Genomic DNA, 71,278 nt, shown 5'->3' with positions numbered 1-71,278 from the left:
TATTAGATTTTATAAATATATTTTAATAGAAACTAATAATCAAAAGTATACATTTAAGATCATGTCATATCCGAAATATTAAGTATTCTTTACTGGGGAGAGCATGCTATTGCAAGTCGCAACATACTATGGTAATATGCTGTCCGTCCATTGGCCATAGTATCACGAGTCTATATACCCTGTGCCAGCCGACGCTAGACACAGGCGTGGTATAATAAATACAGAGTTCCAGGTGCATGCTCTGAATAGCACATGCCTGTGTCTAGCATCGGCTGGCATGCGCCACATGTGCCCCCGTACTCGAGTACTCGACCAGGATACGTTGCGCGAATACACACACATTGCTGCACGAGAAAACCGACCAAAAGTTACGCGCAAAGGTTGACGATGGCAGCAGGTTGAACCGCTGCTGATCCAATCTGAATTTCGTGTCGCTCGACATTCTTTCTTCTCCTTTCCTTTTGATGATATCATGTCGCCAGACATGGTCGAAGTAACTACACATGGCTTATCAAGCAACACGCATGCTTCATTCAACTAAACTAGCAGAAGGAATAAACTAGGCGTCTGGGCAGCTAGCTGCTTCTACTTTGTTAATTTGAACGACAAACGCAGCTGTATGCGTCTCCATTGTACTATACAATAATACCAACATGTGTCGCTATATGCAAAGGAAAAGCAATGCAACTTGTTTTATACACGCATAGCATACACGTATCATGGCAAAGATTTTTAGATAACGGAATACTACAGCAAAGATAGACATACCTGATTATTGTGAGGTGTCAATTGCAGACTTGATAGACAGGGTGAACGAGAGTCCAGAAAAAGAAAAGTGAGGTCTCTGAGCTAACCGGAAATCTCGGAGAAGTGATCACTAGAAAAAGTTCAAACGATTTTTTTGTGTGAAATCGATGAAGTAGATTAAAATGCGATTGAAATAGAGATGAGAATGTAGACAAAAATTAGTATAATTTCATAAACATAAAAAATAGTCAAATGTGACTCCTAATGGATAGAAGCACGCTAATGAGAGAAATTTATAATATGCAGATGCTCTCGCTGCTATTCTCAATAATACAAAAAGAGGGGTTGATAAAAGATCTGATACCTAACTTGATCCCTGGAGGTATTACTCATCTTCAATATGCAGATGGCATTATTATTCTATTAGAGTTGGATAAGCAGTCTGTCGTTTATACAAAATTTATGTTGTATTGTTTTGAGAGTTTGTCTGGTTTGAAAATCAATTATAAGAAGAGTGAGGTGATGGTGGTGGGTGCTTCTGACCTAGAACAAATTAGAGTTGCTAACATGTTTAATTGTAAAGTGGGAGTTTTTACTATAAAGTACCTGGGAATTCCTGTAAGTGATAATTGCTTGAGAGTTAAAGAGCTGATGTTTGTCGGGCATAAGGTTCAAAAGAGGATGGGAATATGGTAGTGTATGTATCTCTCCTCTGGTGGTAAGACTGTCTTGATTGAATCCTATTTGAGCTCTATCCCTATTTATACTATGTGGATGTATCTTTTTCCAGATGTTGTTAAAAAAAAGATGGATTCCTCGAGATCAAATTTCTTTTGGCATGGTCAAGAACAGAAAAAGAGGTATCATATGGTCAAATGGGAGGTTTTAGCTAGTCCAAAAGAGTATGGTGGACTGGGCTTTACTGATACTAGAGTGATGAATGTTTGCCTTCTATCTAAATGGATTGTGAAATTGGAAAGAGGTGATGGGGTTCTGCTTGTGACCTTTTGAGGAAGAAATACCTAGGAGATGGAGGTTTTTTCAGTTGTAATAAATCTGGAGGTTCTTAGTTCTGAAAAGGTTTATATGCTATTAAAAATATATACAGCTTTGGGTCTGGTCTATATTTTGGAGGATGGAAAGAAAATCAGATTTTGGCATGATGTTTGGATGGACTTATGTCCTCTTAAGATAATATTTGAGAGACTTTTCAATATCTGTTCCCAACAAGATGCAATAATACATCAGGTTCTTGGTCAGGGTTCCACTAATCTCACTTTTAAAAGATCATTTGGCCCCTAGGAAGTGAAAGAATGGGAGATATTATTGTCTGTCACTAGTAGTATTAATCTGTCTGATGAACATGATTCTGTCATTTAGGCCTTGGACAAAAATGGGAAATTCAGTACCTCCTCTTTGTATAAGCATATTACTTTCCCATGAGTTAGAGATGAGAGGATGATGGAGATCTGGGATTGTTATCTGCCTCTAAAGATTAAGATCTTCTTATGGTCCCTTCACAAAAATAGGATCTCCTCTGCTGATCAGTTAATTACTAAAGTGTGGAAGGGTGGTGAATGTTGCAAACTTTGCGGTGTTAAAGAGACTGCGGACCACATAATATTCCAATGCCCTACTGCTCAGTTTGTTTGGTGTGTTTGCCGTGATGCCTTTCATTGGCTTCATTTGCCGGATTCTCTGATGCTCTTTAGAGAATTACTCCTTGATGTTAGAGGTTATAAAGCTAATTTGCTTCTTATGTTTCTTCTTGGATCTATTTGTTGGACTTTATGGCTAACTCGAAACGATTTTGTTTCCCAAAACAAGATTTGTGTTTCCCCTCAAGCGATCATATACAGGGTGATTTCGTTCATGAGGAGGTGGAGGGTGTTGACTAAGGCAGGCGATCGAAACCATTTGGATGACATAGTGCAAAAACTCAAGATAGAGGTGGACGATATCCAACAGCAACTTTTGTTAACTTGGATCCCTTCAGGGATTAGATAATGCTTTTTATGGTAGCATAATATATGAGTTCCTTTTGTCTAAAAATTGATCGGTAGCCCTTGTCGCAAGCAGTTTTGAGTTGTTTTTTTTTTTGGATCTGTCTGTGAGAGGTGTTTTCACACTCGTTAGTTTGCTTTTCTGTAAGCAAGTTTAATGTTGTGGACTCTATTTTACTTTTTATAAAGCAGGCCCAATGCCTTTGGTCTAAATTTATATTGGGCTAAAAATATCTAAAAAATGGACCAATTTATTTTACCACTTTTGGTAGCTGCTAATAGTCATGGGATGTGATAGAAAGTCGAATAGTGTAGCGGAAATTATGCTCGGGTGAATTTTATATGTTGTTTAGGAGCCTGCGCATGCGCATGCATGCTGCACTCAGACCCCAATGCAGCGGTGTTCACACCAAATAAGAGACACATATATGTATGGTACTTCCAAATTACCTCTCCTGCTGTTTTAGTTGCTTTTCTATGCTTGGTGTTCTCACTAGCTTCTGCAACCACTTTGGTATCTGCAACGTTCATTCACTCATCAAAGATGAATCCTTTGAAAGACTTACTGCTTGTGTGTGTGTGTGTGTGTTGGTGTGTTGGTGAGAATAAATCTTTTCTCATTTTCATGTTAAGTATGTGCAGAAGCTCTTACTTGCGATAACCTGCATTTTAGCGATATGCATGTCGTGCTAGCTGCAGAATAGAATCCAATGAAGCTAAAAGAATCCTCACAAATAAAACATCATTTTTTTACCCTTTGAAAGCCACTTTTAGCATGTATGCAATATTTTTTGGGACAATTTTTTTCAGAAATGATTTTTTAAGAGATGAAATGAATTAAGTTTGAAATTGCAGATGTGGCTCTATATTCACATGAAGCAGACCCTATCCAATTTTTTTTTGTTGAAACAACATATTCAAATATCACGCGTATGTTTTAGTACTGCTTACAACTTGAATAAGTAAAAACCACTAATGTATAGTTGCCTTAATAATAGGTCTTGTACGTTATTACATTTGCTTTATTGGCACAAAAGTGGACAACAGAAGGGGCACAATGAAGGACTACAGACGAACTGCTTGTCTGTTGTCCCTTGGGAACAGTATGTGTACTTTTCTAAGCCTCCCAAGCAAAAAAGCAAATCAGGCAAAGAATCGAATTCCATCAAACTTAACTAGTCTAAAAAAGCATCGAACTTGTAATTAGATAGACAAAAAGGCTATTAATATCAGAAATTAAAGCTAGCACAGTTGAAGGTAGCAATGAACTGTTTGACTCTCTACCTATGTCATGAAATCATCAAAAGAATGTTGAGCAAAAGAGAACCAATGATGAGATGAATCCAAATATAGCACTCACATACATACATGGACTTGCCTGCTGCATCCAAAATCCTGAGGAGAGCGTGCATCGAATTCCATCAAACTTAAGTAGTCTAAAAAAGCATCGAACTTATAATTAGATAGACAAAAGGCTAATAATATCAGAAATTAAAGCTAGCACAGTTGAAGGTAGCAATGAACTGTGTGACTCTCTACCTCTATGCCATGAAATCATCAAAAGAATGTTGAGCAAAAGAGAACCAATGATACGATGAATCCAAATATAGCACTCGCATACATACATGGACTTGCCTGCTGCATCCAAAATCCTGAGGAGAGCGTGCACCCCGATCGAGGTGCAAAAGCTACCCTTACTCCCATGCACTGGCCCGAGATGCGCAGGCGAGGCGTGCGCGGTGGAGAAGAAGGGCACATGCATCAGCTAGCAGGCGGGCCGTCCGGCCTCCGGTGGCAACCAGCCCTCTCGCTGGCGGCCAGCGGAGCCGGCCGGAATGCCAAACCGGCGAGAGGAAAGAATATAATGCACGTGCCCTGCTTCTCCACCTCGCGCACCTCGCCATCCTCCATATCAGAGTTCGGAGCTGCCATGTGCCGGAGACGGTGATGACCATGTACCTCTCTCCTCCTCTTCCTCCTCCTCCTACCTGTTATATACGGCTTTGAAGACCAGTTAATCAAAGACCACGCGTACGCTGTAGCGCGAGGTAGTTTACTAATACTACTCGGCAGAAATACGCATGTCCCAACGGTGCAAGCTTTCCTCGAGGTCATGTGGAGAACAGGGTTAACAATCCAACAACCTTGCTCGAAGGTAGGGTCCAGGACAGCAAGAACGGCTGAACCCTCTAGGGGACCCGGAATTGACAGCTGAGTGATATGTTGTGTGACACGGGCCGGCCGGGAGTGGCCTTTCGATCCCTTTCTTTCCCTTTGCCCCAGCGAAAGGTAAGGCGTGCATGCATTTCGCCGTTTCTCTCGCCCTTTCCACCGTGATTTATTCCGGATTGCAAGCAGTGATTAAAATTTCGCCGAAATTTTTGTAACATTTTACGAATTTCGGTAATTTCGATGGTGAATAAAGTATTTTATTTTGGAATTTTCTTTCACTGACATGTGGGACCCACGAAGCGGAGAACGAAAAATGATCAAAATTCTAACAAAATTTTAAGAATTTCGGTCTTTTTATCGATGAAAAAAAATCGTAAAACGAAATTAAAATACCTGATTGCAAGTGGTGAACCGCCGTGGCCTCACAAAGCGCTGTGCGTCGCGTCACCGCAAAATAATGAGCCGGCCGGCGCCAAGTGTCGTGGGAGCATAGGCCGACGTGCCTCGCGAAAGGAGGCAGAAGCAGGAATTAATATCGCTTTGGCTCCGCCCGAAAGCACCGCAGAGCTAGCGCTGAAGCGGAGCAACATCCTGCCCGGCCGTACGTTTCCCATTGGTGCAAGGAGAACCGCTTCTGTTACCGGGACAGCGACGACGGTACGTGCCCACAGATCGTGGCTGCGATGCCGATGCTGCTCGAGTGCAAAGCCCAACAACATTTGTATATTGGAGCTTTGATTCGACGATGATCACCACACGATTTGGTCAAATGTAAAATATTTGAGCAAAGTTCACTTGACGAGCGGTTAACGTTTGGTCAAAACTCGAAACTAGTCGAGAATATATTCTTCCTTGTAACCTACTGCGCGTTAAATTACCCTCGCTCTGGAGTATGCCGTGTGTGATGAACTGGTGATGCTCATCTTCTGTGCGGCTAAGGCGCAACGGTACAGCCGTGTTGATGGCCATTAAAACCGTAACAGTACGGTGCCGGACCGGCGGTACGGAGCAATTGAATGGTGCGGAGGCAAGCGGAGCCTTACACCGACAGTACAAGCAAAATGAACGGAGTACTGCTACCTAGCGGTAGCTTTTGCCGCATACTCCAGAGCGAGGGTAATTTTAGTAGTCATCGATAGGTAGCAGTGAGTTTTTATTACTGTAGTAAGAATAGAGAAGAGAAGTAGATAATGCTAGAAATAAATTGATAGGGAGAAGAATCTGGCTCACGTGAGAGAATTTTAAAGAGTTAGATCTTAAATTAGAGAAAATAAATAATAACTCTAAGCATTGTGAGACATACGGCGAAAATAAATAAATTAAGGGTGAAACTTTTTAATAAATATGTTAAGAGAAATAAAAAATGGCAGTGCAAGATGTCCTAACCTCACTTCCTACCTACCCCTGGCACTCTACGATGACGGAGGTCAGGCTCGTACGATCCGCGCGGGGGCTGGTGCACGGATGTGCGCGCGCTGTGCGCGCCGTGCGGTGTCGGGCAGGCACGCGCAACGTATCCACGCGCCTGCGCCCGGCGGCAGCAGCAGCGCCACAGCCACGGTGCCACCATTATGCGCGTAGGCCCCTGACCCAGGCGGGCGGCGACACCGGTGCACGCGGCCACGGGTGCGTGAGCAGTGCGGCGCACAGGAGCCATACGTCGCGTCTACAGCTCCTGGCCGGCGACCAGCTACCTGAGGAAGGAAGGAATTCACCGTGCCGGCCGGCCTCCCTGGTTTATTGCGATTGGGACGAGGGATCGGCCTACTGGTAACGTGCGCATATACCAGCACAGTACCGTCACAAAACACCCATTGATTTCCTGCAACAGCGGTACGTCTGAGCCGTTATCCGGTCGACCAACAGATGGCCGGCCGGTTCGGCCGCCGTGCAGGACGGATGGGGTATCCATGATCCCATCTCCGCAAGGGACACGCTTGCTTGATAACCTTCCAGATGTGCCACGCCACACACACAACTTTCACATTCGGAGAACCGAGACCCCGTGTTTACCGACGTTCGCTTGCCACTACTTTCAGTGCCCATACACACTTTTCCTCAGTGGACAGCTAGTCAACCACAAAGATATAGTACCACTCTATGTATGGGCGACACAGTTGCAAAAGATAAAAAGAGCTGGATGGAACAACTTCATCAGTGTTACAACTTGGGTGCAGTTTACCTTTCAAAGGCTGTGATCCTGAAGAATAAGTTACTCGTTAATATTTTTCACCAAGAAATAGTTCTCTGCCAGCTCTGAAAAATCACAGCAATCGATCACAAATGTTATGTAAAATCACAGTGATAAGAGGTCAAAAGAAAAAGGGAAAAATGTAAAAGCCCCCCCCCCCCCTCAAAAAATCACTTAGATTTTGACTTTCCCCCAAAAATTATTTTGTTGAAAAAAACCCCCAAATATTTGGTTTTATTGCAAAAACACCCAAAAATTTAAAATAAATTAAAAATTCAAAAAAAAATTCAAAAAAAACTAGTGACAATTTTAAGACATTTTGTGAAATTTATTTTCAAAAATAATATACTTTGCATCATATTTCATGGAGAGGAAGTTTAAAAAAAAACATGCAGCTCATTAATTAATTCGAGTTAAATACATAGTTAATTATTTACTAATCCAAAAATCATGAAACTATTTTTTTAGTCTTCTTATATGATCCTCTATCTTCTAAAAATACATGAAATCTTGAAATAGTTGCTGTAACATACATGATTGAATAAATATGTTGCAGATAAATTAATTCATAACTAATTCATAATACCCAAAATTAGTGAAACCACTTTTATTAGTTTACTTAAATAATTATTTGTGTAGGAAAAATAATGGTAGACATGACAAAGTTAAAATAATATGAGTTAATAAATGAGCTGCATATTTTTTTTCAAACTTTGTCTCCATAAAATATGATGCAAAGGATATTATTTTTGAAAAAAAATTCACAGAGGTCTTGGAATTGTCTCTAATTTTTTTAAAAAAATATATGATTTTTTTGAATTTTTGGAAGGTTTTACAATAAAGTCAAACTTTTGAGAGGTTTTTTTACAACAAAATAACTTCTGGTGAGAAAGTTAAAATCAATTGACTTTTGGGGATTTTTTTTTCATTTTTCCCAAAGAAAAAAAGGGACATACAGGGGAGCCATGGACTTCAAGTACTGTACTTGAATGCATGTGACCGGTGGGGCGGTGGCATACAGGAGAAACAATCAGGACGTGCCAACTCAGATCTCCAACAGTTGATCACCGGAACACACCGCAACAAACACACCCCTAACCATTTATGTGCGCCTCTCCTTCCGCTCTAGTTTTATAGCGACCGCGATGTGATAGGTGCGAGGACCACTCGGAATTCCGAGGCTTCTAATGTTTTGGATCCCAGCGGCACCACCCTTCACCATCATGGTGGGATAGGCGAGCTAGAGGTCGATGGCCCTCTTCATGACCAGTGCCTTCAAATCATGTTTGACACTTCTCTTTCTCAGTGGCTAGCTCATTATGATAAACGATGAGGAATAGGTGAGTTCGTTTTTGGAGTAAAGCGAGTGTTTGGATAGGGGATCAGATCGGATCGTTTTAAATCGGTAGGGAAATTAGCTCATTTTTCTTCCGAAGCGAGTTAGCCTAGAATCTCGATCGTCAATATCTATCCAGACAAGCCTTTAGGTCGATCCTCTTGATTACATCATGGGTGGTTTATGTATCACGCTTCCTAATCTTTATGTGCTGAAAACGATAGATGCCGCTCAGATGACGAAGAATGACGTGCCGATGGGGGTTTAGGGGAGAGGAGGTGTCAAGGATAAATCTCTGACAGTGATTCTGGTGTGTGTTAGATAGTAGGTGCATGAACGGTGTTTTAAGGACTAGGTGTGTCTGTGTGTAGATGATGGATTCGGAGACACCAGGGATTATACAGGTTCGGATCTTTTGGGGGATAACAATCCTACGTCCTGTGATTGTGTTATAGTGGATCTCACTTGGTTACAGACAGTATTCAAGCAGTTTGCCAGAATTAATCTATCTTGATTACAGACTGAGTCATCATCCCTTTATATAGTAGGAAGAAGGGGAACTTACAAGTGGGTCATACACATATGATATATGCTCATTCTAATATCTAACTCAACTCATCATTACGGAATACTGGGCATGCCCACTTGCTCTGACGGTATTGTATATTGTGCTGCCGCGCGCCGTCTTTGCTTAGCCCGTAGAGCTTTATCTTGCTGCATTTAATGCGACGAGATGGAACGGTGCCCTTCTGCACCGTCCCCGTTCGCTTGCTTCTCCGCGCCATCCCCGTCCACTTGCCTATGCGCCGTTCCCGTCCACTTACCTTCTGCGTCGTCCTCGTCTAGTTGTCTCTCTGCGCCATCTCCGTCCACTTTCCCTACCGGATGGCTGACAACATCCCATCTGTCAGGTGGCGCTGCGCCGGCCTGTAGAGTCTCACTTCGTAGCCTTTAATGCTACGGGATGGGACAACGCCCTCCTGCATCGCCCATGATCTTATCCGTCGGGACCGGTGCCTAGTGAAGAGAAGCGTTCGGGCGAGTGTCCAATCCAATCCCGCAATCAGGGGGTTGGTCGTGGGTTTGTATGAAGGCGTAGTGAGATTGATCGCTGAAGGCCTTGCACTGGTCGGGGTAGCTCATCGACCGATTAGTGTTTTTAGGAGATGTTTCCTTGGTTGTTTTTATCCTTTGTTGGGCCTATTAGCTGGGTACCCCTTTACTTGATACACCGACAGTAGCCCCCAAGCTCCCTCGTGATCGCGGTTCATCTTGATCCTACCACTTGGGTCCCAGTCCAAACGTGGTTCGCCCTAGGAGTGGTTATTGACGTTGTCTGTCCTCAAAGTTCAACTTTTGAGTTCCGTGTCACGGGGGGAGGTTTCAAGTGCCCTGGGAGATAAGAAAGGGGGAGGCACATTTATCGTCGTTGGACCTGAAGGACTCTTAGCTCTTTCTGCGTGCCTACTCGAATTTCAAGCGGTTTGAATGCTATGTTGGTTGGGATGCCGCTGTAGTCTTTTTAAAGGATAGGTGTTTGAGGGTCCTTTGAGTCCTCCTTTGCAATTTTTCTTTCCTTCAATCCCTTTTATGCCCAGAGTCCAGTCTCTTTATCCCATCTCGCGCTCGGCTCCGTAGTGTAGATAGACCCGGAGGTCATGGCGCGCTTCCCTCCCTTCTCACCAGAGAGCTTGACGATTTTGGATGAACCGATGGAGGGGGATTTACTTCCCACCCAGGATCCACCTACCGCGGTGCTTTCGATCGAGGCTTCTGTCACGGTCATGATCGCAAGATTGAAGCCGATACCTGCCTGAATGGCACCCTTGACCAGCAAGCTTACATCATTCTACAGAAAGTCATCCTCTACAGGGCCGTCTCGCTATCCTGTCCAGGCGGATCCCCCGGCTGATGTCATCGATATTTCTGATGACAAGGAGGGGATTGATTGGAGCCTTCTCGAGAAGGAGATCGATGAAGAGGAAGAGTTGGAGAAGCGGAAGGGAGGTCTTCGGGGCACGCTGGAGCCGGTCAACAGCTCTTTTGCATCGGCCGCACATCCTGACCCTTACGCTGGTCACCGTTCGATCCCCGGAGTGGTGAGCTGTCATCCCTAGGAGAAGTATAAGAAGTTTCTTGACTCGTTCAGGGGCAGATAGAGGCGAGTGTCTGGCGGGCTTTATATGCCCACCTCGCATTGGTCACTAGAATTAGGGAGGATAGGGCAGGTAAGTATTTGGATAGCTAGCCCGAGTGGGTGTAACTAGTTGGCTTGTAACCTATCCTCCTCATGAATGGAATTCGCCTGGGTCATACGGTATCTGTCTTCGTTCCGGCCCCCTTCCTAACCCTTGCCGATGGTTGAAGGGTAAAAACAGAGTTCTGCGGTTTCTCGGATGGATTGGCCTGGACCACTGCTTGGAGTTTTTGGGGGAAAACTTTCCCGGTGTCGATGCGAAGCATTGGCTCAGCTTGTCCCATCCTACTTACTAGTGGGGTTTATGGCGGGTAGAATGGCCATAGCTCGACAAGTCCGTCGGTGGCGATCAGCGCTCGGCCCGAGTGAGGACTTGTGGTCTGGTCATCGTATTTTCGGCTACCCGTACCCCTGTTATCGCGTGAGCATACGGGATGGAGCTTCGCCCTATTCGGGAGTCTGTGGCCGCTTTGTTGTTTGTCGCCTTGGTCACCAGGTTCGGTAGTGGTCATTAAGAGTGGTCGGGCGCTATGGTCGGAGGACCAATTTACGGGGAGTCCGATTTTGGTCGAGAGGTCCTGCAAAACAAGGAGTCTAGTTTTTTAATTTGAGAACTTACATGTTATATTCCACGCTCGTCCGGAAGGTCCCACAAAATAGAGAAAATATGCCCGTTTTCGAGTGACCCTACACATAGAACTTGCGCAACAGGGCAATGTTCTAGGAGTTGTGTAATTCACGGCCGTCCTCCATAGCTAACTTGATCGCACCAGGTCGAGTGACATCGACAGCCTTGTAGGGTCCCTCCCATTTGGGGGAAAGTTTATTCCGACCGGCCTTATTCTAAATTTACCTCTTCCTGAGTGATGCATTTCAGTAAGAGGCCGTTGCTCCCTCAGTAGTAGAGGCGTCCCTCTACCAGGGAGTATCTGCGGGCTTGTCGTGAGACCTTTTTTGCTAATGCATCATCGTTAGGGACTACTCGGTTCTGAAGGTAGTCCAAGATCTGATCCATCCAGGTCGTACCCGAACCGAGCAGGGCGACAAAATAATGGTCACCCGAGGTTGATGGCACTGAAGGAGGCGTTGCCTCCAAAGGTGTTGCCTCGGGTGCTTCGTTTTCGAGCGGAGCATCCCCATCACCTTGGCCCGAGACCGTGGTGGATGGTCGTGAGAGTCTTTCTTCAAAGACTCCGATCGGGACAGATTCTAGAGAAGAAACTAGACGAGCAAGCTCATCGGCTAGGAAGTTGTCCTTGCGAGGGATGTGCTTGACCTCAAAGCCGATGAAGCATCACTCTAGTTTTCTCACTTCAGCGATGTATGCCGCCATTGTCAGGTCAGAGCACCGAAACTCCTTTTGCACCTGGTTTACAACTAGTAGTGAGTCCTCTATCGATAACAGACGTTTAAACCCAAGTGTGGAGGCTGCTCGCATTCTGGACAAGAGGCCCTCATATTCAGTAGTCTTATTAGTGGTTGGAAAATACAATTGAACGACGTACCTGAGGATGTCGCCAGTGGGTGAGGTCAGAACCACCCCAGCTCCAGCTCCCTTTAGCGTGAAAGACCCATTGAAATGCATGGTCCAGTGCTAGTCCGCCTCCGGTCGCTGCACCTGCTCGGGCTCAAAGGACGACCATTCGGCTACGAAATCGGCCAGCGCCTGAGATTTGATAGAAGTTTAGGAGACGAACTGGAGGTCGAATTCAGAGCTCTACTGCCCACTTTGATGTTCTCCCTGTTACATCTCTATTATGGAGAATTTCCTAATTGGGAATGAGGAGATCACCTTGATCCTGTGAGCCTGGAAGTAGTGTCTGAGCTTGCGAGAGGCTATCATGATGGCATACAACAGTTTTGGAGCCTGCGGGTACCGAGCCTTGGCGTCGTGTAAGACCTCGCTGACGTAGTATACTGGTCGCTGGAGGCCCTCTCGCTCGGTGATCAGGACCGCGCTTGCGACCTATGGTGTCACGGCAACATAGAGCAAGAGCTCCTCGTTAGGCCAAGGTGCGGTTAGTACGGGAGGGGTGGAGAGGTACCTTTGAGTTCTTGGAATGTTGTTTCCGTCTCCGGTGTCCATAGGAAGTGGTCATTTTTCTTCAGGAGTTCGAAGAGTGGCAGTCCCTTTTCCCCCAGCCTTGAGATGAACCTGCTCAGAGCAGCAATGCATCCCGTTAGTTTTTGAACTTCCTTTAACCTGGTCGGTGGCCGCATCTGGTCGATGGTTCTGATCTTGCCGGGGTTTTCCTCAATCCCTCGATGAGATACGAGGAACCCCAGTAGCTTTCCTGATGGAACCCTGAACGTACACTTCTCTGGGTTCAGCTTCATGCGGTACTTCTGGGGATTATCAAATGTTTCTTGAGATCGGTGACCAGATCCGTCTTGATCTGACTTTTGACGACCACATCATCCACGTATGCCTTGATGTTTCTCCCGAGCTGTGGTCGGAGAATGAGTTGAATGCACCGTTGGTAAGTGGCGCTGGCGCTTTTCAGGCCAAAAGGCATTTTTTACATAACAAAAGACCTTGAAGGGTGTAACAAAAGCCGTTTTTTCTTCATCCCCCTACACATGCTAATCTGATGGTACCCCGACCGGGCATCTAAGAAGCATAACAGGTCGCTACCGACGGTTGAGTCAACCAACTGGTCGATTCTGGGAAGGGGGAAAAGATCTTTTGGGCATGCCTAGTTCAAGTCGGTAAAGTTGATGCACATCCTCCACTTACCATTGTGCTTTCGGACCATGACTGGGTTAGCCAGCTATCCTGGGTATTGTACCTCCCGGATGAAGCCTGCCTCTAGTAGCTTGTCGATCTCTTGTCGAAGTGCTTCCTTCCGGTCGGCCGTGAACCGACACGTCTTCTGCCTGACTGGTCATGCATCTAGCCGTACAGACAGCTTGTGCTCGATCACATCCCTGGGGACTCCGGGCATATCAGACGGACCCCATGAAAAGACGTTTGTGTTCGCCCGGAGGAATGTGATGAGCGTGAGTTCCTATTTGGAGTCCAGTGAGGCCCCAATCTGGACTATCTTAGTCGGGTTGGTGTCGTCCAGGCTTACTGCTTTGAGTTGATCGTCTGGGCTGGCGACGACCTAGACTTTTACTGGCCACCCGCTGGGTTCAGTGGTCTTGGGCTGCGACTCGGGAGTTAGCTCGACCATGTCGAGGCTCCTCTTGTCACAGTGCAAGGCCGTCTTGGCGTTGCCAGCAATGGTGATGGCCCCTATTGGCCCAAGGATCTTGATTGCCTGGTACGTGTAGTGAGCGACAGCCATGAACTGGGCCATTGCCGGTCACCCGAGGATCACGTTATACACAGTCCCGAAGTTGGCCACATCGAAGTTGATCCTTTTGGTCCTATAGTTGTTCGGCGAGCCGAAGGTGACCGGTAGCTCGATTCATCCTAGTGGCTTGGCCGAGGAGCCCAAGGTGATCCCGAAGAAAGGTGGGGATGGCTTTAATGAGCTTCTTCAAATTTGCAGGGCGTCCAATGCATCGATGAAGAGAAGGTTGATCAAGCTCCCACCGTCGACAAGCATGCGACCTAGCTAGATGTTATGAACCGTGGGTTCAACCACGATGGGGTAGCGACCAGGGCGTCTGATGTATGCCAGATGGTCGGCCTAGCTGAAGGTGAACGGGACCTCTGACCACTTGAGACGAGGGCTCGGGTCTAATGCGGTTACCCACACTTTCCGGACCACCGACTTGTATTCCCTATTAGAGGAATATGTCGTGGCCCTCTAAAGATGTGATGGACCATGTGGTCGGCCTGCTGGTACCCCAACGCCAACTGGTCAGGGGTAGCCTGGTCTTCATCATTGTTGCTGTGTTTGTGCTTGCGCTCTCAGAGCTCCAGGTCGATGATGCCTTGTATGACCTTGCATTCGGTTAGGTCATGGGCATCCGTGTGGTGGATCAGGCAGTAGCCTCGACCCTTTTTTCCGTCCTTCTTTTCGAAGCGTCGGTGTGTAAGGCCGGCTTGTTTGACTGTTAAGACCTCGGGGGGGGGGCGGTCTTTCGCTTGCTCTTCTTGTCTTTTCGGTCAGCTCCTTTGGAAGAGGCGAGTCGATCGATCGCCGGACGCAACCTGGAGTCGATCTGTTGCTCCCGGGCCTCGGCGGCCTGTGCGTATTTGTTTGCGAGCTCGAAGAGCTCGGTGATGTTTTGAATCACCCAGGTGGCCAGCTTCTCGACCATTTTCTTGTCCTTAACCCCCCCCCCTCTTCAATGCTATGACCACGGATTCTCCTGTGATCCTTGGAATGGTGTTCCGGCGCTCAATGAAGCGCTGGATGTAGTCTCGTAGCGACTCGCCTTGTCGCTATCGAACCTGATAAAGGTTGTCCTCGACCCCTGGTCGGGCATAGATTCCCTGGAAGTTGGCGACGAATTGGTCGCACAGGTCCTCCTAAGAGTGAACCGACCCGCGGGGGAGATTCATCAACCAAGACCAGGTGTAACCGATAAGGGCAGTAGGGAAGTAGTTGGCCATAACCTTCCCGTGTCCTTCGGCGGCCTGCACCATAGTAGTGTAGATTTGTAGTAACTCTTCCGGGTTGGTCGAGCCATCATACTTTTCGGCTAGGACCGGTCGGAATTTGTCCATCCAGCGCACCACCTGTAGCCTGGCGGACAGGATGTTACACCCCGTCCCATAACAGGGCGCTGCTCATTGCTGAGCGGCAGCGTGTGTCCTTAGGGAGAGACGACGGTCTATGGACCCTAGGGACGGGGTGGAGTCGTCCAATGCCTCCCTGCAGGGGGAAGGCGTACGGTAGGGTTGTTTGCCCTTTTCTTGCACCCGTCGGGCCTCGTTCTCCTCCTCTCTAGTGGCCACCTGGCTTTGGATTACGCCACGAAGGTCACGTTGGCATAGGGAGTCGCGTAGGTCGGAGGATTGGCCACCCCGACTTGGTGGTGGCCCACGGGTACTCCCCGTGGTTGGGGGAGCACGGGACCTATTCCGTCACAGGTCCGGCTATGACCCATGGCGACCGTGACCCTCACTGAACCTCGTGACAGGTGTGGTGCATGTCGGCGTGGTCTAGCGTCAGGCGGTCTCAACCAGGAGGGTGAGATCACGTAGCCATGGTGCTGCTGGCGAGCTTCTGGTATGGGCACCAGTGGGTGGCTGAGGAGAACCCGTAGGGTCTGGAGGTTCTATGCTGGCATCATGGTCTCGTAGTCGAGACGCTGGGCGTGGATCGGTGATAGGTATCAAGGTGGGGAGCCCCCAGTCTTGGGGCGGCGTGATGGCCTAGGTGAAGACGCCACCGTAGAAACACCCTGTGTAGGGGCTCCTCGGGACGGTGCTGGGAATGCTGGGGCTTTCTTGAAGCTCCTGCCTGTCCGACGCCAGGCTGGTTTCCCTCTGTGCGAAAAGCCAGGGGTTCACCGTCGGCGTTTGAGGCGTAGGGCCCTCCAGCGCCCTCTGTGGAATGGGCCGCCATACAGACCCCGCGTTGGGTCTCGAAGCTCCCTAATTCCGGTTTAGTGTCCCATGCGTGGAGTACACCTGATTCATTCGGATGGTACCCCATGACGAATATGTCGCGGCGACCGGGGTCCTCGGAACGGGACTCAGCGGTTGCCATGGATTCGGTCATGGGTAGCCTAATTAAGTTTTTTGAAACTTGTTGAAATGACGAAAACGCGCCCCCCTACCTGGCGCGCCAAATGTCAAGGGCAAATCCTTGACAATGATTCCGTGGTGTGTTAGACAGTGGGTGCGTGAACGGTGTTTCAGGGACTGGGTGTGTCTGTGTGTAGATGATGGATTCGGGGACACTAGGGATTATACAGGTTCGAGTCTTCTGGAGGATAACAACTCTACGTCATGTGTTTGTGTTATAGTGGATCTCACTTGGTTACATATGATGTTCTAGCAGTTTGCTAGAATTAATCTATCTTAGTTACAAACGGGGTCATCATCCTTTTATATAGTACGGAGAAGGAGAACTTACAAGCAGGTCATACACAGATGACCTCTGCTCATTCTAATATCTAATTCAACTCATCATTACGGAGTACCGGGCATGCCCACTTGCTCTGACGGCATTGTATATCGTGCTGCCGCGCGCCATCTTTGCTTAGCTCGTAGAGCCTTATCTTGCTGCATTTAATGCGACGGGACGAAACAATGCCCTTCTGCACCGTCCTCGTCTGCTTTCCTCTCCACGTCATCCCCGTCCACTTGCCTATGCACCGTTCCCGTCCACTTGTCTTCTGCGTCATCCCCGTCCACTTGCCTCTCTGCGCCATCTACGTCCACTTGCCCTGCCAGATGGCTGACAACATCTCATCTGTCGTGCAACGCTGCGCCATCCAGTAGAGTCTCACTTCGTAGCCTTTAATGCTACGGGATGGGGACAACGCCCCTCTGCACCGCCCACGACCTTATCTGTCGCGACCGGTGCCTGGTGAAGAGAAGCGTTCGGGCAAGTGTCCAATCAAGTCCCACGACCAGGGGGGCTGGTTATGGGTTTGTGTGAAGGCGTAGTGAGATTGGTCGTTGGAGACCTTGCACTGATCGGGGTAGCTTATCGACCGATTAGTGTTTTTAGGATATGTTCTCCTGGCTGTTTGCATCTTTCGTGGGGCCTGTTAGCTGGAGTACTCTTTTACTTGATACACCGACATGAGCCTTCCTTCATCGCCAAGCTTAGAATAGGAGCTGGAGGAGGGAGACCGGTCCAGCAGAGGAGGCGGCGGGATGCCGCCGGCCGCAAGCAATGGAAGATAGTCGGATGGATCGGTGCCGAAGCATGGGAGTTCCAAAGCAGATAGGTTAGTATGGTGGCGTGCTATGGGTATGGATCTAGTGGCAGGACACCTCGGAGGCGGTGGATGAGGGCGAGACGCGGGTGAGTGATGGGATGATTCGCGAGCGAGCAGAAATGTCTAGAGGTTGAAGACGATTCATCGACCATTAAAATCGCATCCACCGGTTAAGATTCGTCACTAAAAAATCTTAGATTTGCATATGCCTGAAGTATAGCATCACCCTTAATGTATATGTTTTGGTAAAAGAAAAGAAAATGAGATATATATTTGTGCCCACGCTACACATCGCTGCTTTCCAATTTGATGTTCTGACCGGGGGCGTACTTGATACACAATTATTACACCGATGATCCGTCACCATATAGAAGGTGGCGGTTGCGAGATCCTTTGGGTACATTGCTGGTGGACGCCCCTAGCTCTGTGTGTAGCACGTAGACTTGCGCAATGTCAAGGTCAGGTTCCAATAGCTATGCCTTGTTCTCGACAAAAGACTTGATGGTGTCTCAATTTTCCTGAAAGAAAATTCTGGTGATGTCTCATTTTTCCTGAAAGGATGTTTTGGTGATGTCTCGTCAGGTATCAACTGGGGTCGAGGTGATTTTTCAGTGAGGTTTGCAGAGCGAGACTTGCCGATGGTTTCTTCAGATGCAGGCAACCTAGAAGAAGATTGCAAAGATAAGGCGTGAGATGCATCGTCAATAGCACTAGGTTTATCTAACTATAGGTAGGTTTCCCCTCCTGTGTTTATCTTGTGTGCTTGCGTCAGTTCAGTGAAAACTGATTACTGTTCTTCCATGACTAAGTATATGCATTATGCATGAACGAACACACGTGTCTAGCTGCCATGAACAGAGCAATGGTAGTACTAGATCCAAGGGTGTACCTGTAGCTATACACCATCATGTCCATCATACATATTGGCAGTAACGTCTCAGGCTAGGCCAGCCGGCCGGTTCCACAGTACACTTAGGACCAACAACTTGGTTTGGTTTGATCCTTCTCTCTGTATTCAATTTTCCCCCTATCTACACTACCGACGGCGACTGACAATATACAGTACTTATAATAGGTCCACGGTTCATCAAAGTGCGCGCCTCGTCTTGCCTTAAATTACATGATCAAGTTTGATGGATCATTTTCCTTCACCACCGAAGGTGCTCTCTCCGATCATTTCAGTCGTTGGTCTTCAAACTTATGTGAGGCAATGAGTCGGGAGCGGTGCTGTTGTGGTTCTTCTTTCGTTGGCTTTTGCAATTGCTTTGGTTGTAGTTTGTAGTATTGTCAGCGCTATTTTTACATTTTTCTCTGGTACGTTACTCCTGCTTTATTTAATGAAATTGGCACTTGATTTGTGCCGTTAGTTAAAAAAAAACCAATCTCACTCGGATTCCTATGACCATTTTATGTGAAAGACACATCCTTGATGAATGGATATGTACAGATTAGACGATCGGTGATGGCTATTTAGGTTCTCAATAGTGTACTTGACACAAAGTACAAACATATGAGAGTATCACATCGTCGCAATCTCTCTCAACGTACTATCTGGTTTCCAAATGCGTGTATTTCGGAAATGATTTTTTTGAGTATGAAATAAGGAAGTAGAGTAAATAACACATGTTTTGTTCAAAACTATATGATATTTAATTAGAGCTTGAACAACTAAACTTACTTCAATTTTGCCATTTAACTAGTTAAATTGGAATGTTCAGAACCTACATTTTTTAACAGGTGTCTTCAACTTTTTTTTGCACATCTACCCTTTTTCTCAATCGCCTACATTAATTTCAAACAGGTCCTAAGTAGCTTTTTAGATAGAGAAAAGCACCTTAAGTAGTGGCTGCACTAACGTTCTCGTTTTGCTAGGACTGTTCCGAGGAAAAAACTTGGGCCATACGGTAAAAGCGAGAGAACAGAAAGGCAAGATGGGCCGTATAGTTCCAGTCTCTCAGAATAGGTCCATTGGTTGCAATTTTTTTATTTTTTTAATTAAAAATTTAAATAAATAGATCCCTCGTAAAAAAATTTGTAAAATTAGACGTCTAACCCTTACCACCCCTGAGAGGCGGTAAGCAGTCTTACAACCCTCTGAGCGGCGGGTAGCTGCAGTACGTGAACAGTAAAGTGATGTTCTGTTGGTCTAAACATCCTAAAATTTTTTTGTACGTGTTACATAATATATGTGCAACCCATTTTAATTGAATTCACCTAAAAATCCTGTGTAAAATTTAAACTAAAATTCTCCAAAAAGACTACTTTTATAACTTCTAGCAATTGTTAGCACCTCAAATAAATTTCTAAAAATCTGGTAAAATGCACTAATATTCTTCTTATGTGATGTGATAATTTCTAAAATTATTTTTAGCACTAGGTTTATATAATTTTGAATTCAAATTAAGTTAAAAGAAGAATATCACATGAAATTATAAAAATACATATAGATGGTGCATTATAAAGGAATCCACTTTTTTACCATATAATCGGGCTAAAAATAATTTAGAAATTATCACATCACATAAGAAAAATATTAGTGAATTTTATCAGGTTTTTAGAAATTTATTTGCGGCGATAACAATTGCTAGAAGTTATAAAAGTAGCCTTTTTAGAGAATTTTAGTTTAAATTCTATATAGGATTTTTGGTGAATTCAATTAAAATGGGTTGTACATATATTATGTGACACGTAAAAAAAATTTAGGATTTTTGGACCAACAGAACATCACTATTTTGAATAGAGAAGGTAGGAGCAAAATTAAACTTCGAAGTATTGGTTTACTGTTCACGAACTGTAACTACCCGCCCCCCTTAGAGTAAGGCTACCCGCCCTCTGAGAGGGCGATAAGAGCCTAAGAGGACGGTATGCGTCTAGTTTTGTAATTTTTTTTTATAAAAAATCTATTTATTTAAATATTTAATCGAAAAAATATAAAAATAAAAAAACTCATTCTTTCTTTGCCCTTTCCCTCCACGGCGGAAGGGGCGGCGGCACATGGACGATTCGATAGCTGTGTGTACAGTGCACTTGCCATTTGTACGAAACCATTTACTCGCTGGACCAGTTTGTCTTTGTGGCACACCGATTAAAGTCGTCCTCAGCCTTTACAATCCTCTTCTTTACAGGCAAAAGTACAGCCTTTTCCATCAGCTCCATGGCATGCACGTTGGATTTTTTTTTTCCGTGACACAAACAACATGCACGGTATTTTAAAAACCTGAAGCATATGGTCTTTACGAGAGTCCATAAACATGTTTGAGAAGCTCTGTTGAATCCGTGCGTGGCGGCGCTGTCGTGTTAACGTCTGGTTTCCGCAGTGGATTTTAGGAGACCAAACGGGTGGCGGTTCACTCGTAGTGCTCGAAGGCATGCGCTGAGCACGGTGGGTTCTCGGTGCGCGGTGCAGCGCCAGTGCGGCGACGAGAATGGGCGACGGCGGCACTGTACATGTGACGCGGGGACGACCAGGGCAGGCGGGGGGAGGGGGCGAATGAGCGTCCGTGGCCACGGAAGTTTGGTGGCGACTAGCCAATAATCATCTAGAGTTTTTATGCTGAGAACACGGGCAGAAGCACTGCCATTCGTCAAAGAAAAAGAAGAAAAGGAGGAGAGGAGAAGAGAAGAAGAGAGTCTAACGATGCACGGAGCGTTTGCCCGGACCCCGGGGTCACGAGAACTCGTCACTCGTGGCTCTGCCGCTTTCCCACCGCGACCCCGCGGCAACGGTCGTTCGTGCTGCTTCCTGCCCCCATCCATTTCAGACGCGCGCTTTCGCCATTTACCCCGACGGCCCGACCCTTTCGCCGCTAGACGTAGCGAGCGGAACCGCGTGTCCGTTAACGGAGGGTGAATCCGAGTTTCCCCGCCGCCACGTTGACTGCACCCGCCCAACCAAACTCGCCAGCGGTTCCAGCCCAACAAATGCCTCTGCGCTCGAATCCCTCCGCTCGCCTCCCCCCAATCCGCCGCCCTTCCTTGTCCCAAGCAGCGCCAGCGGCAGGAGGGAAGGCAGGAATTTCGGCCTTTGCTTGCGCGGCAGCTGCTCCAGCCTGCAGGTGAGCGCTTCCTCGTGCTCCTCCTCCTCTTCCGCGCCGCTTGCTCCTGGTGGATAACGAATGGATCTTTTCTTTTGGTCCTGCTCCCCCGGACGGTTAAGACTGGAGTATGCTGTGTAGTTGATCGCCTGATCTTGTTTCCTAAGAGAACACCCGTTGGTTCGTTGCTGGGTTAGATGGGGTTGATTAGCGTGCCTGTCTAGTAGCAGAAGCGCTTGGGATTTTTTTAGGGGAAAACATGCTGGGTGCCAGTCGTGCGCATTGCAGTTGCAGGTGCAAGAATCCGATGCATCATTGAATTGTATTTGGAGTCTGATGATGGATAGAGGAGCGCCGCATAGTAGAATTCGTCGTTGATAGTCCACCCCTAGACCCGAGCTGCACTATCATGTACAACAAAACTAGGGTTCGTTAGTTAATGCTAGCATGATTAATGATTTGCTCTTCCTGCCGATTGAAATATATTGTCAATAAGTGCAGTAAATGTTTTTTTGGGTATTTGCTGTACTTGTTTGTTGTTTGCACCTGACATTTTACATTAGGAGTAGGACATAAATATATTGGGAAAACAGCTTTGGTGTTGTTTCAATACAGCCACTAGTTAAAATAACATCGTAAACAGTAGAGGGTGGCTGTGCACCACCTGTAACAAGGAGTAAGAGATATAGTTGGTTGTAAACATTTTTGGTCTATATACTTGCGATTGCCTGTTATAATAAGTCTTAGAAGTGGCCTGATAATGGTTTAGTTAGGAGGATTGAGCAGAAGTTATGTAAAGCATGATTGCTGGGGTAGCTGAAATATTCAAATTGGGTGATAGCACAGGCATATGGTGAAAATAATGCTACCACATTTACTTGGATAACAACTAGTGAAAAGAAACGGTGTGATTCCAGAACCAGGACTACTTTTATATTATTACTTTGGAGATGTGCCTCTGATCATTAAAGTTTGTCCTAAGTTTTACATTGCTTCGTTATTTTATTTTATTTTTTTGACAAGGTTTTATTCATGATATAGCATGCCTGGGTTTGTTGCCTCAGAAATTTCACTGTTCCTTCTTCCATAGTCCTGACATTTAGCCAAAATTAATACTTACTTTTAAACTGTTCTTGTGTGAACAAGTTATGAGTTTGGAGTAATACCCTTTTCTTTCTAAATCTGAGCAACCGCCATTTCCTTTCTTTTGTACTGGTTATTGTTTATGCAGAAATTGGTGGCCAATAGTATGTATGTTCATTTTTGTATACATACAAGAGAACCCTTTCTCCTTCGGAAAATGACGCTTTGCGTCTGAAAGTTAAAAAAAAAGGTAGCCTTACCTTGTGGAAAGAGGTCAGAATTGTATATGCAATCCAAGACTCGACCTGAACAAAATGGTCTCCAATGGTAATGAATATCTCAAAGCTGGCATTCAACAAGTAGAGTCTACAACAATAGACAATGTTCCCGGAGCAACAGGTGTCAACACTCTTTCCGATCCGGGTGTTTCACGACAGGGAAAGAAGTGGAGTGGGTTTAGGAACTTCTTGAATAGCCTTTCTAGTGACACCAGGTTAAGGAAGTTTGGTCCTTCCCCTTCATTCAAGTTTCAGCAGATTGCACTTCAACGAGATGAGTTCTCACGTTCTATCCATTCTGATAACCATGGTAGTCGTGAGCACTTCCAATTTATCAGGAAGATCAATTGGAGCCATCTGTGGGTGTTGTGCAAGAATTGGATAAAAGAGCCTATGAACATGGCTCTTTTTGTTTGGATTGCTTGTGTTACTGTATCTGGTGCAATTCTCTTCCTTGTTATGACTGGAATGCTGAATCATGCTTTGCCTACCAAAACACAAAGAGACACCTGGTTTGAAGTGAACAACCAAATTCTGAATGCATTATTCACACTCATGTGCCTTTATCAACACCCGAAACGGATCTACAACTTTGTGCTATTGTGTCGATGGGAGCAAAAGGACATTTTAAGGCTTAGGAAGATATATTGCAAAAATGGAGCATATAAGCCTAATGAGTGGAAGCACATGATGGTGGTTGTAATCCTTCTTAATTTGAACTGCTTTGCTCAGTATGCCTTGTGTGGTCTAAACCTAGGATACCGCAGATCTGAACGGCCTCCTATTGGTGTTGGCCTGACTATTTCTGTTGCAATTGGAGCTGCAGCATTTGCTGGTCTCTATAATATTATCAGCCCTCTTGGCAAGGATTATGGCACAGAACTGGGAGATATTGATCAAGAAGCACAAATTGAAGTCACCTCAACTGAGAGTGGCAAGCCAACAACTTCACGGTTTAGGCCATTTGAGAGAAGATACTCTTTCATTCAGAGTGATGAACGACGTTTTGTGGAGAGTAGGCCTGAGTGGGTTGGTGGACTACTGGATTTCTGGGACCAGATATCTCTTGCGTACTTGTCAATTTTCTGCAGTTGCTGTGTTTTTGGCTGGAATATGCAGAGGCTTGGATTTGGCAACATGTATGTCCATATTGCAACGTTTCTGCTCTTTTGCCTAGCTCCGTTTTTTATCTTCAACCTGGCAGCTGTCAATATTAACAACGAAATCCTTCGAGAGGCATTGGGGCTCACTGGTCTTTTCCTATGTTTTTTTGGTTTACTGTATGGTGGCTTTTGGAGAATACAGATGAGGAAGAGGTTTAACCTGCCTGGAAATAACTTCTGCTGCCGCAATCCCGATGTGACGGATTGTTTCCAGTGGTTGTGCTGCTGTTCATGTTCGCTTGCTCAGGAGGTTAGAACGGCAGATTATTACGATATTGCTGAGGACAAATCATACACAGAGCAAGTAACTGAGGAAAGTCAGCGTGTAATGTCCCCGTTGCCACGTGAAGATGGTCTGCCTCTTTTCAGGTCACTTCCAAGTTCGCCATACAGGAGTGGCATTGCTAGTCCGTCAATCTTCATTATTGAGAGTCCATCAGCTCCGCGCAGGTCATCTGGTTCTACCCCTCAGGGTGGTTCACCAACTATTGGCGATAGGGTGATGAAGGCGCCTCCTCCAACTGTTGTTCACAGAGAAGATGAGCCTGGACCGTAACATGGGACGATCCAATGAAGCAATTATTGGTCCAGTGAGATCATTTTTTTTTTTTTTTTTTTTTTTGTAAATGAAGTATACCATACGCCTTTCATACACAGCTGAAATTCTGTGCAATTACTCTTAAGAAATGTATAGACCATCAGTTCTCTTCCACACTTCAGCTGTTATATTTTTTGCATTACACTTGCTTTTGAGGTGAAATGGAATGGTCAGCGAGGTCTCTCTGACCCAGTTCAGTCTTTGGTTGATAAGATCATGGCTAAAAAAACTGAGCATGGCCATTTCAGTTCTTGGTTCAATAGCAAACTCTTCATCTGGGATACTGGAGGGAGATATGTTTGGCAGCTTCAGCACCGTCAGCCCGTTTCACCATTCCAAGTGTGACAATTTCCTTGATGGCAACATTTGATGTGTTGTTACGTTGATATAAAAAACTCATCTCCGTATCCTCCCAAGTCAGTGAAAGGCACACATCACCCTATACACAATATCGTTTGGAGACTGCAAAGTGCATTGTTACCTGAAGAAGATGATATAATGGATCCGTGAGGACTGGTTCTTTGTTCAACCATTTTCTTGACAAGGAAAACATCATTTCCTTCCTTTCTTTTTCTGTCTTTGCGAAGCAAGAACATGCAGAACAGCTTACGCGTGTCTGTTTCCACTTGGGAGGCAATTTCCCAGAAAGTTTTATGCTGCCACAAACAATACGCCAACTCTTAGCGACCTCCACACCTGGTCTTGTCTTCAGAGACGATCAGCTAGCTTAGCGTCGGCTTCACAAGAATCACATGCGCCTGCTGACACGCGTGCCTGGCGCCTCCTTCGTTGTGAAGATTGCTCCGAAGGAGAGGTAGCTTGGTTTGCTGGGGAGCTAAGACCATCTCTAACGATTTCTCGTTAGGGTTCAGAATATTTTTATAAGATTTATTTTTAATGTTTCAACGATTTTTCTTCACGGTTCTCATCACGAAGAGATTCTCAAGATCATTCTCTTTAGGACGGGATTTTCTTTTTTTTCCTTTACGAATCACTTTGAGAAAACTATTAGAAATAAGAGAAAACAAAGAGAATGAAAACGAAAAAAAAATTAGAAAGGGACCGAAATGAAATGAATATAATGGGATGAGCCTGATAAACTCTTACGTTTGAACGAGCCGTTCCCGTGTGCGACTGACACCTGCTACGTGATGCTGCAACCTGCAAGTCTTGCACGTCTAGTGCTAGGTTTACACACCCACGCGGCGATCGAACCTCCCCCACTCACGCCAATCACGTTGCTTGCTTTTCCTGTGTCAGTCTTGCGTCTCTACTTCACTTGCGACGTTTGCGCGCTCAAGAAAGAAAAAAACACTGCGACGTTTTGTACTTCTCTGATTGGTTTGTCATGATCGAGACGGTTTGTCTGGCCTATTGCAGAGATATAACCCCGGGCAAAAACTAGCTTACGCGTCCTGATAACCTTGTGCACTCTGCAAGCCTTTTTTTGAAGAAAAAAAAAACGTGGTTGAAACTAGCGTAGTCTGCATGAATGGCCTAACAATAAGAATCAAGCTAATTTGAATTAAGATTGCAGTTTAGTACTACTGATCATTCCAAGACACAAAGGTTTGGACCTAATTAAACAAGGTCAAATGAACTTTATAAACTTCTTTTCAGTAGCTGAGAATGCTCAAAGAAGATGTCAAGCAATTCGATCATAGCTGCAGTCACCAGCAATCACCCGGAATAATCGCCATTACTTAGTTCTGACTGCAAGTTCTGCTGAAACTATAATCCGAGCAGATAAATGGAGCGAAAAATTCAGCTGCAGAACCAGCCAATTGATTCCAAGATCGTGACCCATTTTGACGGAAATAGTAAACTTAGCTTGGGGTTTATAAATTTAATTATCAGTTAGAAAAAGAGCTAAAATTTAGCCGATAATCAATTTTATAAACCCCAAACTCACTTATCTACGACGGTTTGCTTTGCAAGGCAGGTCTCCCATTCGCCACTTAACCAGTCACCGATACGCTCTGATATAGCTCACGTGAACTAATGCAATCAGCACAGTGTGATTTACCTCAGTAATCCCATCGCTCGGAACAGGTCAAAGAAACGACCCACGACCGCCACTCCCTTCGCCCACCGCCTCACGCACCCGCTTCTAGCACCGGCCAATCACAGGGCCCACAAGGCAGGCACGTAAGCGGCTGGACGCACTCCCATTGGTGGGTGTCTATCATGAGCGCTCAGGGTGTGCGGGCTCGCTGCCAGCCGCCAGTCAGATGCCCCCCAGGGTTGACTGGTCAACGGTCAAACATCAAAACACCTATAAGAGCTTCAGCCGGTCCGTCTCGAGATCACCATTCCTGCGCTGCACCGGCTGCCTCCTTCCTCTCTGCAGCTGTCTCCTTCGCCTCCGATGACCTCGACGCCGGCGAGCCTCGGTGCACTGGGGAACTCGGGACCTGTTGCGCTCTCGTTCGCGACCAACCCCTTCGGCAACTTCCTAGGCGGTTCAGCTTCCAGTGGCAGCGGGGGAACCGGGCTGTCGAAATTCAAGGCCATGACCCCATCTTCCCTCCCGCTCTCGCACCCGCCACCGTCGCCGTCGTCGTACTTCAACGTGGCCTCCGGATTCCTCGACTCGCCGATCCTCCTGACGCCCAGCGTAAGCACGGAGTCGTCGCCGGCACAAACATCCCATTGCACCCAGCTTGTTTTGACACCTGTGGCTAACGTAATTGTGTTCCCGTTGTTTCAGTTATTCCCGTCGCCGACGACGGGCGCGTTCCCGTCTGAGCCCTTCAACTGGACGGGGACCCCGGAGAACCTGCAGGAGAGCGTCAAGGATAAGCAGCGGCAACACTCTGACTTCACGTTCCAGACGGCGGCCGCGGTGCCAGCTACAATGACCGGAGCCACGCAGACGGCGCCCTTTCCGCAGTCGTCCATGCTGATGGCGCCATTGGTAAGTGATGAACATGAGCTAACTCAATTGCAAAAGAAAGTACAATAGTACAATTTCTTCCGAAACCATTGCACCAATCGTGCATATGCTCGTACGTGATGTCTAATTCTGGCGTTGCACCGTTGCAGGGAGGATTAGGAGACTCGTACAACGGCGAGCAGCAGCAGCAGCAGCCATGGAGCTACCATGAACCGGCCATGGACTTCAGCACGCCATTCGAGGCGACTTCGTCGGGCAACCTCGCGGCGGCGACGCAGCCCGACATGCTCGGGAGCGGCGTCTACAACGCGGTGTCCGGCTTCCGCGAGCAGTGCCGGCGGTCGTCGGATGACGGCTACAACTGGCGCAAGTACGGGCAGAAGCAGATGAAGGGGAGCGAGAACCCGCGCAGCTACTACAAGTGCTCCTTCCTCGGCTGCCCAACGAAGAAGAAGGTGGAGCGGTCGCCGGACGGGCAGGTCACGGAGATCGTGTACAAGGACACGCACAACCACCCCAAGCCGCAGAACACGCGCCGCAGCGCCAGCTCGGCGTCGGCGTCGTACGTGCTGCGGAGCGCCAACGATGCGGCGGCGGAGCATTCATTCGGCGCGCTCTCCGGGACGCCCGAGAACTCGTCGACGTCCTTCGGGAACGGGGACGACGAGATCAACGGCGTGAGCTCGCGGATGGTCGGTGACGACGGGTTCGATGACGATGAACCGGACTCCAAGAAATGGTGAGTCACCAAATTGTTGAACTGGCGACCCACTTGTTCGAGTTAATCGTGTGTTGGAGAAGAAGAGCTGAACTCATTCATGGATGTGTGACGTTGGCTTGCAGGAGGAAAGACGGTGACGGCGAGGGGATCTCGGCGGCCGGCAACCGGACGGTGCGGGAGCCGAGGGTCGTCGTGCAAACGAGGAGCGACATCGACATCCTCGACGACGGCTACCGGTGGCGCAAGTACGGGCAGAAGGTCGTCAAGGGCAACCCAAACCCGAGGTCCGTACTCAAAACATTCGTACTACCATACCTCTACGATGGAAGTGTTCGACACGTGAGAGCTTACACGTCTTGTATCGATCGGCAGGAGCTACTACAAGTGCACAACGGCCGGGTGCCCGGTGCGGAAGCAAGTGGAGCGCGCGTCCCACGACGCGCGCGCGGTGATCACGACCTACGAGGGAAAGCACAACCACGACGTGCCCCCCGCGCGCGGGAGTGCCTCGCTCTATCGCGCTGCGCCACCGGCTGGACCAACGGCGCAGCCGGCCGCGAGCTACCAGAGCCACGGCGCGTTCGGCGTCGACGCCGCGCCGATGTGGGCCGCGGAGACCGGCGGCGGCTTCGCCTTGTCCGGGTTCGGCAACACCATGGGGGCGTCGTACCCTTACACGAGCCAGCAGCAGCAGCAGCAGAGCGACGCGATGTACCACGCCCCAAGAACCAAGGACGAGCCAAGAGACGACATGTCGTTCTTCGAGCAGCCATTGCCGTTCTGAGCGAATGAACCACTGCGAAATCCATTGGCAAGAAATTATATGGTCAAATTTAGGATTCTTTTTAACTCGTGGAGATTGTCATGGTGGTTTGTTGATTTGTTTGGAGGCCCCAGCCGTGCAGAAATCTGCAGAAGTGGCAACCTCCCTTAACATTTTGTAGTTTGTACAAGAAATGCAGTAGAGGTTGGGCTACGAAATAAGACTGTCCAAGATTTTCAGCAGTTTGACTGCATTTTTTCCAAAGGAAATTTATTTTATGTACTCACATCTTAACAGATAAAACAAACTGAATGTTCAGTTCATAGTCCTCGAAAAAAAATCTCAGCTCATGTATTTGCGTTGGATCAACATTTCCATGTGACCACAGCACTTGGTACATGCTCAGGAGCACTGAAGCAATCGATTCTTGACAACTGGCTGCGTATAAACCCGGCCGGGCAGCCGCAAGACAAAACGGTCGCCGATTTCGGATCGATCGCTGCCGCCGTCGACACGTCGCGCGGTGCAGTGAAGAAGCGGATGGAGAAAGGCACGAGGCTTTGCAGGGCGAACAGAGTTACAGAGACCCTGCTAAAGCTGAGATGATTGTACGTCCATTTAATAGGTTCTTATTCTTATATACTTATGTTATCTGCATTGTATTTGTACAGTATCTATGACTTGACTCGCAAACCTGCTAGAATACTATGCATGCCTGAAAATTCATTTCAGAGTAGAATCGTTTTCTTTTTTTATAGGTATAACGAGTATATATACAACTCACCCATCACATTTACACTCACGTACTTATTCGCGTGCGCGTTCTAATCACACGCTAACTATAGATTAGAGAATTCTGGACTTTTAGTATGTAAGTACGCATATTCTACTAAATACGTAAGGGTGTGTATTAGGCCCTAGCCCAAGCTAAACGGGGCGAGTGCGAGGCCAGGCTAACGCAAGCTGGTGAGTAGAATTTTTTTTCTGGGAAAGTGGGATAACTCACTGAAGAATCTCTATCACATAGCATTCTACAGTTTAGTTTTTTTAGGAAAAAGAAATTGAGAAGCAAGAATCTTTATCACTGAAGAACAATTCCAGGTGTCTCTCTGGCCTATACAGCAACTCAGCAAGCAAAATGGATGGGCGTGCAGTTTAGAATTTAGACAGTCATGGCAGAGCGTTTGAGTTTGACTGAAAACTATCATCCACGGCGAGCAGTACTCCAGCACTCCCAAAAAACAGAGCACAAGTGCACAACACAGCAAAGAAATGCCCAGCAACTTGCAGATAAACAAACCAAATGAACTCAAAGTAAATTCTGTTTGTACAGCTTGGCTTGGATCTTATAGCCTCTCTACTTTCTTTTTCAGTTTTTCCCTCGACTTCCGAGAAAAGAGCGCTCAAACAGCCCTGAAGATGCTTAGACAAACAGGGAGATGGAACGCCCCGCGAAAGAGAACCCAGAACGCTTCCTCATCGGCCGCTGATTCTTCGTATTCACACCGGAAGATCCAAAAGAAAAGAAAAGGGACGAGAAAAATCCGTCAAGCGGAGCTAGTCTGAGGGCTCCTCCGCTATGCTCTCCAGCCGCGGCCGCCACACGCCGGCGCGGGCGCCGCTCCGCCGCCGCCGGTGGCTCGTCTCCCGCTTCTCCGACAGCAGCTCCCGCAGGTAGTTGTCCTGCTCCGCCGTGCTCTTCGCCGCCGCCATAGCCACCGAGGCGCGGCTCTTTCGGTGCCCGTGGCCGTGCCTCTTCGTGCGGTTCTTGCGCTTCTTCATCTCGGCTGCCGGCGCGGAGCACGCGGAGGGGATGAGGAAGTAGATGCAGCCCCGCTTGAGCTCGGAGTTGGGCGACACGATGACGATCTTCCTGGCGCCGCCGGCGGACCACGCGGCGGTGAGCGCGTGGTTGGGGTGCGCGGCGAGGACGTCGGCCGCGGTGAGCGGGCAGGTGAACTCGTCGACGTGCCCGCTGAGGTGCACCACGCGGGCGACGTCCAGCGCGCCGCACGGGAGCATGCACGCCAGGCAGCAGCGCAGGCTGTTCCCCATGCCTCACTCCTTGCCGGCGCCGGCTGCTGCTGCTGCTGCTTCGTGAATGCGTACGAGTGGGTCGGCGGGAGGAGGAGATGCCCGACGCCGGCTAGTTGCTTTCTCTTTGGCCTTGGCTCGGTTTGTGAGTTATGATGAGGAGTGGCACGGGGCAAGGTTCTGGTGTATATATAGAGCTGTTTTGCCGGGCGGCCCGTCTGTATTCAAGCGAGTAATGCAACCGCGGGTTCACGGAATTTTCTTTTAGACCTGAACACTATTTACAGTTTGGAGCATGATTTCAGCACAGTTAGTTTATGGCATGTAAACATGTTTGGTTTCTCCAGGTGTGTGAATTTGTAACTCCCTATATTCCACCGTTTCAAATTTAAACAACATACTTAGGCTGTGTTTGTTTGCTGCTTCTGAAACTGCTTCTGCTACTGGCAGAAGCCAGAAGCCAGAAGCCAGAACAAACGAGGTTCTGGAGAAGTGGCTTCTGGAGAAGCCAGAAGCCTGTTTATGAGAAAAATGAACTAAAGCTGAGAAGCTCGCTGAGATGTGCTTCTCTGAGAAGCTATGTGCTGAGAAGCCAAAAATTTATTGTAGAAACCAACAACCTATTTCCAAAAGCAGCTTTTCAGAAAAGCCAAAAGCACTGCTTTTCAGAGAAGCTCAAAAGCAGAAGCTCAAACAAACACGGCCTTACTTCATTATCGGCCTTAGCCTACAACTCATCCTCTTCATTCATCACATCTAGATCACTTGATACGTCTTAATCCTCCTACAAAATTCTAATGCATGAAAAGGAGACAATCATCAACAACAGTAGTTCAAGCACAAGCATCTTCCGCATCACTGCTCTCTGCTCTCTCTCTCATTTCTCCCCAAATATCTCTCTCTCCCTAGCTCTTGGACTCCCTCGTGCTCAGAGACGGGGCCGAAGACACGGCTCAACAACCCTGGCCTCCCGCAGCCCTCTCCTGCCCCCCTCTCTCTCAGATCCACTGTCAGTGCCTGATTCGAAGAGGAAGGGCCAGGCCCGAGCTCCATCCCCTATTGGTGCCCAAGCTCATCGAAGAGGAAGAGGGAGTGGGAGAGGATAAATGTCATGTTGGAGTTGTCGTCCTATTCCTGTGCTGCCCCTGGCCTCCCACGCTGCCTCAGCCTCCTCCCACACCCAATAGCGAGCGGGTGAGGCTCGCTAGATGTGGGGAGCGAGGGGGAGGAAGTAGCGAGCCACCAAATTTGATGAGCAGGATAGGGAACCGGTTAGAGCTTAGTTTTATCTTATTTTTGCTAGAAAATAGGGTATGAAGTAGGATAGCAAGCCGGTTAAAGATGCTATAAGACAAAAAAAAGGGCACCATGCATGCATGTTCCTTTGGACTTGCGGATTGCGGTGAACTCTTTTGTTTAATCCCCTTTTCCACTGGCTGCCTTTTTTCCATCTTTCTGAGATGCCATTGATGGTAGTATCTTTCTATAAAGATTCAAAAACCAAGAACGCAAAGTGTTAGATTAGTGGGTCAATCATGCGAATTCTTGGGGTTAATAGGCTGGCCATTGCCCTCATTTCGTCGTCAGGAAGCTGCTGGGAAGCTTGTCACCTCCATTGATTGGGAACAAACCTTTAGCGCAGTATCTGACTATCTGTGGCGATTATCATGAAGAACATTACCAAGACCAAGACAAAGATAATGGCGTCACATGAAATGCTTGACATTCCACTCTTTTGACAGTTCGTTGGGAATTGGCCTGGAATTTCTGCCATGCTATTCAAAACGTGCGTTAGCCAAGCCATCGAGATTTCCGAGCAAGTGGTAGCCAGCGAATTCGAATCGTTCCTCGAACAGATACGCAATTCGTCCAGAATTGGTACCGGGAGAAGACCTCAGTGCAGACCAGAAACTGGGCTCGAGCAGCCGCCGTCATGTCGTGTCATTCCCCGTGCGGCCAGACCAGACCGGACTCAAAGGCAGGAGGCCAGGCGAGCAGCTCCCCGGATCGGCGACCAGTCAAAAAAGTCGAGTCAGGAAGTTGCCTGCCTGCAGGGCGACACCGAAAAGGCTGCCACTGTCAAGTGTCGACTGCCGAGTGCCAAATTGGCTGCGTCCGGCCCCCGGCCGCAGCCGCCCACAGCCTTCCTCCAAAACCGACACGACGGCCGCGCGAATTGATGCGCACGCCGCCGCGCTCGGGCGCACCGAGCCGTCGCGCAGGCGGCACGGCACGTGAGAGCTACGGCTCTGCGCGTACCAGTACGTCGGCTTCGCGAGGGTGGAGGCAAGGCTGGCGCCGACCGTTCGGCAGGGGGATCTGTGGAGGGACGGAGGCGTTCGGCGCTTTTGGGCGCAGCCGCGTGGTAGGCCGGGTGGGAAAGGTAGCTTTGCGCCCTGCCGATCACACGCCCGCGCAGGTCCGCGGTCTCGTGCTACAAGCCAGATGGGGGCATGCCGTTGCGGCTGTCGGTTCGGCTGAAGTGTCAGGAATTCACCTGTACCAAGTGACAGGATTTCACTCCGTTCGGAACTTCGGATGACAGGATGAACTGTCCAGTATGTTGCGCTTCAGCTAAGCTGTTCTACGCCCAAAAAGGTGGAACCTGACTTCTTTCGGCCGGGTGTGCCATGATTCGGAAAAAAAGAAAGGGAAGTACTACATTTTTTTCTATAGATGTTAGAAAGTGTGTGTGCCAGACCAATAGGATAAAAACAGAGCGGATACACAGATCGAATAGTCTATTTTTTTACATTATTATCTATATTTTAATATGAATACGAATACAAATCCGAAAATTCTTAAATACGAATACGAATTGAATAGTTTGAATCCGAATCCACATTCGAATATCTACTCAATTGGGTTGTAAGCAAATATCCTACACCTTTAACGGCAAGAATTTTCATTTTAGTGCGCAAAAAATTTGTTCACATTTGGAATTACTGGAATTACCGAAATTTAGAAATTTCATTCAACATTCATGTCAGAAATTTATTTTTGGCCAAATTTGACTAAAATTTGTTCAAATTTGATCAACTTTGACTAAAACTTGATCAAATATAACTGAAATCTATTCCAATTTGATTGGGCCGGAATATATAAATTTTGTTCACCTCTGAATTTCTAAAATATTAGCAAAATTTGGTTCCCTAGTTGGCGGATATGGATATTATCCATTTTCACATCCGAACTTAAAGCAATTCAGATATCCACATTTAAATTGGATTCTCGAAAATGAAATCGGATACATCCATTTGAATTCGAATACATCCATTTTAGTATCTGTTTAAGGAATAAATACGGATACAAATATCTATACTCGTGTTTTGACATATACGAATATCGAATAATTCAGATACCTACTATCTATTTTTCACCATTACCTATAGCTATGCTGAGTTGCCATATTTTTTGTCTTATAGTGAAAGTGAAAGGTGGACTTATGTGGTATGCCCACCATGGACAGACCCAGTGTATAGGGAGCGAGGGCACAAGCCCTCATTCAATTTCTTGTTTTTAGTGGATTCAGATTTTGTTTTCATGAAGCTGCAAATGCCTAGTTATTGGTATGCATTTACTCAATTTTTAGGCTAGATCCGTTCTGATACCCAAGCTAGTTTTCTGTTCTCAGCGGGGGCAGATTCAACAGTGCAACAGGGGGCTCGAGCTCCCCTACTGCTCGTTGTGCCATAGAGCCCCCTCCCTCCATTTTTTGTAAGAGAAGAAGGAGAAGAGGAAGGAGATGATGTGAAAAAAGAAGAGAAAGAAGAAGAAGAGAGGACTGGAAAAGGAAGACGGAGATGAGCCTATCCTTATATTGCTTGTTGGCTCCGCCACTGGTTCTTAGAGATCGAGCCTTTTGATCATTGACCGAGAGCTCCGATTTATGAATGATGATGGTCCCATGCGAGCTCGGATTTATGAATGATGATGGTCCCATGGCCACCATCACGCACAACACCCAAGCAAGGAATTGGCACTGTCACCTCCACACACACTCTAGGGGCGGTCTGTGGCTCCACGGCCGATCGACCCAAATGAGACCCAAATATGGAAGTCTGGTCCCTCAACTTGAAAGTTTTTATAGCTCAATTTCCGGTCCCCTAATTTTTGGAGTTTTCCGGTTTGGAGTTCAATTCCAGAATTTGAATATTATTGCGGCTGGAAGTTCAATCCCTGGTTTTGCAAGTTTTCTTGATGAGCTCAATCCCGAAATTGAAGTTAGACCCAAGGTTTTCTGCTTTGAAAGAAAGTTTCCTCTATCTAGTTGAAAGCTGGAAGAAACATAAACTAAAAGGGATTTATTGGTTATTGAGATAGGGATGTCTCCTACACAAAATAAAAGACATGTTAGTGAATGTTCATATAAAAGCCATCCTCTGTATATTTTTAATCACGAACTAAGGCATGTAGGGTTGCCGCCGCGATATCTTTACCCTACTCTCAAGAAAAGAGCTTGAATTGAATTCATATTTTAAAGCCTTTTTGTTTTTTTTTCCCGGAAACAGTAGGAAAGGATCCGATTGTGTATGTGTTATATAAAATAATGCAAAAAGAAGTATGTACAAAAGGAAAGCCAGAAAAGGAAAAACGAAGGATTAAAATAGAGTAATTCACCATACATATTCTTCCTCATTCACCTATGTTCATTTGCGCGTTGAGTTTCTTCTTACAGTTGAAATCAAGTACACAAATTCCGCCTACAGTACTAGAGGTTCAGGGTTCAAGTACATTTTTCTTGCTCCATGCTGTGACTCTTTATCTACCCAGCGCGGTGCGATTTTTTTTAACCATTTTCAATTTGCAGCAAGTTGGCGCCAGCAACTTGCTTTTCCTTTGAGCTTAGCGTCCCTTGTCTCTACATAGGCAACACGGAGTAGTACTAGTGCTAGTACTACCAACGTGAATAGTGGCTGACTTTGAGAAGTGCAAGCAATAATTAAATGAAGTTAATAGTACATATAAAATTAGAGCAATTATAAGAATAAAACGGATTAGATACCTAGAATCTTTAAACGATAATTTTTGAAACACCTTACCTAAAACTCTCAACTACACTTAATATGAAACCGGTGAGAGTACTAGTAATTTGGCATGCGCCTGGCTGATTCCCGCGCTGTCTGTATTTCTCGTTCATCTCTTCAAACACGAGCAGCGGGTGCAGTTCAACCAGATCCTTCCGAGTCGGCAACCGGCTCTCCGTGCTCTCACGAGTCACGACGCAAGGCAGCAGGTGAGGAGGGGGTGACCGGCGACGGACGGAGGCTCACGACAGGACTCGGGAGGGAGCCGGGGGAGTGAGGAAGGCGCTACGAAGCTTCCCGGGGTCGGAGCATCTGGCCACGGCGGCACCGGCCACCTCGTCGTCCGCCCACTAGATCCAATCTACTGCGCCATCATTTGGGCCGGGCCCACACTATTTTTTTTTTATCACGCCTCTCTGATAACACTTCCTGGGCCCACACGGCTCGGCCAACCTGGGCCGTGCCGGACTGCCGGGCTACCTGGCATGTCAGGCCTTCTCTAGAAAATAAAAACCTGGAACGGTCACTGGCTCCCCGGCCCCACTGGAGATGCCACGTGGGCGCCGCCCTTACAAAATTCTGTGCCGTACTTGAACGCGCGTAGAAAATGGCCGTGCATACGGTCCCGTCCTTTCGGACTCCTTACCGTACAGTTCGTGCTGCCGGATTCTCTTAGCCCATCCACTCATGCCCTGCAATTTCTGCAGATGGTAAACTGATAACAATGATACCAGTACCAACTGGCCTTAAGATATGATCTCGACAACGTCTTTTCAGTGGTCCATGCGATGGTTGGTGCGCGAGACAGCACATTTCGATCCTAGAGAAACAGAATTGGATCTCGGTGGCTAACATTTTCCAAACTGCAATTTGCATTGCATGGGTGTGATGAGATCCACATCCCACGTCGCAGCAGCATTCTTGATGCAACACATGTGTCGCTTGTAAAGTTGTAAGGCAATAGTGCGAGGAAAGGAAGCAAGTACGAAAGGCAATGCCAAACCGTAATTTTTCTTCACTTTATTTGTTGTGCAGTGCAGAAGAGTTTTGCATACACTCTTGCGTCTTGTGCGAACCTGGTTTCACAAAGCATGGAGGAGCACGCTGCGCATCAGCATCAGCTAGCGTCCTTTATTTGGTTCATCATCAGACCATCCCGATAAATTCCCTTCATTTCGTTACTTTTTCGATTCTCCTCACCGTTCCTATTATTTTTATTTTCTCACATTTTTAACAACTTTTCTTTGAAGGGATTCATGAAAAGAAAAAAGAGAGAATCCTGTCATGAAAAAAATAATCTTAAGAATGACGAAACCGTTAAAATATTAAAAGAAAAAATTTCTTTATAAAAGGATTCCGAGTTCTAATGAGAATCGGTTGGTGGCAGGATCAACTGGTGGGACGGCAGTTCAGTCCTCGTGGTCCCAGAGCTCAGATGCGCTCTTGTACGGCCCGTGGGTCTTGTTCACGAAGAGCACCTCTCCGGGCAGGACTCGCTTCTGCAATGCAAGGTCCACAACACGTTAGATCAGGCAAAAAAACGATTGACTGTTGCCAACAAGCCAGGTTTTTCACTTTATCTAAGTGTGGTATTTAAGTACTAGCTGCCGCAGGAAACAGATCAAATGATGCTCTATGCCTCTATCTGAAAACTCCTATTCTTTTTTGGGTGCAAACAGTGACGGAGCTTCGTTGGGGCCAAGGTGGCCCTGGGCCCCCAATATTTGTCCGATTAGATTGGCCACCTCTGCATTGCTTAATTCTAGCATTAGCCCCCTCGGATTCTGGGTCCAAGCTCGGACACTGGGTGCAAAATGGCTTATATCTCACTGGCCTGCATGAAACCCTGAAGGACGATTGAACATATGCGATAGAGAAACGAGCATAGACTGGGCCTGTTGGGGCCTGTTCGTTCAGAGCTAAAGTGGCATGACAGGCTCAGTTGATGCCGAGAAGTCTACCATATCGTCTGCCAAGATTCTACTAACTACTAAGTTACGCTTAAACCCAAAATATTATGGTGCCCCTCAGGGCACAAGACCTTGAAGTCCTTGATGCTGCACAAGACCTTGAAGTCCTCCTCAGGGATCTCCCATCCAAACACCTGGATATTCTCCTTAATCCTTCCATCTTTAGTTGATTTGGGAATAACATTTGTTCCCCTTTGGAGAGCCCACTTGATAAGCACCTGCCTGGGGGTCTTGTTCAGTTTGTGGGCTACCTGTGGTTAAATGTTTTTGGACTGAGAGCTTATACATTACACGCAATTGAAGAACTTGAATTCAACTAAAATAGTATATGTAACTTGTGATTAGATTTGTTAAGGAACCTTTTCGACAACTGGATCATGCGCAAGGTTCTTTTCTGAAGAACCCAGTGGAGAGTAAGCCTGCAAAGTAACATAAATATAAGAATTCAACGTTTTTGTTTTAGATGAAAACATTTTAATATAGAGAACGTTAGAGATCAATTTGTCACATCTGCTTTTTCAGAAGAAATATCTTACGGTGACATGAATCCCATGCTCTTGCAGGCCTCGAAAATCTTATAGTTCTTCCAACCAGGGTGCATCTCCATCTGTATAAAATAGAAGAAAGGGTCAATTCAATTATTTAAACATGTTGGAACTAGCGATCAAATCGGAATAACTCACAACCTGGCATACTGCTGGTGGAACATTTGCTGATCGCATCAGGCGGTTGAGCTTGGTAACTGTATAATTGCAGACGCTAATGTCCTTAACTAGTCCCTAGGTTCTCCATTTCCCTCCATACTCCTTCCATGTCAAATTCCAGAACTTCTCCAGCTTCCGGGGGCATATGCGCTCCATCTTTCAGTTGGAATGGCCAATGGATCTGCGTTCATTTTAGAATGTAATTAGAACTTCTTTTTGTAAAAAAAGAACATACAAATGTCTGAGGCATGCATTTACAAGATCCGCACAACATTTAGGTCTACTGATCCGGATGACTAGTTAGATAGCACAGTAAGAAGGGTCAAGTAAATTGAACAAATAATTAAGTATCTGTAAGAGAACAGTGAAGCTATAAGCTCTGCGTTGTAACATGGCATGCAGAATAACAGCTAAGAAAGTTGCAAAGAATGAAAAGTTGTTTCTTACAAGATAAAGATCGAGATAATCCAACTGCAAATCCTTGAGTGTGTTCTTTAGCGCTGGTCGAACCCTCTCGGTAACCAAGTCTGTGCACCTCAAGTAGCCAAATATGGATCAAATTTTCATATTAGAAATACCCTATTCGTCACGGACATTTACTTATAATTTATACATCAGAGGACAGTTTGTAATTGTGCATATAAGTACCATAGTTTTGACGTTACAAACAAATCTTTCCTGTTGATCCCAGCCTCCATTGCAGCTTTAAGTCCTTTACCAACCTGAAAATTAACAGAGGATGTTTAGTGTTTACTACTCTGCTAGGCTAATACAGAAACATAATTTTATCTTTATGCATACCTCTTTCTCTATTCCGTATTGACCAGCTGTATCCACATGCCTATATCCAGCCTGCAGTAACCATATGTTCAGATTTCATGGTTCAATTAGAAGCGCGCTCTAGAATTTCAGGCTATACATCAAACTAGTATGGCAAATTTCGCAGCTACAAGGTAGTGCTACCACAGCGAAGGCCTTTCAGTTGTTCCCCGTTACATGGATGCCTTGAAATACTATACAGGAGCTCAGGTCTTTCAGTATCAACTTAAGCAAATTATTGCAAGGTCCAAGCAGCTTGAGAGACACGCAGCTATCCCTCGGTGATGGCTGTCTGTGTAGAAGAGATGGAATGCAACACATGTTGTATTCATGATCTGAGTGTACATTTTATATAGGCGCTCTCAGACTCATTCGTGCACAACTGCCGTCCAACAAGGACGCTAACGTGCGCGTGACGAAGTGGAGTGAGGCCGTGGCGCTCGGCAACGGAGTTGAAACAGCCCTCATGTGAACAGTAGCATGCACATGCAGGCCTTGGACTTAGTCCGTTCTACACTTCCCCTCAGCCGGTGCGTCGAGTCTGGTGATGCACAGGCTGTTTCGAAAATCCTCGAACGCAGTCGTGGGCAGTCCCTTAGTCATAATGTCGGTATATTGGAGGCGAGTTGGAACGTGTAGCACCTGGACTTGCCCGATGGCGACCTTCCGCACGAGGTGTATGTCGAGTTCGACATGCTTGGTGCGTCGATGATGAACCGAGTTCTCGGACGACACAGTGCTGTAGAGCCAAGAGACGACACAGTAGTCGTTCTAGGTCCACTCCACGTCGGTGCGACGAAGCTGGGCGTCGACGGTGCCGTCGATGTGGTCCATGAGACCGAACTTGCGGAAGATGAGGTCGAAGAACATGCACCAGTCGGAGTAATTTGCCTCGGCGAAATCCAAGGTGATCGGCACATGAGTGCGGATGTTCACCAATTGAATCGCCTGGGTGGAGATGGGGATCGGTGCAGCGTCGTTGATGGCGAAGGGGTTACTGGAGGGGATGCCAAACGCAGGTGACGAAGCCGAGCTGCCCGCTGAGCTATGCGTCATGGGAGAGAACACAGCGAGAAGGGTCGTAACAGGAGAGAAGCAGCGGAAGGACTTGTGAAGATGGATCTTAGGAATCTAATACCATGTAGAAGAGATGGAATGCAACACACGTTGTATTCATGATCTGAGTGTACATGTTATATAGGAGCTCTCAGGCTCATTCGTGCACAACTGCCGTCCTACAAGGACGCTGACATGCGCGTGACGAAGTGGAGTGAGGCCGTGTGAATCGGCCGTTCGCCAACGAAGTTGAACCAGCCCTCTACGTGAACAGTAGATGCACATGCAGGCCTTGGACTTAGTTGGCCTTTCTACAGTCTGAACGGAGCGAGCGGTATCTGAGCCGGCCCTCCGAGTGCCTAGCCCAACGGCTGGAATGGCGTGCCCACTCTTCAGAACAAAGTGATCTTGCTCTCCTTGCTCCATCGCCTGTGCACTCGACATTTCTAAGGCCTCAGTTAAACACCTTCTTCTACCTTCGCTTTTCCAAGTCTTGTCACGAACTTTGATTCCAGAAGAAATATTGCTGCATGTATATATACACAGAAAGAGATCAAGGAAGAGATGCCACGTACAGCAGCATATATCCATGGACACATGGCTAGCCATCACAACCTAAAGATACCTCTGTCCCATGCACGAAGCACGGGTGCACTGGACGAACATGCCAGAGCACATAGTTGGCCAGCGACACAATAAAAATACAAGTTCTTCGAGAAAGAAACTTGCTCACCTACCATCTTTGCCAGAAAGATGACGAAGAAAGCTTGCACTTGCTCTGAAACATCTGGCATCAAGAAGGCAGAAAGATCTTATTCCATCACCCAGACTTGTCAAACTTCTTGTAGAGAACTGGCCTGCCAAATTTCCTATACTATCACCTTATATTATTCGAATTAACCCTGAATTTACAACTTGTTAAATTAGAAGCGACAGTCCTTTTTGCAGCAAATCCCCCAGGGACCGCGGGTGTTCTCCTTACAGATGTAGAAAATACAAACTGTAACAGCATATTTACTCTAGAAAAATTACAAGAAACAGTATAAGTACTCTGGTGGGGGTCAAAGAGAGAGAAAAAAAGGAAATGAACATATGTTGTAAGTAATGTTCCCCCAATTGTGTACTTCCGTTCTACTCGATCTGTCGCAAGAAGGCTTCCTTCACTTCCTATGAAACTATATGGTTATGTACTTCGAAGCCACCGTGAAGTACAAATCTCTAGGTCGGGCCATTCGATTGGTTGCTGCTGCTGCTCTCATCCGAATTCTGTACTTCAGCGTTACCACTTTCTAAGTGCACCATTTCGAGTGGCGTAGTGGCCTCGGCAGAAGGAAGCTTTTCCTCACTCTTTTGTAGTCCAGTGTATCGCGCAAGATCAACCCATTGCTGCAGCAAATAGAATAGGCCGTGAGGAGGGGAAAAAGGGCAGAAGTACTACTATGAGTTAATGTTGCTATCTTATTAAGGAAGTACGAGAATGCATAAATTAACAAAGGGAAACCCGAAACCACTTCAAGGAGGTAAACTTCGTTACAATAAACTGGTGATGGTGGCCTTACAACTTATCAGAAAATGTTAAGCTTCTTATGAAAACTGAGTTAGTAGCAGCGCTACCTCTGGTCTAAAGTAGATGCATTTGTTAGGCTTCCTATGACAACTGAGCTAGCAGCAGCACTACCTCTGGTCCAAAGTAGATGGTGTTTAATAAGTTGGTTTCCTTCGCATATACTCATCTATTTTTTTCCGAGACAGCATTTTCCACCAAATGCACCTCATAATTTCTTAGCTGTAGTGGTGTCAGAAATATGGGTATACAATCAACAGATGAAACTATGTACAAAATTAAAGCATTAACTACTTGCTTGTTCTATGTGCATGAAGCTAAAATGATGCACTCAAACTGAACGGAGAACATGAATCAGAATACGAGATGGAAAATTCAATGACCTTAATATAATCCAGTTTCTCTTATTATTGAACATTATGATTGTTCCGTCTAAAAATATTGAAAGAACATATACTACCAAACATGCTCAGAGAACAAAAGAGATGCAAAAAAATGTCCAACCTGTGTTCCCCAGTACGAGTTGATTGTCCTAGCTACAAAGGACAACAGGCTAGCAAGAAGTGGCTGATTGTAGTATGTCACCAGGCTCTCTCCTAGCCGATACTCCACTAAGCCAGCAATGATCTTCAACACAATTAGTAGAGAAATTTAGATGAACTGTGCTAAAACAAAACTAATATATAAGTTGCAAACTGAACTTAGCAAATAGTTTCCCGGAATAAGTTGGTTCATTGGCAAAATTGTGTATTGCAAAAACCACTTCCATGAGCTGGAAACAGATCAAATTTTCATGACGTGGTCTTTGAGCTGTTTCAAGATGTATGTTAAAGCTGAATCAAAAAGAAATTGAGAATATGCAGGAGGAACTGTGTATTTTTGTTTCAATGACTGCAGGACCTTGAACACAAGACCTCAACAGCCACAAGCTTATTAAATAGGTTGCCTGGGTGGACAGGTGGGCTCATGGTTGACCCAAAACGAGTCGGAATCTCGCGAAACTGGCAAAATCTGATTCTTGTTTGAAAATTTTCAACATTTCCTGCCTCTACGGAACAATATTGAAGGTGTTGAACCGTAAAATTAGTTGTGTAATGTACCAAAACCATTATGAATCGCTCAGAAAAAATCAGTACAGCGCTAAAGGCTGCCCCTCAGGTAGAAGATGAAATTATAGTACATAACAAAATGGAATCTAGGTGGCTAGGTTCTATCGAAAGTAAGTAGGTTATTTAGATAAATTACCTGATACCGCAAATTTGCTGATGTTCCAAGAAAGCAACTATAAACAGCTGCTGACTTCCAGATAGGAGATCTCTTCCGTCCTGCTTCCGCATTTACTGAAGGTTTCACGATTCCTCGAGCAGTATACACAAGATCTGAGGAAACTCCAGCCCCAACACTAGAAATGAACCCAACACTGGCAAGTTTCAAACCACCAATTAACACTGCTGCAACTCTCTGGCTCATATTCCAATCCTGACCCAAGATATTCTTTTGGAACGCGTTATCTGGCAATGATCCTAAAAGGCCTTTGACGAACTCCAAATTCCGACCAGAACCGTCATCAGCATATTGAAGTACTGAAATAGTAGGAGCGGGAAGCCACACGGTAAAGAAATCAACAACAGATCCTCTAATTGTATCAGTGAGGACATAGTCGATTTCTTCAAAAAATCTTCCTTTCCGTCTTTCATACTGCGCTAGTAGAGTGGTTGATATTGATATAGCCTCTTCAATAGCTAATCTTTGAAGGAATTTAGGGTCTGCCAGCAATCTTTCCCGGAAACCCTGTGGAAATTGATTGTTTTGAATAAAATTCAGTCTAAGTCATGTTTAGATGCCATATTTAGACACACCAACAGCTTCCATAGTTAGTCTGTTTCTAAATCAAGGAAAGTGTATGCATCAAAGAGGGGTATTCAGAAAGATCAACTAATAAACTGATAGGAGAGGGAAGGACTGAAGAGCAAAGTGAAAATAATGGAATCAGTTTCTTACTTGGAATCGATGAATCAATTCAGACATAAGAGGGTATTTCTCAAGGTCAAAAAAGTTCTGCAGTATCTCAGGAGAAACTACACCAAGATCTATTCCTTTCTGAAGATCCTGCCATATTCAGTCAAGAGTTTAATTAGCCAAAATTCAATGAAAATATGGCGCTACCAAGTATAAAAACATTTTGGCCACAGAAGAAAAGTCTAACTATATTGATTAATAAGAAACATGTATATTCACAGGAGAAAGATTTTCTTGTTTATACCAATAAGATACATTTTATTAACTACTTCTAGTCGTGGCATGAAATTCAAAGCATATTCAGGGCTAGCGCCTACTGGACCCCCGATACCACTTTACAACCAATTCCTGGATTTAACTGATCAAGAAAAAAAATCATAGAGAAAATATTGTAGGTAACATGTTGTTTCTCTCAACCAGCAATATTGAGTAGAGCACTGACTGTTGCAGCTTTCGCTAAATACACTATTCTTCACATGTTATTTAAAAGCTTCACGACAACAGGAAACTAGCAAGCAATGGGCCAGAAGAAAGAACAAGCAGCAGACCTGAGGTAAAGCTTCAGGCCTCCTACGAGCAGCATCCATAACTCGAGCAATTTCAGCACGGTCAAAGCAATTTCTACTGCAAGGTTTAGCTGCTGAATACCATAAAAAATCAGCCACAGGCATTTCACCTTCCCTCCTTATACCTTGTCTTTCAGGATCAAGTAGTACTACAACCTGGTCTTTCTTTGACATCTTTTTAGATATTCTGGCAGGAACACCAATTCCTCGTGATCCGTAAATAACATGGCTTGCACCCGTCACAACAATTAGCAACCGTGAAGGATCTCCATTAAGTTCTTTCATTATAATCTGGGACATGGTATAATCATCAACTACTCTTGTCTGTACAGATAAGTATGAGGTAGGGCCAAAAGGAGGGTCATCAGTTGATGTAATCTTGTCTATCAATGACCTGTCTGAGTTAGACATAAAGCCAGAAATGAAGCCTGAGCCTGCTGGAGGGGCATATGCTTCTCTTTCTGCTTTTGTGAGACCTTTAATCCCCTCTGCCTGGACAGTTCTTTTAACCTGCTCAAGAAAGAAACATTAATTCTACTAAGTTGACTGTGATACAACTTGGAAGCATGCAAACTCATAAAACAAATCATAGAACAGTAAGTTACACAGTAAACATTCAACAGAATGCACATCATGAGTAAAAACACTATAGAAGCAGACTGTATCTTTTTTCTCGAATACGCAGGAGAATTGCGTATCATTATATTAAAGAAGAAGAAAGGGTAGAGAACCCAAACACACTCACACCCACGGCTCTTAAATTACAGCCGTGCCTGAGAAACACAATAACACGACCACAAAACTCCCTAATCACTAGGGGCTAGGCAGCCAAGGAGGGAAAGCCCTCGAGCCCCAGCTGTCTCCCAGAGCTTAGCCTCTTCCTCGGCTAGCTGCAGAGCTGCAGCCATGCTAGGTGCAATTCCATCGAAAACACATCTATTCAGATGCTTCCAAATGGTCCAGGCACCCATAATGACCAGAGAATTAAAGCCCTTTTGCACCTGCCCGAAAACCGCAGCCCTAGCCTTGCACCACCAGTCTTCAAAGGTTTTATCATCAAGTGAAGGTGACAGAGCATGAAGATCATATCTCCTCAGGACACTAAACCAAAATTGCCTCGCAAAAACACAAGTGGTGAGCAGGTGCCTCAGACTGTATCTTTACTTTGCAGAATACCGGTACTCAATCATGCCATGACTTCTAAGCAACTATGTTGAAGCTTGCAGAGAGATTGTTTCAAGCTATGTGGCATGGCAATGTAAATCACAATATCTACTTTCAACTTTCAAGAAATATTTATTAAAAAAACTTTGACAGATATGAAACAGTAGAAGACTTGAATCATTGGTGCTGAGTGATACTGATAAAAAAGGATGTACACGTTATTCACACAATAATCTATAGACAGTGTGTGAAAGCCGTCAATCACCTCCAATGGAGCTCCAGAAGCAATAAGCTTAATTCCAGTATCACGACAGTAATTCAGAAGAGGTTCGTACTCCTGCCAGTGCTCTGGTGGCCAGTGCAATGTGTACAACTTTAAGATGCTGCCATCAATCCTACATAAAGCATATTGTCAAAATCTATTAAAAGGAAGTGTTCATGGTCTTACTTGAAAAATGAATTTTCCTTTACAGATTATAATTCTTCAGCAACATAAAGTTAATGTTAAGCTTCAACCAAAACTTAATCTGCAAAGAATACTGTCCCTTTACAACGATGATAATACCACACTATTAATGAGCAGCAAACATAAAAGTTCTGCTGCTGTTACAGTTAGGGATTCAAAACGTGGTGGTTGCTGGTTTTCCTGGTGGGTATGGGAAGACCGAATACTGGCTAGAAACATTTGAATATATATAGGAAATATGGATTCAAATTGATGGACAATTGGACAGGTATCCCAGGAGGAACCAACTGGGAACTGGTAAAATAATTTTGTATTCTCATTTTGTACCCCCAGGACTAGAGATTTTTTGCGAAAGTGGAATTTGAAACCCTGGTTAGGCTGGCAAGGAATAAGGCATACCAAACTCCTTGAATCTATTTGGATACTGCAAAGTCTAATTCATGCAATAAAATAAATATTGTCAACAAAACAACCTATGTGGTTAGAATAACCCAGCTGCAAGGGTAATGATCATATACCTTAATATGTAATACATCGTGTGTCCAAGGACAAACAGAAAGTATACAAAACTTGGTCTCAGCCAGACTATACAGGCCCACTACATCAACGTTATTCTTAGGCTCTTGCCAAGGAAATGCTACTCAAGTTCACCACACAGCAAGATGCAATTTTTCTAAGTTGTAAACTCTAAACAGTATCCCCTCCGTTGCATGTTGGCTCTGGATCGTTGAGAATGAATAAAAATCAAGATTTGAATCCTTTACCATACAGAACCATCAGATGTCATAGGCCGCTCAAACAGAGGCAAAGGAGAAATCACAAGCTCTATCTGCTACACAACTCAATCTCAATCACCGTGTTCGGACAAGTCTATCAGATGATAGCCATGATCCTTGCATTCTTAATTGAAGCTTTCTTCATCTAAATAGATTCAGAAATACTCGCAGTTCTTGTAAGTCGCAAATAAGCCAAACCATTGCAGTACTATACAGAGATAAGACAACGGTATGAGAAGTACTCAAATCAAGGTCTGTGTTCCATTTAACTTTGTCTTGTGGTATACCAATGGCATTGGGAATAGTGATCTCGAATTCATTTCTCCGAAACACCAATATACTGGCACCATGATATTTTTTTAGATAATGGCACATGAAGGTATCATGGTATGAAGTATGAACGCATCAGCTACAAACAACGGAGCTAAATTTCTCAGAGTCAATAACATGCAAACAGGTAAAGCTAGTTATTCTATGATGCAATCATGGTATGAAGTATGAACCCATCAACTACAGCAACTGAGCTAAATTTCACACATCCACTAACACGCAAACAGGTAAAGCTGCTGCTGGAGGTGTTTGGCTAAATTTCTCACAAATCCACTAACAAGTGAGCAATTGTTTGGCTAATAACTTAAAGTAAAACGCAGAAGGAGAGCAGCAGCACCTCCCGTCCACGAACTGGTCGAGCTGCTGCTGGAGGTCACAGGGGAACGCCTCGAGCGCGAGCGCCAGGCCCCTCCCGGCGTCGGCGCAGCGTCCCGCGAGGCCCCTGACGATCTCGAGCTCGAGCGCGCGGTCGTCGGGGTCGGGCTCGAGCTCGGCCTCGCCGAGGTACACCACCCTCGCGGCCGCAAGCTTCTCCCACACCCGCCGCCTCGCCTCCCTCCCCGCCACAGCCTGCGGCTCCCCCAGGACCGTCGCGTCGTACACCCTCGACATGGCCGACTCGTCCGGCTCAGGCTCAGGCTCAGCCTCCGCCTCAGCCGTGGGCTGTGGGGAGGGAGAGGGGGAAAGGGACTCGTCCGTGGGCGGCGGCGGGGGGGCCGGGGAGTCGGCATCATCGGCGGCGGCGGACGAGGGGAGCGTGGGGAGGACGACTGAGGCGGCGGCGAGCGAGGGGACGAGGAGGAGGAAGCTGCGGCGGGAGGCGGCGGAGGCGGGCACGTCGCGGCGGCGGGAGGAGGAGGATATTTTAGAGCCGAAGCGGGAGCGGGGAGAGGGGAGGCGCGGTTTGAAGGAGTCGGGGCTCTGAGACGGCGCGTGGGAGAGCATTGCTCGCGGACGATCGAGTTCGAGGTCTTGCTGCTGAATGCAGGAACGAGCAGAATTCCAAGTCTGCTGTGTGCTTTGCGAGGATGCTGGATGAACTAGTTGTGAGAACAAAATGGAATTTCAAACCTGCAGGTAACACTAGTGCGACAAGCGAAATTTGCAAGGTTTCATTTGACTTGTGTAACGTCCAGCCATAAGATCTGTAAGATCTCTACTGGACACTCGTACAAATCGCTAATTCTGGTCAATTGGTAGGACTCATCTTTCATGGACAGCAGTAGTACCATGCGAATTGTGAAGGATGTGTGTGGATAAGCAAAGATGACAGCCACAAGCTCCCCGACCTGCCCAGTCAGCATTCAGCAACCTGTGAAGCCTGGAAACAGGCCTCGTATCTGCCATGGCCCATGGGTATCGTCCATCGCACAATTCAAAGCAAACACTTCTGTTTCAAAAGGTACACGTGCATAGGAACACCGAACACCACAGGGTGAGATCATACGGCAACAGAAGCACATTCACCAGTCAGTTATCACCGAGAAAAAAAACTGCGTGTGTGGTTGTCACACTTGCCAATTATCACCGAGAAGTTCATTTGCCGCAACTCAACTTCGCACAATTGTACATAACTCATATGGCATTACAACCAGATCCAAGGAGGCAAAATTGGGAGGAATCAATCAAGAATGGTTGGGTCGGCACTGAAAGTCGGAGCAAATTAAATTGGTCAAAATCCACTACTCTATACTCCATATACAAGCTATATCACTTGCCCTTGTTAGCGTATACTTTAGTCTCCTCTGCAACTTTTCCCCACATATTAGCAAAATGGTCTGAATATGAAACCTGCACATAACAATTGTAGAACAAAATATTATGGAATTAAACCATGTTGCTGTATCTCTCTGTTTCTTTCCCCTTTGTCAGCAAATATACAGGGTAGTATTCATGGTTATTTCTATGTTGAACAGCACAATATTCATACCTGATTTATAGCAAATCCTTTCAGCATCTCCACAAAATCCCGACGTCTTTCTTTGTCAAATCTTTTGATTTCAATCATATTGTTTTCCTGCATTGTCAAATAAAGTTTGATAGGAAACATAGGTCCATTTCCTCCAAAAGCCAATGTGGTTTCAAATTTCAATAAGATCCATACTAGCTCCTAGCATTCCTAGAGTCCTATAATTTGCTGTGACCACTCCATGAGTGATCATAAATTTAAGTTAGCTGTAACTTTTATCTGACTTAACGAAAGACCCAACTGTTCTTAGCATCATTTCACATACCCTGAAAAGTGAAAATACATGTTCAAACTCCCAAAAGGACCTAAAGTACTGCTCCATACTCCGGATATTAGCATCCCAAGAAGCTGAAGGGCACCCTCTAGGCTTTCTTAAATTAAAAAACTGCCAGTTCCAAAAAAAAGACTGCCAGTTCCAAAAAAAAGAAGATGCATATCTAATGCCTATCACAAGAGCTGTTCAGTTTAGAAAGCTCTCGAAGAGACAGATTTGCATCTAGGACCTCAACTAACAATGAAGATAGGGAGTGCATCAAATGGCAAAAGTGGATAAAATGACCTCATGAAATGGACTCTTGGTAGTTTAACTACAGCTTAAGCTAGCATAAAAAATTATCGTAACAGCAAGCTAACATTAATTCTAATTTAAAAGGGAGTGAGTATGAAGCAGAGATGCTTGAGGTGCTGTAGAAAGAACAGGCTTTGATCGATGAGAGAATTTGTATTGGATTGCTTACAGAAATCGCATTTCAAGTTAGTATTCATATACATAGCAAAGCCTATGCTACAAAAACGCTGATCATATCACATGCAAGGATCATAATGAAGTTTTCTGCCGGTGATGTTAGCCATCAAAGACAAGGAGAACAGAAAACCCAAATGCAAGAATTACAGTATATACTAAGCTTCAACCGTATGATGTTGTTACCACTTACCAATAGATGACTATCCAACTATGCATGTTCAACCATCACAAGAATATAAACTAATCATACTTAAATTTTGGTGATGTGCAAACTTGGTCCAAAGACTAGCAGAGTATATGCAGTTACAGAAATTAGAAACGATGGATGTCATGAGAAAAACATGATTAAACTTTAAGTAATAAATGATAGGAGGTGCATGCTTCTTTTTCTATATGTAAAACTTCAACTGTGTGCTTTTAGATTATTTCCCCCGATAAGTACATACTCAGTATGTTTTTTCAACGGAATATTGGCACATCACAGATTTACCTTAATGTTTTCATATCCCTTAAGTGCATCTATTTTCGCTGCTTCTGTTGATCTTATTGTTTCTTTCAATCCCTCTACCTTCTGATACTTTGACCACTCATGACCCATATCTCTTGATGATACGGATTCAAGTTTTCCTGCCCTGGTGTGCAAGGAAAATAAATCAGCTGACAGACTTTGCACACGATGTAAAGCATTAGAGCGATCAGTAAATGCATGATGGACAGATATCATCATCTCCATGTATTCATGGATACTACCCTGCAAAGGCATAAACAATGTCTCGTTATTTCAGAAAACAAAAACAATTCTGAGAAAAGATACTCAAACACTTCCCCAATATTTGAGTCTGCAACATATCAACATACCAGGTGTTTTACAATTTCAGAATTTAATTTTCTCTGCGATCTGCTGAACTTGACTACTGAATTTGCAAAATTATGGATATCACCAGCTCGACTTCTCTGGGTACTACATGTTGCTTGCTCTCGTTCAAATTTTGCCAGCTTAAACAGTGTCATTCCCAAGTGACCTGCAGTTTCTCTAAGATCATCCTGAGCTTTAACAAGCGCTTCTGCCTGCATAAAATACAAAATTAGAAGATTCACAAGAACAGTTTTGTGGACCAATACACACAACTGGAAGATGTTTCACATAATATGTGAGTGTGTAACAAAAGAACAGGCATCTTGAGAACCAATACACACAACTAGAGATGTGTCACACAATATGTGAGTGGACCAATACCTGCTGAGATGTTGTGGTGAGCTGCTGCTGTAAATCCTCAAGCTTGGCCTTGTGCGCCAGGAATTCTGTGTCTGTCTCCTGCTCCACAGGTGGAGGCTTCGTTGCGACCAGCCCATTAACCACCGTCTGCTTCAGATCCTTAAACATGCCAAACAAGTCTCTCCCAGCTTTCGCCGGCACCGGCGGAGCAGTAGCATTCACTGTGGTAGTCCAGTACCGCGGCGCCTCGCCCTCAAAGGCTGGGATGGCGCCTGGTTCGGTGAGGAACGTGCGGAGGTCGGGGCTGCGGCCGACGACGGGGTGCGCGGCGAGGCGGCAGAGGTAGCGCTGGAGCGCGGCGCAACGCTGGCTCACGAAGTCGTGGCGCTGTATGACCTGCCCCTCGAGGACGCTCTTGTCGGGCCGGGCAGGGACGAAAAGGCCGCGGTGGGCCGCGGCGAGGCGGTCCGCGAGGGCCACCACGTCGCGGAAGCGCCGCCGCACGCGGAATTCGCCGCCGCCGCCCGCGAGGCGGGTGGTGACGAGGTAGGAGAAGTAGCTCCCGGAGCCAGGGATCACGCCGGAGGCACCGGCGCTGGGCTCCGCGTGCTTCTTCGGATCGGACACGGTGATCCGCGCGAACACGGGGGCCGCTGCATCGGCGCGCGCGGCGGCCAGACGGGCGATGCTGGGGGCGGAGGCGGGGGAGAAGTCGTCCTCGTCGAGGAAGTCGTCGATGACGAAGGGGTCGTGGTTCGCGGCGGCGGCGGGGGAGGCAGACGGGCGGAGGAGGGGGTCTGTGGAGGCAGAGGCGGTAGCGGCGGTGGATGACGACGATGAGTAGAGGGCGAGGGTTTCGAGGTCGTCAGCGGCGGAGGCAGCCGACGGCGAGGGCTCGGCTGCCATCATGGCTGATTAGGGATAGTTTGGGGATTTAGTGGGAGAAGGAGATCTGACTCGGCGGGAGGAGGAGGAGGAGCTCGAGGCGGCTGGCGTCGCGTGTCCCCGCCGCGGGTATGCGTAAGCAGGGGGGCAGCTGGTTTTGAAGTGACCCCAGCTTAAATAACGCACCAGAACCGTTCAATTTCATCGTCGTTTGACGATCTCCAACCTATTCTTTGTTTCGTTATTTTTCCGATTTTCCTTCTTATTCTCATTCTTTTTATTTTTTCTTATCTTCAACAGCTTTCTTTCCAATAAAATAAAATAAAAAAGAATCCAGTATAAAAAGAATGACTATATAAATTCCTTCGTGACGGAAATCGTAAAAAAACCCTGTTAGTACACTGAAAGGAACGGAATTTTCGTCGTAATCACTTGGACGTAGTATTATTACTTATCGATAGGGTGACCTGGCACGCAAGCAACAGCTCTACACTTTTGTCCCGCAGAATACCAAAGCACGCCATAGTAGGGCTCATTTGAATAGCACGTGGAGAAAGTGATTACAGCCGTTAAATTTTTATTATTAGTTTTTATGATATATTTTTATCTTATAAACATATCAAATACTAGAAAAACTCCTCACAGCTTGCTTCATAGTTTCTAATTTATTTTAGTCACAGTCGCTTTCTTAACCAGTCAAAAATCGATAGAAACCGAGACAAAAAAAACTAACAATTTAGATAACTTCTGACTTTTTCAGAAAAAACATATCCAAATGAAAGGTAATTGTCGGACCCCTCCTTTGGGGTCACCTCATGTAGCTCATACCAGTATCTGGATCAGTAGCTGGTACGCACGAACTTCAACAGAAATAGACATCACAGTCATACATCGAATAAATACGATAATAGAGTACAATACAGAGTTCATTACAACAGAAGCCCGTAGGCACAAATTAATCAAACCCTCGAAGCACAACGGAAACATACAAAAGCGACCCAAGCCCTACAGGCAGCTTGAGTGCAGACGAAATCGGCTTCTCTAATCTTCATCTTCTCCTTCGACGAAGTCAGCCTCTGAATCATCTGGATCCACAATTAGCAAGTGTGAGTACATAAGGTACTCAGCAAGTCCTACCTCAAGGGGAAAAATTAGATGCTTAAAGGTAGATCAAGGATGAGGCTATATAGTCTTTTAGGTTTTGCGAAAAGCTAGTTTTATTGATGTAAGGTTCATTTTGCAAAGACTAACTTTTAATAAAAACACTTCCGAAGAGAAATACATGAGTTGAGCTTATGGGGGTTGACGGCCCTGGGGGAGATACATCCGTCCCGCCAGTTCCCACAAGACTTTTGCCAGCGGACACACAGTCCAGGAGGCATTAGGGCACAAAGTCAAAATCCTTCTTTTCGAAAACATGGGCACACAGCCCACTCACACACCAAGGAGATACTGACGCCGAAAAGCTAATCATTGTGACCAAACCATAGCATATCCTTGACCGAGGATACAGCTATCCGGATAGGTTTAACACTCTGCAGAGGTTGTACACTTTACCCACAAGATATGCACAGGCTTCCACCATAGCAACTGGTGAATCCGTCATAACAAGACGCAATGACCTCACAACGAAGCCACAATATCCACCCATGGGGCACTAAGATACCAGGGGCCTTAGAAGATTCACGGGAAAGATCACTTAGCAATCCCAAGGCTTGACTTAGCCTCAACAATATCACCAGCCGGACCTTGGGCTACACACTACCCAAGTCTTCTCCTGGTCCCCATTGCCACTACCGGCCTCCGGGTGGGTACCACACTAAGTCAGAGGGGTTAGGTCAAGTCCTGTCCATACAGGCCATGTGGTTGTACGAGTGGATACTAGATGAGATATCACAGCGAACCGGTCCTTATATGACCGAGGCAAGAGTCTCCCAGCAAGAACACCACAAAGGCGAATCTTACTCCAAGGTAGTTCCCACTTTCGTGGGGCACCTTACTCATCCTCGTCAACACTACTCTAGAGTTTTCCCAAGAACACAAGTTTTACACGCACACGCACCAAGCACACATCACTTCACATTGTAAAGCATGATTATTATATGTAAATAATCTAGTTCTTTCTTTTGAGCAAAGCAATCCTAAGCATACTAGTAAACAAGCATTCATCCAAACAATCATTATAGTTGATGTTGGGATCCTTCTAAGGTTCCAACGGAATAAAGGTAACAATGACAAGGCATGGGATAAACAAGCTGAGTCATAACTATTCTAGCATTTCTTAAAGATCACAACTATTAATCTAATCATGCATACTCCTATTGTTTGAAACAACGGCTCTACGGGTTGTATTTAAAAATATAGGATCAACATGATCAACGGTTGTAGGACTTGCCTTCGTTGAAGTCCTCGTCTGCTCCTTCTTCAAACTCCGGGTTCTCGGGGTCTTCCTCGAATGCTCCTTCCTCTAATAATCGCAATAACGACAAAGGCACAATCAATCAAACAATTAAAACAATGACCAAACAATTTACAAAAATTATGAAATTGACATGATTGGGTAGATCTCGAATTTAGATGAATATCGGTAGAAGAATCGATGAAAACGGAGTTAGGACGGAGGAGAAACGGGCTTCGGAAGTTTTACCGGGAGAAAAATTCAGAAAAAGAAAAGGGGAGAATATTCCCGGAATATTTTGCTGAGTCGGCTCGCGGCTCATGGCTCGGCTCTGGGATCGGCTCGCGGCTCAGGCTCGGCTCAGACTCGATTGTTGGTGGGCTCGGCGGCTCGGCTTCAACGGGCGGCTCGGCTCGGCTAATATGGGGCCCACATGACAGCCACACAGGAGAGAGGAATATAAGAGAGAGAGAGAGAGAGAGAGAGAGAGCGGCTCGGGTAGTAGAGAGAGAACGGGAGGGGGAGAGAGGAGATGGGGCGCAGGTGGCGGCGGCGCTGGCGTGGCAGCGGCTGAGGGCGGCGGCGGGCCTCGTCGGTGGAGGACGGCGGCGGAGCACCGGCCGGAGGGAGGCGGTGGACCGAGGGACGGTGTCGGTCGGCGCGGGGAAGCGGCGACGGCGCACCGACGACAGAGCGGTGGCGGCCGGCGGCGGAGGGACCCAGGTACACCATCGGGGAGAGGGAAAGGGAGGGAGAGGGAAGAGGAGAAGGGGCCGGAGAGCTCACCGCGGCGGGGGTTCTCGGAGAGAGAGGCGGCGGGGAGCGGAGGGGCTCGGAGAGAGAGAGAGAGAGAGAGAGAGAGAGAGAGAGAGAGAGAGAGAGGGTGGGTGTGAGGTGGAAGAAGAAACACTGTTCACCCCCTTTTATAGCACGACGATGGAGCGGCGCGCGGGGCGAGGCGGCTCGGGGCACAAGGCAGCTCAGGGCGCGAGGAGGGGTGCGGGGCGCGAGGCAGCACTGGGCACGAGGTCTACCGGCGCGCGGCGACAGGACAGCGCGGCGCGGTAGCGGCGGTGGTAGTCGGGTCACGGGGAGAGAGAGAGAGAAGAGAGAGAAGGAGGGGGAAAAGGGGATTAAATTTTTAGGGATTTGACAGTAATCCTCCAGTAACTTTTGTTTACAACCAATTAGGTCAAAATTTTGATTATGGATTCTAACCTTAAAAGTAAAAGCACAGACAAATAGTCACAATTTAAAAATCGATTATCACCGACTCATTCGATCACAGAATAATGGTTCAGCGAAATTCGACAGCTTATGGCTTTCATGCTAACGGTTAAGTCTAAGATTGTTTCATCAAAGGTATTCAGCTGGTAGGCAGCCCAAACATCCTGAATTCCTGATTAGTACGAAAATGTACGGTCCAGATCATGTGCAGTTGCTATGTACAGTTGAAACCGCAACTGCACATGATCTCGGTAAGAAATTTAGAATACACCTCAGGAGTCCAAATTCTCAGTCTCAGTTCACCTTGGAATTTTCGCATTCTCCAGTATGACAGCATCTTTAGATCTCCACTTATACTGAACAAGAAATAACACACAAAGTCCACGATCCAGCTTAAGCCGGCATTACCAAGCAAGCATGCACAAGGCAAAGCAGCTGTCGGACCCCTCCTTTGGGGTCACCTCGTATAGCTCATACCAGTCCCTGGATCAGTAGCTGGTACGCACGAACTCCAACAAAAGTAGACATCATAGTCATACCTCGGATAAATACGATAATAAAGCACAATACATAGTTCATTACAAAAGAAGCCCGAAGGCATAATCTTACAAACTCTCAGAACACAGCGGAAAATACACAAAAGCGACCCAAGCCCTACAGGCAGCTTGAGTGCAGACGAAACCGGCTTCTCTAGTCTTCACCTCCTTCTTCGGCGAAGTCGGCCTCTGGATCATCTGGATCCACAATTAGCAAGTATGAGTACATAAGGTACTCAGCAAGTCCTACCTCAAGGGGAGAAATTAGATGCTCAAGGGTAGTTCAAGGATAAGGCTGTAGAGTCTTTTAGATTTTGCGGAAAGCTAGTTTTATTGATGCAGGGTTCATTTTGCAAAGACTAACCTTTAATAAAAACACTTTCAAGAGAAAAACATAAGTTGAGCTTATGGGGGTTGACAGCCCTGGGGGAGGTACACCCATCCCGCCAGTTCCCACAAGACTTTGCCAGCTGACACACAGTCCAGAAGGCTTAGGGCACAAAGCCCAAACCCTTCTTTTAGAAAACACGGGCACACAGCCCACTCACACGCCAAGGAGTTACTCACGCCAAAAAGCTAATCATTGTGATCAAACCATAGCATGTCCTTGACCGAGGACACGGCTATCCGGATAGGTTTAACACTCTGCAGAGGTTGTACACTTTACCCACAAGATATGCACGGGCTCCCACCTTAGCAACTGGTGAAGCCGTCATAACGAGACGTAACGACCTCACAACGAAGCTACAATATCCACCCATGGGGCACTAAGATACCAGGGGCTTTAGAAGAATTACGGGAAAGATCACTTAGCAATCCCAAGGCTTGACTTAGCCTCAACAATATCACCAGCCGGACCTTGGGCTACACACTACCCAAGTCTTCTCCTGGTCCCCATTGCCACTACCGGCCTCCGGGTGGGTACCGCACTAAGTCAGAGGGGTTAGGTCAAGTCCTGCCCATACAGGCCATGTGATTGTACGAGAGGATACTAGGTGAGATGTCACAGCGAACCGGTCCTTATATGACCGAGGTAAGAGTCTCCCAGCAAGAACACCACAAAGGCGAACCTTGCTCCAAGGTGGCTCCCACCTTTGTGGGGCACCTTACTCACCCTCGTCAACACTACTCTAAAGTTTTCCCAAGAACACAAGTTTTACACGCACCAAGCACCAAGCACACACCATTCATTTTGTAAAGCATGATTATCACATGTAAATAATCTAGTTCTTTCTTTTGAGCAAATCAATCCTAAGCATACTAGTAAACAAGCAATCTTCCGAACAATCATTATAGTTGATGTTGGGAAATCTTCTAGGGTTTCAACGAAATAATGGTAACAATGACAAGGCATAGGATAAACAAGCTAGGTTATAACTATTCTAGCATTTCTTTAAGAATCATAGCTATTAATCTAAACATGCATACTCCTATTATTTGAAACAATGGCTCTACGGGTTGTGTTTAAAAACATAGGATCAACATGGTCAACGGTTGTAGGACTTGCCTTCGTTGAAGTCCTCGCCTGCTCCTTCAAATTCCGGGTCCTCGGGGTCGTCCTCGAATGCTCCTTCCTCTAAAAGTCGCAACAACGGCAAAGGCACAATCAAACAAACAATTAAAATAAGGACCAAACAATTTACAAAAATTATGAAATTGACATGATTGGATAGATCTCGATTTTAGATGAATATCGGTGGAAGAATCGACGAAAACGGAGTTAGGACGGAGGAGAAACGGGCTTCGGAAGGTTTGCCGGGAGAAAAATTCAGAAAAAGAAAAGGGGAGAATATTATCGGAATATTCGGTTGAGTCGGCTCGGACTGGACTCGGCTCAGGCTCGGCTCGGGTTCGGCTCTGGGGTCGGCTCGGCTCAGCTGCTGTCGGCTCGGCTCTAACCGGACCCACAAGACAGCCCCACAGGGGGAAAGGATATAAGAGAGAGAGAGAGAGAGAGAGAGAGCAGAGAGAGGAAGACCGGCTCGGGCACAGAGAGGATCGGGAGGGAGAGAGAGGGGCGACGGCGGAGCTGGTGCGGCGGCGGCGCGACGGCGGAAGCCGGCGACGGGGCGCCGACCGGAGGGCGGCGGCGGCCGGAGGGAGGCGGCAGGCCTTGCCGGCCGGGGCTGGCTGACGGGCGGCCGGCGGCTCGGGGACGGGCAGCGGAGGCCGGCGACGGGGAACGGCGGCGTCCGGCGTCAAGGAGGGGCCCAGGTACGCTCGGGGAGAGGAAGAGAGAGGAGAGAACCGGGGAGGGAAGCTCACCGGCGGCGACGCGCACAGAGAGAGGGCGGCGGCGGCGGCGAGAGCTCGGGAGAGAGAGGTGATGTGAGAGAGAGTGAAGTGAGGAAGAAGGCACTGTTCACCGCTTTATAGCGGTCGGCGGGGCGAGGAGCGGCGCGCGGGACGAGGAGGCTCGGGGCTCGGAGCGGCGCGGGGCGCGAGGCTCGGGCATGGGGCGCGAGGACTGCCGGCGCGGCGACGGGACGGCAGACGCGGCGCGCGGCGATGGGACGGCGGGTCACGGGGAGAGAGAAGAGAGAAAGAGAGAGAGAGAGAGAGGATGGAGAAAAGGGGAATTTTTTTTTTAGGGATTTGACAAACCTACCCCACTTAGGAAAATCTCGTCCTCGAGATTTGAGGCTCTTCTTCGAAGAGGTAGGGGAACTCCTTCCGAAGATCATCTTCACGCTCCCAGGTAGCTTCAGCCTTCGTGTGGTTGCTCCACTGTACTTGACAGAATCTGACCACAGATCTTCTAGTTTATCGCTCTGTTGTATCCAATATTTTTATTGGTCGCTCTTGGTACCGTAGGTCCGGTTGAAGGTCCATCACTTCTATCGGTACTTGCTCTTCAGGAATCCTTAAGCACTTCTTCAACTGTGATACATGGAAGACGTTGTGAATGTCTGCCATTTCTTCTGGAAGTGCGAGGCGGTATGCCACGGCACCAATCCTGCTTAATATCTTGTATGGTCCAATGTATCGGGGTGCTAACTTTCCTCGAATCCGAAATCGTCGTGTGCCTCTTATTGGCGATACCTTCAGATATACATGATCTCATGTCTCGAACTCAAGATTTCTCCTTCTAGTGTCGGCATAACTCTTTTGTCTGCTTTGAGCTGCTTTCAAGTTCTCTCTTACTTTGGCTACATGCTCTTCAGCCTCCTTTATCAAGGCTGGTCCATAGAGACAGCGTTCTCCGACTTCAGACCACATAAGAGGGGTTCTGCACTTTCTCCCATACAATGCCTCGAAGGGTGACATCTTCAGGCTTGTCTGATAGCTGTTGTTATAAGAAAACTCTGCATAAGATAAACTTTTCTCCCAATCTTTTCCATATGTGAGCACACAAGCTCTTAGCATATCTTCCAGGATTTGATTCACTCGTTCTGTCTGCCCATCGGTCTGCGGGTGATAGGCTGAGCTGTAGTCCAACTTAGTTCCTAAGGTGGCATGTAGGCTCTTCCAGAATCTTGCGGTGAATTGGGGGCCACGATCTGACACAATTCTACTCGGGATACCATGAAACTTGAGGATGTTGTCCACATACAACTGTGCTAGCTTATCTCCTCCATAGGTTACTTTTACCGGTATAAAATGAGCTACCTTGGTCAAACGGTCTACTATGACCCATATAGAATCATGTCCTCTTTGAGTACGGGGCAATCCCACAACAAAGTCCATCCCGATTTCATCCCACTTCCACACTGGGATAGGAAGTGGTTGCAATAGTCCTGCTGGTTTCTGATATTCTGCCTTAACCCTCTGGCATATGTCACAGCATGCGACAATTCTAGCTATGTCTTTCTTCATTCCTGACCACCAGTATTTCTCTTTTAAGTCCAGGAACATCTTTGTCGACCCAGGGTGGATCGAATAAGCAGAGTTATGGGCTTTGTCCATAATGAGTTTTCTAAACTCTTCTTTATCAGGAACACAGATCCTATCTTTGTACCATAAGGTTCCTTGGTCATCTACTCGAAATCCAGGTGCCTTGCCTTCTCCAGTTTGGACCTTAATTTTCTGTAGCTCTTTATCTTCTTCTTGAGCTTTTCGAAGTTGGCCTTCTAAGGTAGGTTGGACTATCAAGGTATTGACACAACCTTCATTGACTATTTGGAGATTTAGGCGTTGGATTTCCTTAAGTAGCTCTGGCCTCCGTTTCTGAACTCTTAGGTTGTAGCAATGAGCCTTCCTGCTAAGGGCGTCTGCTACGACATTGGCTTTGCCTGGATGATACTGAATATCCAGATTATAGTCCTTAATCAACTCCAACCATCTTCTTTGCCTTAGGTTTAAGTCTGGCTGGGTAAAGATATACTTCAGACTCTTATGATCTGTGAATATCTCACACTTATTTCCAATTAAGTAGTGTCTCCATAGTTTAAGGGCATGCACTACGGCTGCTAGTTCCAAATCATGTGTCGGGTAATTCTTCTCATGCTCCTTCAACTGTCTAGATGCATAGGCAACTACCTTACCATCTTGCATTAGGACACATCCTAATCCTTGCCTAGAGACATCACAGAACACTGTGAAATCCTTGTGAATATCTGGCAAGGTTAGCACTGGGGCTGTGATTAATCTATCTTTTAGCTCCTGAAAGCTCTTCTCACAAGCCTTGGTCCATTGAAAAGGTTTTTCCTTTTGGGTCAGTTCAGTCATAGGTTTTGCTATCTTCGAGAATCCTTCTATGAACCTCCGATAGTATCCTGCCAATCCAAGAAAACTTCTGATTTGTGTTACGTTAGTCGGCGGTTTCCAATCCGCGACTGCCTTAACTTTAGCAGGATCCACTGCTACTCCTTCTTCCGTTATGACGTGTCCAAGAAAAGCAACTTTCTTTAGCCAAAATTCACACTTGTTGAATTTGGCATAAAGCTCATGGGCTCTTAATCTTTCTAGGACTATTCTTAGGTGCTGTTCGTGCTCTTCGGCACTCTGAGAGTAGATGAGTATGTCGTCAATGAAGACTACGACAAACTTATCTAACTCTTCCATGAACACCCTATTCATTAAGCTCATAAAGTAGGCAGGAGCATTGGTTAATCCAAAGGACATTACTGTGAACTCGTATTGTCCATACCAGGTTACAAAGGCTGTTTTAGGTATGTCACTTTCCCGAACCTTTAGCTGGTAATATCCTGACCTCAAGTCAATCTTAGAGAAGAACTTGGCTCCTTGCAGTTGATCGAAGAGGTCATCGATCCTGGGCAGTGGGTATTTATTCTTTATTGTGACTTCATTTAAGGCTCGGTAGTCTACACACATCCTAAGACCACCATCTTTCTTCTTCACAAACAAGACAGGTGATCCCCATGGGGACAAGCTAGGCCTTATATATCCTTTCTCTTGCAACTCTCCTAGCTGTTTCTTCAATTCCACTAGTTCATTTGCTGCCATACGGTAGGGTCTCTTGGCTATTGGGGCTGTTCCGGGGACAAGATCTATGATGAACTCTATTTCCCGGTCAGGTGGCATTCCAGGTAGTTCCTCTGGGAACACGTCTGGGTACTCCTTTACTATGGGCACTTTGTCCGGAGTGGTGGCTTCCAAGTTGCACAACATGTGCTTGGGTTTTGGTCCCTTAGGCTGGCATTCTACTTTAATGCCATGGTGGTCAACTAGGGTGACCTTTCGGGTGCCACAAGCTATGTTGCCTTGACATTTGGCTAACCAATTCATCCCAAGGATGATATCTATTCCATCAGATTGGAGAACCACTAAGTCTGCTAGGAACTCTACCCCACTTATTATAATTTTCACCCGAGGGCATCCTAATATGCACCTAATTTCCGCTCCGGGAGAGCGTATCATAAGGGGGGTCTTAAGCATGACAGTTGGAATTCTATGCTTAGCAACAAACTTTGAGGATATGAATGAATGCGAAGCTCCAGAATCAAATAGTACTGTTGCTAGAGTTGAATTGACAATGAACTCACCGAAGACGACGTCCGGTGCTTCCTGGGCATCACGAGCATCGATGTGGTTGACACGGCCTCTTCCAAAGGATTGTGTTGTCCTCTTCTGCTGTCCTGAGGCTTGGGGTCCACCACGTCCAACTCCCGACGCTGCTGTCCTAGCACTTGCTGCGGGGTTTGTCAGGGCTCGTGCTGCGTTAGGGTTCTTGTGTGGGCAGTTGGCTATCACATGCCCGGGCTCTCTACAATTGTAGCAGACTCTGTCCTTGTTTCTCTCTGTCACCTGTGCAACAGTTCCACTGCTATTCTGCTGACTTACTGGGTGCTGGCTGCGGTAGGCTGAATTTGCTGGTTGGTTATATCCTTGAGACCGATACTGCATGGTTGGTTGGTGTTTTGGCTTCTAGTGGTAGCTAGGTCTGGGCCTTGCAAACCTCTCTTGCTGCTTCTGCTTCTGTGCCAAAAACTTGCGCTTCCGGTCATTGTCTCCTTCAGTCTTGGCCTCCTCTACGATGATGGCTCGATTCATCATCGTATTGAAGTCCGGGTAGGTACTTGCGGACAAGTGTGTCTTCAGGGTACTATACAGTCCCCTTCTGAAACGGTCATGCTTCTTCTTATCTGTGTTCACATCCTCAGGGGCATATCGAGAGAGCTTTGTGAACTTGCGGATGTACTGATTCACGATCATGGACCCTTGCTTTAAGTCGCGGAACTCCGCTGCCTTCATCTCGATGATCCCTTCGGGAATGTGATACCTTCTAAATTCCTCCTGGAATTCCTTCCATGTGATGGCACTAGCATCTTCTACTGCTTCTTGGTAGTTTTCCCACCATTCTAGGGCTGCTCCTGTTAGCTGGTGTGATGCCAAAAGAACTCTTTCATGGTCGCTGGGGTTTACAACATCCAGCTTCCTGTTTATGCCCCTTAGCCAATCATCTGCTACCAAAGGGTCATCTTCAGTGTGGTCAAAGGTGGCTGGTCTCAGTCTCATGAACTCAGTCATTTTGGGTTGTGGCCCCTGACCATGTCCACGATTGCCTTGAATGCCTTGAGCTATGGCTTCGGTCAGCCGATTTGCCATCAAAGCCACGAGTTCCTCCACCGACGGTGGGGGTGGCAGTTGTCCTCTTAGTTGGTTGTTTTGGCCATAACCTTCTGACTCTTGGTTCACTTCTTCATCATGGTCTAGCTCTTCCATGAGTCTTCTTTGGGCTTGGGATATAGCGGAGCTTGCCTAACCCATCCGCCTCGGTTCTGATTTCCTCCTCTGGTCCGTGGTCTTCCCCTGGGTTGGTGTCTCACTTGAATCTCACTAGCGGCCTCATATCCTTCACGAGCTTGACGCCCTTGGCGTGGCTGGATCCGAGCTGTCCTTTTAGGTGGCATCTGCTTGAAGGTAGGAGAAAGGTAAGGCTCCAGAGGGGATGGCTGACCATAGGCTACTAGGGTTCTTTAAGGACACTCGATTAACTAAGGCACACATCATTAGCACAAACATCAATCACATAGCATTACATTACACAAGGTTCAGTACAAACACGAGCATTTGAGCTAAGGCTCCAAGCAACACGGATCTGCTACAAACACAACACGCTACTACACTACGATACAAGAGTTACATCACTGGCATACTACTGGAAGTCTGACACGCGGTCGGCAGGCGGTTCATCGGTCTTGATGGCGCTCCTGAATTGCGCCGTTGCTGATGGTGAAGGGGGCTTCAAGGGTGGGCTGCACTCCACTCTGCTGCGAGGTCAATGTCATCATGGCTAGCTAGCTCCAAGTCGTTCATCTGACTAAAGGTTCTAGCCATGTCCTCCTCGTAACCATCCAAGTCAATGTTGTTCTCCCCCACGGACTCCTGGCTATCCTCCGAGTTGTCGTCGCGCACAAACTCGCGCTCGAAGGGTTCTTCTTCTTCTTCTTCTTCCTCGGATCCTTCTTCATACATCGGGCCTTCTGGCTCTGCTCCGAGAGCTGGTGGAGGTGGTGGCGGCACTGCGACCGGTGCGGGTATCACTCTGCCAGACGCGATTGCGCTGGCGACTCCTGGGGGCAGGAGGGGAACTCCGGGTAATTCCAAGCGCTGAACGCTGTCAAGAGGAGGCAAGTGGAAGGTCCTCTTCCTCGGGGTGAGCTTGCGGTGCGGTCCTCCGTGCGTCCTGTGGCATGTCAAGTAGGCTTGATTGAGCTCCTTGACATAGTGCTCGGAGGTCTCCATGAGGGCCTTGGTCATATCTTCGGCACGCCTTTCTGCAGCTGCGGCCTGCTCTCGGACTTGCTGCAACTGTCTCCGCAGGGCTCTTTCCCGAGTCTCTGAATGTTCTGCCCTCTGAATACTTGCCCTCCACTCGAAGCGGTGGCTCTCGTACAGCTGGTCCAGTGCAAGAAGGTATTTCACTGTAGCAACTAGGGTAGGGTCATCCTCTCGCTGACCCAGGCCTTCCAACCTTCTCATCCTGTTGCGCCACACTGGGCGGGAACGATCACTTACTGGGAAGAATTTCACCGGGGTACGTCCGGTGTCCTTCTCGTGCTTCTCGCAGAAGTGTAGTAGGGCTTTACGGGCTGCTGCTTGGTAAGTGTCACTGTATTCAGCCCCATAGGCAACAACACTCCATGGTTGCCAGTCTGTATGCTCGGGTGTCTCGAACACAAGAACATGGACTTCACATTTGCTGGTACCATGCTCCTGGTACTCCCGTCCACGGTACTCTGGACGCTGAGTATATCCGAACCTCATCAGGGTCTCCCAAAGAATGAGGGGGAAGCCCTGCACATCCAAGCAGTATGTGGCGATCCATCCATCTCCTTCCATCTGCCAAGGTTTTAAGGAACAGAAGTGAGTCGGGATTGAGTAAAAACTTTTGTTAAATGAAGCATCAAGGTATATAGGCAATAGGGGTAAGGAAATTTTGTCAAAATAATTTGTAATAAAATTATCACTCTTTTACTCGGCCAATCCTAAGGTTTCGCCCTACAGTCAAGCATGGCTCTGATACCACTATGTCGGACCCCTCCTTTGGGATCACCTCGTGTAGCTCATACCAGTCCCTGGATCAGTAGCTGGTACGCACGAACTCCAACAAAAGTAGACATCATAGTCATACCTCGGATAAATACGATAATAAAGCACAATACAGAGTTCATTACAAAAGAAGCCCGAAGGCATAATCTTACAAACTCTCAGAACACAGCGGAAAATACACAAAAGCGACCCAAGCCCTACAGGCAGCTTGAGTGCAGACGAAACCGGCTTCTCTAGTCTTCACCTCCTTCTTCGGCGAAGTCGGCCTCTGGATCATCTGGATCCACAATTAGCAAGTATGAGTACATAAGGTACTCAGCAAGTCCTACCTCAAGGGGAGAAATTAGATGCTCAAGGGTAGTTCAAGGATAAGGCTGTAGAGTCTTTTAGATTTTGCGGAAAGCTAGTTTTATTGATGCAGGGTTCATTTTGCAAAGACTAACCTTTAATAAAAACACTTTCAAGAGAAAAACATAAGTTGAGCTTATGGGGGTTGACGGCCCTGGGGAGGTACACCCATCCCGCCAGTTCCCACAAGACTTTGCCAGCGGACACACAGTCCAGGAGGCTTAGGGCACAAAGCCGAAACCCTTCTTTTAGAAAACACGGGCACACAGCCTACTCACACGCCAAGGAGTTACTCACGCCAAAAAGCTAATCATTGTGACCAAACCATAGCATGTCCTTGACCGAGGACACGGCTATCCGGATAGGTTTAACACTCTGCAGAGGTTGTACACTTTACCCACAAGATATGCACGGGCTCCCACCTTAGCAACTGGTGAAGCCGTCATAACGAGACGTAACGACCTCACAACGAAGCTACAATATCCACCCATGGGGCACTAAGATACCAGGGGCTTTAGAAGAATTACGGGAAAGATCACTTAGCAATCCCAAGGCTTGACTTAGCCTCAACAATATCACCAGCCGGACCTTGGGCTACACACTACCCAAGTCTTCTCCTGGTCCCCATTGCCACTACCGGCCTCCGGGTGGGTACCGCACTAAGTCAGAGGGGTTAGGTCAAGTCCTGCCCATACAGGCCATGTGGTTGTACGAGAGGATACTAGGTGAGATGTCACAGCGAACCGGTCCTTATATGACCGAGGTAAGAGTCTCCCAGCAAGAACACCACAAAGGCGAACCTTGCTCCAAGGTGGCTCCCACCTTTGTGGGGCACCTTACTCACCCTCGTCAACACTACTCTAAAGTTTTCCCAAGAACACAAGTTTTACACGCACCAAGCACCAAGCACACACCATTTATTTTGTAAAGCATGATTATCACATGTAAATAATCTAGTTCTTTCTTTTGAGCAAATCAATCCTAAGCATACTAGTAAACAAGCAATCTTCCGAACAATCATTATAGTTAATGTTGGGAAATCTTCTAGGGTTTCAACGAAATAATGGTAACAATGACAAGGCATAGGATAAACAAGCTGGGTTATAACTATTCTAGCATTTCTTTAAGAATCATAGCTATTAATCTAAACATGCATACTCCTATTATTTGAAACAATGGCTCTACGGGTTGTGTTTAAAAACATAGGATCAACATGGTCAACGGTTGTAGGACTTGCCTTCGTTGAAGTCCTCGCCTGCTCCTTCAAATTCCGGGTCCTCGGGGTCGTCCTCGAATGCTCCTTCCTCTAAAAGTCGCAACAACGGCAAAGGCACAATCAAACAAACAATTAAAATAAGGACCAAACAATTTACAAAAATTATGAAATTGACATGATTGGATAGATCTCGATTTTAGATGAATATCGGTGGAAGAATCGACGAAAACGGAGTTAGGACGGAGGAGAAACGGGCTTCGGAAGGTTTGCCGGGAGAAAAATTCAGAAAAAGAAAAGGGGAGAATATTCTCGGAATATTCGGCTGAGTCGGCTCGAACTGGACTCGGCTCAGGCTCGGCTCGGGTTCGGCTCTGGGGTCGGCTCGGCTCAGCTGCTGTCGGCTCGGCTCTAACCGGACCCACAAGACAGCCACACAGGGGGAAAGGATATAAGAGAGAGAGAGAGAGAGAGAGAGAGAGAGAGAGAGAGAGCAGAGAGAGGAAGACCGGCTCGGGCACAGAGAGGATCGGGAGGGAGAGAGAGGGGCGACGGCGGAGCTGGTGCGGCGGCGGCGCGACGGCGGAAGCCGGCGACGGGGCGCCGACCGGAGGGCGGCGGCGGCCGGAGGGAGGCGGCCGGAGGGAGGCGGCAGGCCTTGCCGGCCGGGGCTGGCTAACGGGCGGCCGGCGGCTCGGGGACGGGCAGCGGAGGCCGGCGACGGGGAACGGCGGCGGCCGGCGTCAAGGAGGGGTCCGACAGCAGCAAACTCCAAAAGCTGTACGTGGTAGTCTAAAAACAGGGTGTATATGGTGATATTATCAAATAGAAACTAAAAAAATTGTACATGATGATATGTAGGCGCACTTGTAAGCAGTTTCAGAAGTCAAAACCATAGTCCAAATTCTGCATATGAGAAGAGAAGCAATGTACCTCCATTTGTCACGCAAGAAAGTGCTGCTGCAAAAACTATGCCAGACTACAAGCTTTGTCATCCAATATCAGGATGATCACCTCTATACAATGTGCCAGAAAGATAAATCTCAGCAGGTACTATACTAAGCATGCAAACTTGAGCATGTTGTATACCATGATACCACCAATAACATCTAGGCAACCTCTCAGATGCATATCATGCATACCTCAACAGGCGACATACAAACAAACTTAACATATTGGTCATAAAACAATCCATCATGCTGTCGCAAATTCGCGATAGAAATTTCAAATTCTTAATGAGAATGCATTGCTAAAACAACCTCAAAATAATGGTTTAACAGAAATTTGTTACTCTCAGGTAAGTCAGAAGAGCTGTTCCTGAATTACTATGGGCAGGTGATAATAAAAGATAGAACACGGAAAGTAATGGTTCCTCATCTCTCAAGCCCTCAACAAAAGGGAAAAACCAAGTAAAGCTACGCACGGACCTCCAGTCAGAGGGAAACAACATACATGCACCACCAGAGTTTCAAAAACTGTCTCAAAAAAGTTTTCCGGACAATGGTTGAAAGCTGGTACAGCCATTCACCAGTCAAATCATGGTCGCATTTCAGTAAATATTTTTCTCATTTTTGGTTTCAAAGTTTAACAGTTCGAACTTCCAACATCTAATAGGAAATAGAGTCTGGAAGAAGAAACAGATCAAACAGATCCTAAATTTAGTTGTGGCAGGCTTAGGCATGAACCAAACAGGTCCATTGTCTCACCCGGAATTATTTGCCCTGGTCTAGTACCCAGCTAGTGATTGTCAAGAGCTGGAACCATGGCTATCACAAAATACTATGAAGCCAATGTCCATTCTGATGTAAAATCTCATTTTGGACAACTAGATTCAAGCAATAATAGATGATCACACAGTGACACAGACAATTAACAGCATATAATAACAAATTTCAGGTAAAGCATCGATATCAAGTAGGAAGCATATCAAGTCACCATAAAATTTCCATAAGCATATCAAGTAGAAGCATATCATAAAGAAATTATAGAACAAGCAAATTGTATTACTGTCTCATTGCTCCTAGGAACACACCATTTATATTGATACGACATCATGAATTCATATTCATTGGAGTACTTAACACTACACCTCAGGATAGCGTGAATTTAAGAGATAATTCTGCTGTGCTAGAGTCGACGTATCAATCGAAAACCAACACTAGGCCAGTAGATCTGCAAGTACACAAGGAGGAACCGGGGAAGAATAAGCTACAGCTACAAGACTAGATCCAAACAATTTCCAGCTTACGAGGAACTTCTCGAGCCCAAGAACTCTACCAGATCTTGCCGTCCGCTGCCTCAGACCCCAGATCCGGGTGCCCCGAGGAAGGATAGCAGCCCCTGGGTCGCGCTGTTGCCGGGGGCCGCGTTGGGCTCGTCGAGGAAGAGGTCCTCGGGCACGCGGAACGCGCCGTGCGCCGCGACGACGGCCCCGCCCACGAGAAGGCCGGAGATGATGAGCGACGCGACGGACGTGAAGAAGAGCAGGACGAATGACGCGCCGACGAGGCCCATCAACGTCTCGCGGTCGGAGAAGGTGCGGCCGAAGAGGACGACGGGCTGATCCGTGGCGCGGAAGAGGTAGAGGAAGCACCAGGCGGCGAGGAGGCCCAGAAGGATGAGGAGCGAGAAGGGGTGCGCCAGGAGCGACGCCCCGAGCGCGAAGGCCACCAGGGCGGCGTAGTTGACGCGGAAGTAGGCGAGGTTGCGGCGCAGGCGGGAGGTGGCGTCGGAGAGGGAGTCCGGCTTCGAGAACGCCGAGCGGTCCAGCAGCTCCCCCCACGGCCGCCTGTCGGACAGCGAGCGCCGCGCCGACTCCGAGAGCCGGCTCAGGAGGAGCCGGAAGGCCGGCGTGGCGATCGGCGCGTCCGAGGCGGCAGCCGCGGAGTTTGTCACCGGGAGGAGGGGCGGCGGCGTCGGTGCTGAGGCCATGGCGATGATTTCCGAAGGGGAGGCTGTGCTACGGGAGATGGGGAATTGGGGATGGCTTGTCGCTGTTGCGGTGCTGGCTCTCGCAAATGGTTGGTTGCCGTCCCGCTTCCGCGTTGGGGTGTCACATATATGCTTGGTTGGTTTGATCTTCTATGTCCATGACAGTGGGCCGATGTGTAACATCGGGTATGCATGTCAGTGGGCGGATAGTTTGCATGGTAGTATTTATCTTTTTTTAAGAGTATAATATGGACGAAAAACATACAACACTACTAAACATGTACACGTATATATGCCTTAACCTAACTTAAATTCATCCTGAGACCTACACCCTCTGAGATCGGCGGAAGAGTTGGACCTTGGACTCGTAGTATTTTGTCTTTGATCGGCGGAAGAGTTGGACCTTGGACCCGACTTTCTTGGGTTCAAAGTTTCCTCTGCTTGTGAACGTGGACCTGGCCTATGGTTTGTCCTCGAGCGATTTTTTAATATATATTTTCTAAATATTTTAAGATTGCATATCTGTTTGAAAAATAACGAAATCTATTCTATTTTGTCTGTTGAACGGACGAGATTTATTGCGCTCCGGCTCCTAACGAATTTAATAACTAAAGACAGGAAAGTTTCATCCGTTTAGCGGGCAAGAACTTAATCTCACCCGTTGAACATACGATACCTTCATCTCGTACGTACGACGGACGACATATTTGTATCGCCCACCAATCGAGCGACATATTCAATTTAATTCAATTACAAAAATATATATGATTAGTTTTTAATATAGATTTTGTATTCGGTAAATTGAAAAATATTGCACATTCATTCGGCGAAAAATGGCAGTTATGCATATAATTGTCCAAACAGTTCATTCTATCATTAATTTTAGTTGTATGTTATTTTGTCAATATTTCTTTATTTAGTTGGTATAAAAGTGTGTGGAATTTTTTTTTGAAGTGACTTTGTGAGAATACAGAATATAATTTGTCGAGCAATAGTAGTTATGAAACACAAATATCATATAACCCGACACAGAGTTTACATACGCTAATAAACATTATATGGGATATGAGGTTTTTGTCGTTGCGCGAATGAATCCTAACCATAAAAAGATGACAGCAAACGTTGGCATGTATGGTACCCCTAAAGAATAACCTAATAACGCGCCTCTACTAAACCTAATATGCCTTAGAGAATAAAAATAGGTCGATATAAAATAGATGCTCTCTACTAAGAGCACCTAGGATATTTGTCATTTCTCAAGGCATCGGGACCATCCGCCTTAGCACGACGGGCCCTCTCCTGCTTCCTTTCCATCTCTGCTTCGCGTGCTTCAGCTGTGGTGCGCTCCTCCACTGTCTTCCTCGTACGCTCCTGCTTCTGACG

The 71,278-nt window shown here is 46.7% G+C and overlaps 4 protein-coding genes and 2 pseudogenes across 4 annotated transcripts; 2 read left to right on the top strand and 4 right to left on the bottom strand.

Annotated features, from left to right (window-relative positions):
- The first annotated feature begins 21,238 nt into the window (after positions 1–21,238).
- LOC133884638 (uncharacterized) lies at positions 21,239–24,711 on the top strand. Its single transcript, XM_062324118.1, has 2 exons — positions 21,239–21,496; positions 22,707–24,711. The coding sequence occupies exon 2, from the start codon at positions 22,873–22,875 to the stop codon at positions 24,553–24,555; it is 1,683 nt and encodes a 560-aa protein (XP_062180102.1). The 5' UTR covers positions 21,239–21,496; positions 22,707–22,872; the 3' UTR covers positions 24,556–24,711.
- Positions 24,712–26,890: 2,179 nt separating this feature from the next.
- On the top strand, positions 26,891–29,300 carry LOC133885226 (WRKY transcription factor WRKY24-like). Its single transcript, XM_062324903.1, has 5 exons — positions 26,891–27,214; positions 27,308–27,514; positions 27,643–28,232; positions 28,337–28,498; positions 28,587–29,300. The coding sequence occupies exons 1-5, from the start codon at positions 26,966–26,968 to the stop codon at positions 28,996–28,998; spliced, it is 1,620 nt and encodes a 539-aa protein (XP_062180887.1). The 5' UTR covers positions 26,891–26,965; the 3' UTR covers positions 28,999–29,300.
- Positions 29,301–30,261: 961 nt separating this feature from the next.
- Positions 30,262–31,390, bottom strand: LOC133885164 (uncharacterized). Its single transcript, XM_062324830.1, has one exon. The coding sequence runs from the start codon at positions 31,030–31,032 to the stop codon at positions 30,535–30,537; it is 498 nt and encodes a 165-aa protein (XP_062180814.1). The 5' UTR covers positions 31,033–31,390; the 3' UTR covers positions 30,262–30,534.
- A 5,970-nt stretch (positions 31,391–37,360) lies between these two features.
- Positions 37,361–41,301, bottom strand: LOC133884117 (aldose reductase-like; annotated as a pseudogene).
- Positions 41,302–41,440: 139 nt separating this feature from the next.
- LOC133884490 (protein RETICULATA-RELATED 5, chloroplastic-like) lies at positions 41,441–52,509 on the bottom strand (annotated as a pseudogene).
- Positions 52,510–68,938: 16,429 nt separating this feature from the next.
- Positions 68,939–70,010, bottom strand: LOC133885466 (PRA1 family protein B2-like). The gene has a single exon (XM_062325186.1). It carries the CDS (start codon positions 69,893–69,895, stop codon positions 69,263–69,265), a length of 633 nt encoding a protein of 210 aa, XP_062181170.1. The 5' UTR covers positions 69,896–70,010; the 3' UTR covers positions 68,939–69,262.
- Between the last annotated feature and the right edge of the window lie 1,268 nt (positions 70,011–71,278).

This window comes from Phragmites australis, chromosome 11, assembly GCF_958298935.1.
Source record: "Phragmites australis chromosome 11, lpPhrAust1.1, whole genome shotgun sequence".
Classification (NCBI taxonomy): Eukaryota; Viridiplantae; Streptophyta; class Magnoliopsida; order Poales; family Poaceae; genus Phragmites; species Phragmites australis.
The sequence above is the reverse complement of the archived record's forward strand: the minus strand, read 5'-3'. Positions and strand labels throughout refer to the sequence as shown.

What these genes read in the sequence shown, in the direction of transcription:
- LOC133884638 (XM_062324118.1), top strand. Translation starts at nt 22,873, where the DNA reads ATGGTCTCCAATGGTAATGAATATCTCAAAGCTGGCATTCAACAAGTA.
- LOC133885226 (XM_062324903.1), top strand. Translation starts at nt 26,966, where the DNA reads ATGACCTCGACGCCGGCGAGCCTCGGTGCACTGGGGAACTCGGGACCT. An exon ending in CGATCCTCCTGACGCCCAGC is followed by an intron (nt 27,215 to 27,307) that starts GTAAGCACGGAG and finishes CCGTTGTTTCAG; the next exon opens with TTATTCCCGTCGCCGACGAC. An exon ending in AAGGGCAACCCAAACCCGAG is followed by an intron (nt 28,499 to 28,586) that starts GTCCGTACTCAA and finishes ATCGATCGGCAG; the next exon opens with GAGCTACTACAAGTGCACAA.
- LOC133885466 (XM_062325186.1), bottom strand. Translation starts at nt 69,895, where the DNA reads ATGGCCTCAGCACCGACGCCGCCGCCCCTCCTCCCGGTGACAAACTCC.
- LOC133885164 (XM_062324830.1), bottom strand. Translation starts at nt 31,032, where the DNA reads ATGGGGAACAGCCTGCGCTGCTGCCTGGCGTGCATGCTCCCGTGCGGC.